The sequence below is a fragment of the Onychostruthus taczanowskii genome, unplaced genomic scaffold (assembly GCF_017590055.1).
Source record: "Onychostruthus taczanowskii isolate IOZ18803 unplaced genomic scaffold, ASM1759005v1 scaffold58, whole genome shotgun sequence".
Lineage (NCBI taxonomy): Eukaryota > Metazoa > Chordata > Aves > Passeriformes > Passeridae > Onychostruthus > Onychostruthus taczanowskii.
In genome coordinates this window covers 7,232,696-7,304,257 of record NW_024503457.1, presented here as the reverse complement: position 1 = coordinate 7,304,257, position 71,562 = coordinate 7,232,696, and the positions used below count along the sequence as shown (strand labels likewise).

The 71,562-nt window shown below is 38.7% G+C and overlaps 3 protein-coding genes across 4 annotated transcripts in view; all 3 read left to right on the top strand.

The window, feature by feature from the left end:
• The window catches only part of LOC121343179 (interleukin-1 receptor-like 2), a 25,689-nt gene extending 9,353 nt beyond the window's left edge, over positions 1-16,336 (top strand). Inside the window, exons 10-14 of the mRNA XM_041418131.1 lie at positions 1,106-1,254; positions 1,546-1,689; positions 3,056-3,217; positions 3,704-4,124; positions 16,266-16,336. Coding sequence (XP_041274065.1) covers positions 1,106-1,254; positions 1,546-1,689; positions 3,056-3,217; positions 3,704-4,095 — 847 coding nt within the window. The 3' untranslated portion in view covers positions 4,096-4,124; positions 16,266-16,336. The remainder of the gene's footprint in view (positions 1-1,105; positions 1,255-1,545; positions 1,690-3,055; positions 3,218-3,703; positions 4,125-16,265) is intronic.
• A 7,943-nt stretch (positions 16,337-24,279) lies between these two features.
• On the top strand, positions 24,280-45,293 carry IL1RL1 (interleukin 1 receptor like 1). Of its 2 annotated transcripts, XM_041418133.1 has the most exons (12): positions 24,280-24,344; positions 27,150-27,239; positions 28,247-28,322; positions 30,529-30,730; positions 30,995-31,163; positions 31,248-31,410; positions 33,573-33,641; positions 35,474-35,606; positions 35,693-35,850; positions 40,196-40,339; positions 42,350-42,508; positions 44,257-45,293. In XM_041418133.1, the coding sequence occupies exons 2-12, from the start codon at positions 27,237-27,239 to the stop codon at positions 44,601-44,603; spliced, it is 1,623 nt and encodes a 540-aa protein (XP_041274067.1). In that variant the 5' UTR covers positions 24,280-24,344; positions 27,150-27,236; the 3' UTR covers positions 44,604-45,293. The 2 variants fall into 2 exon arrangements, with proteins under 2 accessions (XP_041274067.1, XP_041274069.1); XM_041418135.1 differs by lacking the exon at positions 33,573-33,641.
• Positions 45,294-54,913: 9,620 nt separating this feature from the next.
• IL18R1 (interleukin 18 receptor 1) lies at positions 54,914-70,391 on the top strand. The gene is made up of 10 exons (XM_041418164.1): positions 54,914-54,992; positions 56,028-56,268; positions 61,383-61,560; positions 62,468-62,621; positions 63,078-63,140; positions 65,332-65,488; positions 65,669-65,802; positions 66,577-66,738; positions 68,360-68,518; positions 70,024-70,391. The coding sequence occupies exons 1-10, from the start codon at positions 54,944-54,946 to the stop codon at positions 70,389-70,391; spliced, it is 1,665 nt and encodes a 554-aa protein (XP_041274098.1). The 5' UTR covers positions 54,914-54,943.
• The last annotated feature ends 1,171 nt before the right edge of the window (positions 70,392-71,562 follow it).

Below are 71,562 nucleotides of genomic sequence, written 5' to 3'. Positions count from 1 at the left end.
AATCAATGTTTGTAGGTTTAAGGGCATTAAGTTAGAGAAATTTAACTGAGATAACTGAAGAGCTAATGGAAGCCTTTATTGAGGGCATTTGTACTGAAGCTTAGGGGTTAGAGGAGAAAAGGGAGACTGATTTCCAGTGATGAACTGGGTTTTGGCAGGACTTGGACTGAGTTATGCATGTGAAGGGCAAGTGGGAGATAAGGTGATGATAAAAAGCTGGTTAAATGGAATTAGAAGAAGAGAAATTATACCTGACTGGAAAGACCAACTCAAACTGGAGCAAGAGGCAGTCTGAAATGTTCTTAGACATTACAGGTTTTAACTAAAAATCTCAGGGTTTTTTTCAGCCCTTATGGTGCTGCTGTGAATAAAAAAAATGTGATAATTTTTGTAAATTCTGGAGCACTATCTAGGACCAAAAAACCAGTGAAGAAAAGAATGATGTCTGCAAAGTAAGAATATAGTTGCAAGAAATTAGTTTTCATAATAAAACAAAGGGAAAAACAAAATGCTGACTTATTTGGTTACTCACCAAGAGAAAACACTATGCAAAATTAATATATTATACTGTCATAAAGAATTACAGAGTCATAAACAATTGTGCCATAAAGCAGAGGCACATGGTCACTGAACTGATATTGCAAAAGCAATGTTATTTTTTGTACTTCCTAACACTTACATCTTTGGTCACTTGCATTAGTGATGTTGGTTCATTCATTCCCTGAATGTCATATCCTATTGTGAAATATCTATGTCCGTCTACTCTGACAGGGATTGGGAAGCCCATAACAAGAGTTTATTTAGGTTTGTAAGGCATATTTTTGAACTTCCAACTATAGAAACCATATGTTCCTTTGGGGAAACACAGCTGCAGATAAGATAACCTCTTGATGTCTTGATGCTTTCTGATGCATATGCTAAATGTCAGTACGAGGAGAGGTGTGACTGTTTGGGTTTTGTTCATATGAGGTAATTGTTCATCTGTTGGGAAGTGTGGTTGACTTTTGCAGAAGGAAATAACCACTGTAGTGCTGCAGATGTTAGAGATGAAGCCATTCCTGAATGGGCTGTGGTTTTATGGTTCTATTTGTCACTTTTTGGACAGGGGAGAAACTTCTTATGACGGGCGCCCTATGCATTCTGTGAAGCTAATAATTTCAGAAGTAAAGAGTGAAGACTATGAACAGCCTTTTGTCTGTCAAGCTTCAAATGCCTTTGGGCAAGTTGCATCCTATATTATATTAAAACACAGAGGTAAAAAATACTATTATTTTGAGGCCTGTGATTATCTATACTTCCCCAGAAGGTGTTTTGATACCAAATTCTCATGTATCATGTTGAGAGGAAACAGATGTATTACAGTTTGCAGTATGCATGTGCCTGTGCATAGGGAAGAAATCACAATAGTATTGTATTTATCATTATTTAAAAACCAAGGTAAATAGGAATGAAAAATGTAATATTCAAATTTGTACTGAATTTATGTGAAAGATCGGTTTTGGACAAATTCAACATTTAAAAGAAATTTCTTATATTTTTGTGCAGTTCCTGACATACGAAGGTGGCTCACTGGAGGGCTTGTCTCTTTGTTAATTTTAACATTTATTACTTTAATAATCTTCAAGATTTTCAAGATTGATTTGGTACTTTGGTACCGTAATTCTGTCTGTGCCCTTACAAGTAAGGAAGGTATGTGAGTGTCACCAGGTACGTAAGTGTAATTAACCTGTTGATTTTTCTCTCTTGCCTTTACTTCTGAGAAATAATAGGATTATTTAGTACAATGTACATAGAACTTCCATAAGGAATTTTTAGATGTGCACAAAGACATTTTGTGCAGGATTTTTTCAGTCATATGGATAAAATATATAATTATGCTTGAAGTAATAAAAACTGTGTAATATTGAAGGCAATCATAGTGAGATAGGTCAAAAGAAGAATGGCAGGCTATTCCAAAAGGAGCACATTGTTTACTGATTTTCTGTAGTTTCTTTACATGTAGATTTATGGTCACTCTGATGATGAACAATAGGTGTCAGCAGAGCTACATCCTGTAAACTGGATGTTTAAAGACGTGCCTTAAATATTTATTTTGAAAATCAGACTCATTTGTCAGAGATTAATGTTATTGTGTTTTTTTTTATTTTTGCAATTTCTTTCTATTACCCTCACTTTCCTTCTAAATCCTGTCAGTTATGGTGTTGACTTATCAAAGAGAAAATTTGCTGCTAGTTCTGTGTTCTGGGATTCTTCTAATGTGTTTTAGTTTAATGCACTGCAGGCAAATATATTGGACAGGTATGAAAAATTTGAAATAAGCACAACATCATAGATATATTTCATGTCAGTTCTCAGAATTAGACTGTCTGAAGTTCCCCATGGCTTGAAAGTGAATGGATTACACACATTAAGATAGTTAATGCTTACTCGTGGCTGTGCTAAATGTTTTAATGGAAAAGTAATTTCAACTCCAGGTCAAAAATTCAGTTTTACTATAACACTGTAATAGAGTTCTAATTAAAAGGGGAAAAAAAAAATCAAAGTTTTTAACTGTTTGAGTTAGATCTGATTTTGGCTTGGTTCTTTCAGTCCAGCTTGCTATTCAGCCTTAACTCTCAAAACCTCAGAAGCCCTCTCAGGATCATTACAAGAAAGAATTGCCATTTTTCCAACTTCTCTTGTGGTTAGTCAGAAGTGGAGATAACTGCTGTTGAGTTTCTTTCAGGAGAAGTGGTGAAGAAGGTCCTGTGAGAGGGTACTTCCTTAATGCCCTGGCACCTCTAGGATTGGGAGCTCCTTCCTGCAGGTCCCAGGTTCTGCACCCAGTCCATTTGGTGACTACTTCATCCCCAGATGGGAAAGGATGAAGTCAGATGCTCTGGCTGGTCATCTTTATTTTGATTCATAGATCACTTTACTTCTGTGAGGTGATTCTGTCAGATGGGTGAAATCAGCCCCACATTACTATTTCTAAGCAGTCCGAAAATGAAACTGTGCAATAAAGGCATTTTCCTGAGTTTTAGTTTTTTAATAGAAATGTTTGTGTTTGTTTTAGATGGGAAAATCTATGACGCATATGTCCTGTACACAAAAAGCAGTGAAGACATAAGGATATGTTGTCTGGAAACCTTTGTTCGTAGGATACTCCCAGATGTTTTAGAAAAACAATGTGGATATAACCTTTTCATATTAGGAAGGGATGATTTACCAGGAGAAGGTATGCTTTAATTAGCAAGTTAACAGGTTGCCTCTTGAAACATTGTTCTCAGGTTGTAAATTTATCTATGCAATTAAAACCCACATTTTTAGAAAAGAAAGCTGTATTTATTTAGTTTTATTGGATAATTTGCCCAATGAAATTTTTTTCCTTTTTCCTTTTTTTTCCCCTAACTGAAAATTCTGTTCTGATGTTGTGTGAGTCTGTGCTTTCTTAGTGATGAACAGATGAGGACTCAATAGCATTAATAATACTGTTGAGGTTTTTGAACAATAAATTCTCCTGAGGGCTGAAGAAAACAATTTTTTTAGAAGTTATGTTCATGCAATTGTTCATTAATCATGATTGGAAGTGTGAAGATCTTAAAGCAACCACTGCTCTGAGCTAGCCACAGCTTCAAATGTCTGCAATTGTAAAATAAAGAACTATTTTACACCAGTTGTAAAGTTTCTATTCAGACTTTGATTGTTCTTTGATCACTTACAGCTGTGGTCAGTGTTGCTGATGAAACCCTTAAGCAAAGCAGAAGACTGATGATTATTTTGGGATCAGAAACATCTAAGGGCTGCCTGTTGGAAGACACCTCTGAGCAACAGCTAGCTATGTATAATGCTCTCATCCGTGATGGGATTCAAGTGATTCTTATAGAAATGGGTGAAATACAGGACTACATGAGCATGCCAGAATCAATCAGATTCATTAAGCAAAAACATGGAGCTATTCAATGGAAAGGAGACTTCTCAGAGAAATCTTGTTCAGCAAACACAAGATTCTGGAAAAATGTGCGCTATCAAATGCCATCCAGGAAAAAGGCATCTTATTCTGAAGTGTATTCATTGCCCCTAATGTCAAACAGTTCTGCAGCAAAGGAAAGTTAAGAAGAAATCATTTAAATAATACTAAGAAGGTAATTCTGAATTGGGATGTTTCTTGCATATACTTTATACTACAAAGTAGATGTTTTCTTTGAAGAGTAGAAACTGCTCATCTTTTCCATGAATTACACCCTAAAACAAAAAACTCTGTGCAACTTTATTCTGTGACAGGTTTTGGATAGTGACAAAATTTGTTGTGTTAGTCTCCATCAAATATTGTAGGTAAACATGCTGATGATGATAGGCTATTAAGTAGTCGTGGTCCACATAAATGTTGTATGAAGAAACAGCTGTGAAGTCCATTTTTTAAAAATAAAAACTGCAGTTGATAAATTAAGTCTAGTTCTATCATCAGCATTTTCCTAGTCATTCTGTTCCAATTCTTGTTGCTTCTCAATGATTGTCTGTTTTCCTTATTGCTGCAAGAATCTGCTCTGTGCAAGCTTTGTCTCCTGAGCAACAGATGTTACCCTTGCTTCTTGAAAGGGTTGGGGAAATACATGACATAGCAGGTATACTTAAAACTCATCACAACACTGAATGTGTTTCTGCTGAACAGTTGGTATCAAATGTGTTCAGCAAATGGAAAGGATTGAAATCTGTGGATTTTTAGAGTGTTGAACAATTCTGTGATATCTGGTGTATGTTTACTTTTGAAACTCAATCACTTGTAGTGCTTGGGAAACTGAAAATAGTTCATACTTCTTGAGAAGGGGAGGCTTTCTAGACTGTGCTGCTGCTCTGGAAAGCAGATGTTCTCATGCTGTGTGTCAGCTGTGCTAACTGCATGCACAGAAATTCACTGAGAATCTATCAGAGCTGTGCTTGGGCTGGGTATCCTGGAGAGTGGAAAGTGGCCAGTTCTGAAACATTACCAAATTCTAATGGCAAGAAATGGTATCTCATCTACTTGTGAAAGAAATGGTATCTCATCTATTTGTGAAAGAAAATGCTTGAGACTAGCTTGGTATTTCTGGATCCCAATCCACTTTTGGTGTGCATCATTGTGAGAAAATGACATGCTGTTTCCTTTTCAAGGTGGTCTGAAGCAGCAGGAGTTTTCACGCTCCTGGCTTGAAGAACGTAATCTAAATCCAAATACGAATTTTGCTTGCTTTTAAAAAATAATTTTCTGTAGTTATGCAGGTTCTAACATCGCGTTTATTGCCAGGATAGCATCTGTCATGGAATTCCTTTCAGTTGGAATACCTTTCAGAGGTATGTGTATCTAGAATATATTGTCATTGGGCTGTATTGATGGGAGAGAAAGCAAAGTCTAGGGGTCGAAATATATAATCAAAGGGAAAGATTTCCAATAGCATTTCATGGTACTTTTTTTCTTTGTAAATGTGTAGTAAATACACGTTAGGAGCAGTGTCTCATTCTCCTGGCTGTGGGGTTCACAACTGTGTAATTTTCCACAGCCTTCACTGACCAGAGACTTGTTCTGAGGTGTCACCAGGAAAACTAGGAACAGGGTAGATCCATCAGATCCACTGTTGTCCTAGTCGATGTTGAATCCATGTTCTTTGGAAATGCATAATGTTTAGGCTGAAACCTTTAAAAAATAAATTTAGGGTCTTAGAGAATTCAGATAACCATAATTGTCAAATTTGTATATTGTGTTTAGACTTAGCTTGCTCAAAAAAAGTATTCAAAATTAGCTTCCTTCCTTCCTTCCTTCCTTCCTTCCTTTTTAAAATTTGTGTTTAAAAACCGAACCTTCTTATTATCCATATAGAGGAGAAAAATAATAAGGTAGAGGTGTTGAAACTGGTAGATTTTTTCAGCTTCCTTATTTAATTTGCTTTGAAATAAAAAAAAAAACAAAAAAAACCAAACAAACTAATGACTAGGACTTGCAGTACTACATAAAAGTAAATTGATTTGCAATTTGTGCTGATATTTTGGTTTTTTTCTGTGAATGTGGTATGAATTCAGGCTGCTTTTTTTCATAGTTCTTTTCAGAGGTTTGTCACATTATTCAAGATAGTAATTTTCTCATTTCTCACTAATTGAGACTCCTAATGACTCTTAAGTGAAGACAGATGATTGTGAGTCAGCATTGATTTACCTGATACTTTCATTCAAACAACCACATTTAGTATGATTATTTTGTGTCCTTGTACAAAAGTGACTGTGGGAGATAGGCTTTGGTTATCATTGTTGATTGTTAGCTAGCTACTTCAATGTAGCATGACATGAGATGGCTTCTGCTTTTATCAGAGGGCTTAATTTTGAAACTGAATTTTGTCTCTGTTTTCTCTCCTTGGAAACTGGTTTTTTTCAAGTCACATTGGAAAACACAATATATTTTTTTTTGTGGTACTGTAAAAGAAGTCCCATAGAGACAGATGTGCTGGTTGTTTTTTATTAAAAAAAAAATCAAATCCCAACAACTCCACAAATGATTAGCTGGCAAGAGGTTTACCCCTGAAAACTTGGCACATTCAGAAGTAAAAGGCAAATGCAGTGTAATCAATGGAAGAGTATTTGTTCATCACTTTATAGTAGATATAGTTATTGTTTATGCAGACAGAGAGCAAAATCTAAGTGGTATGTGGTGTAAGATACATTGAAAGCATTCTCTGCACCTTTTTTTGCTTTTCAACCAAAACGACATTCTCTTGGCTTGCTCCTGTCTAATTATTTGGTACTCCAGGTTGCACTGTCCTTTCCTTGCCTTGTGATTAACTTGTCTGAATTTGCTAATTCCATTACATCTTTCCATCCATACTGTGACACTGGTGCTTTCTGTGAGAATTCTTTCATGATTTTTTCATGATCATATCCTGCTTTCTTATATCTGTGGTAAATAGCACTGAGATGTGGCCTGATTCACGTTCTAATATACACATCCCAGCCAGCAGCCAAGCCCCACACGGCCACTCACTTCCCCACCAGTGGGATCAGGAAGAGACTCAGAAGGGTAAAAGCCAGAAAACTTGTGGGTTGAAATGAAGACAGTTTAATAGGGAAAGCAAAAGCCACACGCACAAGCAAAGAAAAACAAGGAATTAATTAATTGCTTCCCACGGGCAGGCAGGTGTTCAACCATTACCAGGACAGCAGGACCCCATCATGTGCAATGGTTACTTGGGAAGACAAACACCATCACTCCAAACGCCCCCTTATTCTTCCTTCTTCCTCCCACTTGATATACTGAACACGTCATCTGATCAGAATATCCTTTTGGTTGGTTTAGGTCACCTCTCCCAGCTGTGTCTCCTTCCAGCCTCCCACACAAAACCAGCACAGCATCTGTGACTGTATTAATTCATGGATAGAGGTTTATGTGACTGAGAGGAATGTGCTCTGAGCTCAGAATGAGTTTTTAGGACCTGGTAGATTTAATGTGGTAGCCCCAGACAGGACAGCCCTGACCAACTTTGGTTTTTTTTTTTCCCTTTTCCTTTAAATTTACCTCTGTATTGCATCCTAGAATGTGGAACAGTGCAAGAGCAATTTTACATTTTCCCTTTATCTTGGTGCCTTGACCTTCTGCTTGAGAGGTAAGCCCATCCTGCCTTTTGTTCAGGCACTATGGTAGCTCAGTGACTCTGCTTCCTTTCATAGCTGCAGTTAGCTTGACAATGAAGCAGGCAAGATGCAGTTAATATTTAGGACATCTGTGCTAAGGAGAGACCTTTTCCCTTGAAGTACCAAGGAAGTATTATGTTGTAGAGCTTCGGAATACACGTAAATAAATTTCCAGGTCTCAGGTTTAGTCAGAGATGCTACAACTCATGAACACAGGAGCAATAGCATTTCCTCCTCTCATCTTTACACTCATTATTCTCAAGAGTAAAGGCAAAGCACAACACTTGATGTGCATGTTTATTCTCTTTCAATTTAGGATAATATTAACCAGCACTCGATGCGTTTGTTGAGACAAACCAAACATTAGTCACTAAAAGGGAGCTAGAAAATAGTAGTAGTAGTAGAAACATTTGCTTCCTCAGCCCACTCCAAGATTGCCTCCCACGTTAAAACTGATTGAAAAAAAGGAGTCTGGTATCTGCTGGGCACCAGTTAAAATGTACAACTTGTGTGACTCCTCTGAGAGAGCACCTGGGACACTGTGGCATTGCAGCTGGAGTTAGAGCCCTGCTTGGCAGTGTTTATTAGGGGTTACTGTCTCATCCTGAAGAAAGGTAGAAGGGTCACCCAGACATTAGGGTAAATTTTTTGCTCCAAAACTTGATTTTGAATTGCTGCTCCAGATCAAGTGACTTAGATGTGTAAATATTTTTCTTTCATTTCTGCTGTCAGGCTCTCATTTGGTCTTTGCCCTAGTTTGATTTTTTTTTCTTGAGCATAGCAGTGGCTGTAGTCAGAGGGAAATTTTAAATGCTGTCTCATTGGTTTTTTTCTTTCTTTTTGATTAAATATTTTCCCTGATGGGCTTTATTTCTCTTGGTAATAATTAAAATCCATGTTCTCTCTTTCCCTTATCTCACTGGCTATAAGCATCAGTGGAGTTCTTAGTTTTCCTGCACTGTCTATGGTAACACACCCCGGTGCTGCTTCGTCTCTCCTCAAGAGGTGATCTTTTGCACTTTCTTTCTCTTTTTATCTAATGTTCCCTGAATATGTGAAGGGAACAAGTCCTTAAGAAGGCATTTTTTCCTCTGTTTGAACACATTGTTTCTAATATCCACACTGTTTGTTTATTGTTTTCTATTTTTTTTTCTTTCCAAATATGTATAGCATTACTATTTCTTCTGTTCCATGGAGCTGGGGAACTTGGACAAACATTGGATTTGGAAAGAAATTCAAGCTATCTACTCTTTTCTGACCTCTCACTCCTAGGGAAGCACACTCAGACTGTATCAAATAGATCTGTAGTTTTTAGGTAAGGTGTGAAACAACTACATAATTTCAAGTGGAACATAGCAGAAATGGCAGGACAAATGCATCTTTAGGACCCTGAGATCAGCTCAGCTGGTCAGAGCATGGTGCTAATAAAGCCAAGGTTGCATGTTTTATCCCCATGTGGGCCATTCACTTTAGAGTTGGACTTGATGATGCTTGTGGGTCTCTTCCAACTCAGAATACTCCATGATTCCAGTTTAAAGACCCTACTGCAAGGTAAAGTTTATAAATTCTGAAATGGTGAATAAGCAGAGTATTTGGGAGTTACAAAAAATAACATTCATCTGTCCCTTTAAAACAGAAAAAAACCTTGGCAGTTAACTCCCCTACATATTGCCTCCAGGAACAAACAGGGAAAAAGCTAAAGAGCTGTCTGGACAGGGACACTCACAGTGGGAAAAAACTTGTGTGCCATATGTCCCCCTTCCATCTGTGTATGCTCTCTTCTGGGTCGTGACATCTGGTTCTGCTTGATATCTGGCTCTGATTCCTGTGTTTTTAAAGTAAACGGGACTTAATTCTCCTCAGAGACTGAAGAGAATAGACCACATGCTGACTTTTAGAAGAAAAGCCAAGTTTTTCATAAAAATATGTTTCCTCATCCTGGATCTGAATGGCTTGATACACATATGCATTTAAATGAGCCAAAGATGTGCCAGCACCGTCTGCTGTCACTTTTAAAAAGCTGCTAACTTTGGCATGTTTGACATTTTTGGAGGGTTGGACCATAAAGTTTGTTGGGTACTGAAATTAGAAGATGAATTGGCTTATTATTAAGGAAAGGATCACGTCCAAGAGAGCAGGCAGCTGAGGATGGGAAAAGATTGTGTGGGTGTTTCAGGGTGGGGGTTAGCGAGCCATAGGGGCTGGCTGTAGGGATCCTGAAAGCCCTGGAGCCGTGAGCCACACCAGCCTTGTGCTGTGCAGTGCCTCCACCTAGTGATGCCTGAGACTGTTGCTCTCCCCTTCCAATAAAAGATACACTGTTTACATGAAATCATAATGAAGTTCTGCTAATAATGCCAAGCCACAGCATTAAAGAAAAAAAGCACACCCAGAGGGAGCAAAAAAAAGAAGATACTTTTGACAACTGCTATTCTGAATGATACTGTAATTATTATTTTTAGTGCTTTTTCTGTCGTTTGTAAGAACTAGCAGGGAATTTAGTAGAAAATGAGAGTTTTGGCCTGTGAGTCTGTGCAACTGTTAATCCAAAGCCTCAGAGCTGGTTGGGATATGGGGAGTAGTAGAGCTCTGCAGAGCTGAGTTTCTTAATTGGCCTCTAGCATATGTCAATTAGATCTAATTGAGCAACTCTTGCCTTGGTTATTCCAAGAAGAAGGCTATGATTGGAGACCACTTCATCTGGCATCAGCATTCAGCAGATCTGCTGTGCATAATGGCTGGAGGATCATTACTGGCCATGTGCTACCCAGGCAACGGAGAGTCCTAGTCCTATTTACTTGACATAGTGATAGATGAGGAATTTGTGCCTAATTTAATTATCTAGTCCCCTGAGCTGGGAATAAACTGATCCAGTAGTTACATGGTGAGAGAATCTTAGAGTCTTGGATGCTGAAATGTTTATAGAAAACCAGATAGCAAATGGACAGTAGGCCCCTGGAGTCCATGAAGAATTGCCTCAAGGCTGCCATCAGAGAGGAGCAGTCAGTGCATCATGAAGATCATCTGAAATGGAACATCACAGCATTCTCGGGAGCAGAAAGCACTGGCTGCCTGAAATGACCAATCCTCAGTTCCCAATCCTTATCTTGGATAGTGTGCTCAGATCCCAAGGGGCTTGCAAACTCTTTTTCCTAATGATATGTAGTGCTTTTTGTTTTTTACCCCCTAGTTAATAATCTATAGCCACAGGGTTTGTAAACTGAAGAGAATTTGCAAAACGAAAGTGGTCAGTAGGTTTCAAAGTCTATCTAGGACCTTTGTCCCTTAAAATATTATTATTTTGTTGTTAATATTGATATTAATATAAGTGCAGCCAAATCAAAAATTCTGCCATGGTTATGGCTCAGGGAAAATGATTCTGAGTTCCAGAACTAATGGTGAGGATGAGACTGCAGAAAGTGATATCTCAAAAATATGCCCATGCACCCTCAAAAATTCAGGGCTGCCATGACTGAATTTTTCTGTCCCAGCTGTGGGAGGCTGTGAGTAGTTGCTGGTATCTTTGGATAGGCTAAGAGTTATGGAAGAGAAGGGCTTAGTGGCTTTGGTGAGGTTTCAGAAGTCTGCGAGTCAGGCCATGCATTTTTTTCCATTCTGTATTTTATCTCTTTTCCTTGAAACCCACCAAAAAGATTGCCTCTAGCTGGCCTCATACTCAGCATCACACAGCTGTGTCTCTCAAAAAAACAACCACCTTACTCATATGTTTGCATTTGTAAATTACAACAGCTCCTAGCTGGGATTGGCCTAGAGCACTTGAGACATTTCTCTCAAGGATGTGAATAATACAGGATGGTGGCCATTTCCATTTCTAGAGTAGGTGGATAGTATGAGATGGTCATCCATAGGAAATGAAATGAGAATTCTTGGCCACATCATAATGGGAGTTAAGTACACATTTTGCAAAAGAAAACATGTCATTTTAAAAAATAGCCACATGACTACTTTGGTAGCTAAATACCATCTCAACTGAGTAAGATGCTAATTGGAAAAAAGCCAGAATTTTTGTACTGCTTTGCAAAAATTTGACCTGGACTTGGCAGCATTATGAATTCTTTGTGGCCTGGCCTGGTGAGGAAGGGAGGAGGTGAGGAAGAATCAAGACAGCAGCACTGTATATAATTACTGATTATGATCATATGTTGCAATTTGAGCTACTTGTGGGACACGTGAAGCAGGAAAGTGCCATTTTATCTTTGTACCTACCCCTCTCTAACCACAAATGTACTGAATATGGACATATTCATTGCTCTTGGCTTTTTTCTTTGAAGATAACGCAAATCAGCCTGATGATCTTTAGATTTCCTGAGTGGGGCCACCAACTGGATCACCATGTTCCTTTACAGGCCCCAGTGTAGCGGAAATTCTCTTGCCTTAGATGCGGAATGGATTTTTTTCTTCCACTAAAAGCTCCTGGTTTGGTGTCAGCAAAGTATTTTCCAGCTGTGAGTACAGAGGTGGGCCTTTTGAGGTGAGCTGTAGTAGGAGTGATTTTTGACCTACAGTGAAGAGATGCACCTGTATTTCATAAAGGAGTGGGGGATATACCCACCTGCAGGTGATCATAAAACCCTAAATGAGGAAACCAAGGCTTTTGTCACGTAATGAATTTAGTTACAGATGCTGTGAGTCCCCACATTCCTCCAGCTAGGGGTATGTAAGGGCTGGAGGGAGATGTGCCAGCTGCAATAGCTCCAGCTGACCTATTCCTCCAGCCAAGAGCTGTCTGTCAGCCAAAGGACACAGTTGACTTCCGAGGGCTGATGGGAAAAACAGGAACAACAAACACTGGAGGAAAGCATGAGAAATGCTGTGCAGAGTCAGGCCCAGCTAACCCAGCCAGGCATTCTGCCTCCAGCCATGGTGAAAGGAGTTCCTGAAAATCAGACTGGCATCTCAGCAGCTGCCCCAAGTTGCTGGGCTGGCTCTCACATTGGAAGCTCCACTGACAGAGGACACTGCACACATCGAAGTCCACACGGGTTCCTGCAGAGACCAGGTTTTGAATGGGAATAAATAGACAAAACATTAACAGGCTCAGGACATTGCTGGTGGTAAGAGCCTTTGAAGGCTAGGACAGTACTGAGGTAGGGTTACAGTGAGTGTTAGATTTTATTTTACTCTTTGTTTTTCTTAATAGTCCTTACCTCAGAAGAAGTACTGAGTTAGATGTTCTGAAGCAGCACAGCTGCTCTCATATTTCTATGACTTGAACTATGAAAGCAATACAAGGATGGAGCTATTCCATCAAAGTTTGCTGCCACTGTTGGCAAGTGTTCTTTTTTGTCTATTTTTTTTTGTGTGTTGTTTATTGATAGCTTAATTTATAAATGGCAAGTATTGGAAAGAATAATCTTGTCTGAATTTTAGACTCATCAAAATTCAGCATTGTCTACTTTTGTCTATCACTGCCTGTTTCTTTGTGTCAACAACATTTGTTGTCATTGTCCATTATGTTGCCAAAAGAAACTCCACAGATGCTTTTTATCCTTCCATAAATTTGACATTTTGCCATGATTTCAGTATTTCCAACTAGATGTTTGTTGTTTCAAGATCTGGTATTTCCGTTGTTTATTGCAGTAAATTTATTTGCCTTTTCAAGATTTAATGGACCATCTGAAGGGACTTAGTGAAAATCACCTTGAAATATTTTGCAAGCACAGGTTCTATTTTTGTCATCACTATCCTATTGTCTTGGTCTTTGGAACATAAATATTTATTTTGATGCAAAAAAAAAAAAAAAAAATTAGTCTTGATGCAAATGGTACTGCTTCCTGTTGGACTTTACATTTTGACCTAAACTTCTGGGTTCTTCATCCTTCTCATTAATTTACCCAGAATTTCAGTCACTAGAAGTTAACTCCTTCTTTCCAGACTTTGTTTGACTCAAATGATCCAACCAGAAGAAATCGGTAGAATATTTTTAATAATAAGACTAACTCAAAGACTTCAGTATCTCCCACCTATTTTTAAAGGTTCTATAATGTAGCAATTGCTTTACAGATATGCTTTCTTCATTGGTTTGTGAGTCAGGGGGTTGCTGTTCTCGTTATGACCACTTTTAAATTGTGTCTTTCCAGCCTTTAGCATATGAATTCATAGAAAAAGGGTGCTAGTGATATAGAGAGATAAAATCAATTTTCTGGTTATATTTTTATGAGAGACTGCCTTTTCTGCTGAGCTCTTAAAATTCAAACTGTGGCTATCCAAAGGTCAGATCTGACACCTGAGGTTTTTCTGGGGCAGAGAACCAGTTTGACAGAAACATTTTGCTGATTTGCCAGTATTGATAAGCTTTGTGATAACAGCAGGAGGAGGATCTGTGGAAAGATTCTCCACACAAGCACTCTCATTCAGAAAATTTCTGGTTGTCTGAAAAAACTAGTATAAATTAATTTGTATGAACACAGTATTGCTTCTGTGATATCCTGTGGAGGTAGAAATGTGCCTATGGACAATTTCTTTGCATGAATTTAGGTACACTCACAACTCTCAAAGGGAGAGGGTTGGTCCAGTCTGATTAGTGGCAGAAGTTTAGGGCCTCTAAGAAATTCAGAAAGAGTTCTATTTTCTTATTTGGCTACTCTTGATTAATCCTTACTGTTGAATCTAGAGGTAATTAATGGGAAATACTTACTTCCACCCCCAGTCATGATGTAAGCTGGCCATCTGTCTTCTGAGAATATATGTTAACAGAGCAGAAACAGCTCTGATGATGCAAAAAATCTGAATGCATGCTGCACCCCCGCTCAGTTCTTCATTTTCATACTGGCCTTGTGGTTAGAGCAGTCATTAGGAAACTGGTGACCTCCCTTGCTCTGAACAAGACTGTGCTCCCCCAGCTTCTCCTAGGACACTTTCTGCTTCTTCTGAGGTACCTGGCAGAACTTGTGCTTGGTAGTACAGATTTGCTTCTTGGAAGCAAACGTGTGAGAGCCCAACCCACTTAAAAGGAGTCAGAGCCTCAGAATATAAATTTCTTATTAATGTCCATCCCCTAAATGGCTGGAGCCAAATTCACTCTTGGCTGTTCTCTGTTTTCCTCATGAGTTATAAGTTCCAAACAAGTAGCATCCCAGTTTCAGGCTACAGGATGGAGTGTTCTTCCTCCGATGTAGAAGCCCTTACAGACCTTAGAAGTTGGGTATTCTGGTTTCTGGTTAATTTTCTGACTGAAAGCCTTGTCTGGGCATTGTGGATTGTTCTCAGTTTGAGTTGTAAATCACTTTTCTTTTATGAGTCTTGGTACTGTCTGGGAGTGCAGTGTCTGACCCAACTGGCTCCGTGTCACTCACCTGTCCTGTGACATCTGCAGCAGTGTGGGAATGTCTGCGCTGAGGCTGCTGAGGCAGTACAGAGCACCCTTGGCTTGGCCTAGCCCATAGTCCATGTGTTACCTAGTGTAAACTCTGTCACGTCCCCTGAGGATGTCAGGCAATTTTTTTAAGATACAAGAGCCTCAAGATCCTCACTGAGCTAATCAGTGCTCTGGACAGAGGGTGTGACCCTCATTAGTGCAGTTATCTGACCCAGCATTCAGGGTTGCCTGTGCTTGCTTGGGAGTCCAGTACACGGTGCACACTTACTCTGGAATCAAGAGTATGTGAGGGCTTACCTGCTGTGATTTGTCAGTCTTTCCAGGTTGAATATTCACTAAACTCATATGCATTTTTTCCATTTCCTTCATAGTTTCTATTACTTACTTCTGCTTCTACATTAGGGATGTTTATGTACCCTGAGAGATACCGACACGTCCACATTAGGTGATAAAACAAAGTGTACTTGAATTTTCCTTCTTTTACACTTACTTGCTTCAGCTACTCTTTTATAAATAGAAAGAAGGTGAAATATAGTTTCTCCTTCACACTGAGGTATAGTTTCCACAGCAGTGAAAGGACCTAGAAGTGCCCAAATCTGCTGCTTTTGCATGCACATTTTTCCCCCAAATCCTCTGCTTTAATGCAAACTGAGCCTGCAGTTGAGGCAGCGGCCCTGCCAAGCTGTGCAATGTCTGCAGTCTAGACTTTGCCTCTGAGGAACAGCAGTTCCTTCATATCTCACTGGCAATTTGAGCACAAGGCAGGTTTCATTTCCTTTTGCACTGGCAGGGTGCAGAGTGACCAGTTAGCAAAAGCCAGGAGGCGCAAGGATGAGCACTGACGTGACGCCTGTGACAGAAGAGCATGGATCCAGAGAAGTGCTGCTCGAGCAGCATGACCACGTGCCCTAACGCGCAGCGTAGTGAGTGAGCTGAGGTTTCAACAGAGCTGTGTGGTGCTGTGGGACTTAAATGGCTAGTAAGAAACACTGAGGAAAAGACTGCCAGAAATCCTGTTTCCCAAAAGGGCTTTGACACAGCAATTAAAGTGGGATTTGGAATGGGAAACTGTCTGTTGGTATAAAAGATTAAATTTCTTTCCTTAGAAATGCAAAATCTTGCTACTTTATATTTGTTCTCAGTGCTCAAAATTCATCTGTTTAATTGTCCCCTCTCTGGAGAAGCATTTTTTGCATATATCTGCATTACTCTCTATTTCTGTGCACACAGAATGCCACAAAGAATGGACATTTGTTATTGTGAGCCTTTTTTTTTTTTTTTCTTTCTTCCCTAGAAGATTTTCTGCTCCAAAGTGAGAACATAGGGGAGGAAATGAGCAAACCTTTCCCAAAATCACCACTTGAGACCTTACAGGAAGAAATCTCCAGACTGCAGGAATTCCAGGTTTCATGGGAAAAAATTGTCTCTTTTGGCTCTTAGCAGAATTATTAATCACCATTCTTGTGAAATGAAATTGAATAACTGTCAAAAACAAAAAAGGAATATAAATTCAAGTGACAGTTGCCTACACTTTTGCATTTCTTCTGTTTCCCTGTTTATGGAAGAAAATAAGAGCTGTCATACCAGCTTGCACAACTTCCCCCACCCACCACAACCAGGTCTTTATCCTATTGCTTACCAAGAGCACAAGCCATCAATAATGGGTGAAGAAGAGGATGACAAACCCTGCCAGTGTCAACCACAGGGGATGGACAGCCTCAGTTTAAAGCAGCTTTTCCAACAGCATCTTAAATGGTGATCAGTGTGCTTCTCCTTGAGTCACACCTCTTGAAACCAACTGTGCATTTACTTTACTAAAAACTTCACACAGCAATTAGTTTTGGGTTTTACTTAAGTGAAAGAGTAGTGTTTTCTGCTTTAACTGTATGTCAGATCATTTCCCTGTTTCCTTTCTCATGAGAGGTATTGAAAAACAGTTTCCAGTGTAATTTTGCCTGCTGCTGAGAGTCCTCTCCTTTCTCAGCCACAGAGTGACAGACAATTTGGTTTATTCTTGTAGCAAAAGCCCTCTTTGCCTCTGATATCCTTACTGCTCTTTTTAATAACTTATTTTCATGCTACAATATCTTTTTCGTCAGTGGAGACCAGAATCACACCCAGTGCTCAAGATAAGGATGTGTTGCATCAGTATAATAACATTTCCTGTTTTGTTCTCTGTTCTTTTGCTAGTAACTCTTCACAATCTCTTTGCCGTCTTGGTAGCTTCTGAACATCAGGCTTTTTTGCAGAGAAAATCCAAAATGACCTCAAGATGTCCTTTTCATGTCCTTTTCCAGTGAAAGATGATCACTTTGTATGTATTTGTAGGATTATTTCCCTGGGAATAGGGCTTTGTTTAGTTCAACAGCTGAAAGAAACCAAATAAAGCTGGAGGACACCTGATCTCATGGCATTTCCCATGAAAATTTATCTACTGTTCCAAAGCAATCATTCTGCTACAGAACTGACTGGCATTTCATTTATTTCACAGGATCTAGGAAAATTCCAGTGTTTGGGCCTCATCCTGGAGCCTCAGTCCTGGACTGGTGTGTTTGGAAGGGACAGGTAGAGAGTATGGCCATCGGGTTCTGGCATGTGAGGCTGAGATGTGGTGCAGGAGGACAGAGAGGTGCACCTGCTCATGTCACACAGTGCAGAACACATTCTTCACTGCTGATGTGGGAGGTCTCAGACAAGCTTGTTTCTGCAGGCTGTCAGCTGCAGAGGATAACTTCAGGAAGTTTGGCCTATGGTCATGGACCCTGAGAGCAGTTGGGAAGGAGTGCTCGCAACCTTCAGCTCTTTGAAAGCACCGCGGTCCTCAGAAGCTGCTAGAAGCCTGCAAGCTCTGCTGCTGGCTGTGGAGATGAGGTGGAACACAGAGGCTTACAACTGACATTTTTGGATATGAAACAGCCAAGGACTAATCTCCACATCTGGCTGAACACACACTGAGGACTCATATTTCTAGTGTAGGCATTGATCAGCTGTGGGTTAACCTCCTCAGGGAAGAGGCAGGAGCTTGGGATCCACTGCCTCAGAGAACTGCCTCACAGAAGTCATGAACCCAAAATCTGAAGAATAAATTACTTTAAACAATGTTTGTCTTGTGTTGACTCCATCATTCAGCATTGTTTTCTTGTAGAACTGTGGATTGCCTATATTATAATGCCTACATCCTATGGGGAAAGCACATGGGGTAGAGTTTCTACTGTCTTGCCTGAAATGTGTGTTTCTTACTGGCACCTTGCAGGAAAAATTTTTGAACAAAGACTCACAGATCTGTGAAGAAGTCCTGGTGAAGACCTGCCTGTGTTTGCAACAGGCCATAGTTACACATAAGTTCTTTTCCATGTAGAATCCTACAGAAATTAGGATTTTGGTGTGGTTGACAATGGGAAAGTGAGTAATTGATACACCAAGACCATGTTATGTGGTGGCAGTAAGCATGGTGACTATGGATAAGAATAAATAGCTCACTTTATATTGATGGGAAAAGAAGATTGGCTCCTGAAACAGCTCATCTGCCAGGAAGACTTGCAGGAAATCACGTGGAAAACTGTAAGAAGGTTTTTGATAAAGAAAGGATTCTTGGTTAGTGAGGGAAGGCAAAACAGATTATGTTGAATTTCTATTTTCATGGTAGAGAAACAAGCCTGAAATCTGGGGCAATAGGTGCTAAAAGGCTCTCTTTGGTATCTCTACAGTTTACAGAGGAGGCAACAGTCTATATTCTCCGAATTTCTTAAAGCTGGCCAAACTGGCAGCATAGAGTACAATTAACAGCCGATTTTCTGACATAGTCTATTCTAATTTCCATGTGAATAGCTGCCAAAAGCCAGACCCAGAGAAAGTTTTCAGGTTTGTAACCCTCCCTGTTTTGGCAGGTGCTCTAAGTTCTAAGAATTAAGTGCTCTAAGAATTTCTGAACTCTGGCAGAGGAGTTCTTGGTGTTTGGATGCCTGGCCCTTCAACTGTACAAAAACTAACAAACGTGTTGATTTTTTTATTATAGAAAAAAATTGCTTGGGTGATATTTCATTTTTATGAGAAGACTTGTTTTTCTTTCCAAAATACTTTAAACTTTCAGGGAATGCAAACTCTAGGTTGCAGCCAGATCTGATAAATGCAGTTAGATAATATTAAAGAGAAAAACAGTTCTTCCAAACACCCAGTCCATAACCTAGAGAAAAAAAAAAAAAAAGATGTTTTCCTAAGTAGTGGTATTGTAAAATTTTTTTTTTAATAACTGAAGCTCTGCTTTTGAATGCTGTCAGTACGTCATGACCCTCTTTTATCAGTAAGACATTAACTCCCAGTAATTCATATTCATTAAGGAACGAACAAGACTATTTAGTAAGATGTCTTTCTAAACAATATAATTTGTCAAGAAATTATCTTCAGTTACTTTCCAGAGAATTGAAATTCATTTTAGCTGTGTAAATCCATAACAATTGTGTCTTATGCATCCGAGTTATGATTTCCAGAATGTCACGTATTTGTATATATGTCTTCCTAAGAAATTGTGTAGAAAAATTCTTCTTTCTTCTCTTGGATGAGGTCAGATAAGAACAACAATGACGTGTTAAATAATTTCCTCAGCAAAGAAAAATGGAGTGGGTGCGGCATGGAAGGAAGTTAGCTTCCCATGCACTCTGAGGGGAGTGTTGGCTGTAAGGACCTGGGACGTCTGGAATGAGACTGTGATGCTGCACCAAGAACTGGCCTCTTTAACTTAAAATTTGGAAGATTTCACTTATGGACATCTTGTTTCTGCCCTGAAGTTATTTGGACACAAGAGTGATGGTTACTTCAGAGTTGTGTATAAACTTTGGATACGCTTTTGTGTACAAACTTAGGATAGGCTTTTTGCCCAAAGATAATTGCCTGTTCAGACTCATCATCACCTCTGTACTGTAAGGCATCCTGGCATCTGAGGACAGGACTACCTGTGGGAATGGAAGATTCTGGAGCCTCAGCAAAGTGTTTTAATTTCCGTAAGAGCAACAGATGTGCTGCACAGATCCTTTCTGTGGTAGGGTTTGTGGTCTTCCCATGGGGATCCTGCTGGTGGCCTGGTGACATTCAGACAATCAGAACAGCTGCTGTTATTTTCATTCTGGCTGGCTGTATCCAGACCCTGTGGGATGGCAGTGCAGCTGCTTTTGTTTTGGGCAAGGCATGAAGCAGAGAAATTTAGAATTTCTTTAGAAAAGGAAACTGGTTTTAAGATACAAAGGCTTTGTTAGTGATGTTATGATTTTTGTTTGAATATTGTCCTCAGCCTGACAAGCATAACTCTCATTGTTAGATCTTTTATAAACTGCTGGTGATCAAATAGAATACCAAGTAATGTATCAATGTGCAAGCAAAGGAAATACTTACTTGCCATCCACGTAAAAAAGCACAGATATGATTCTGGTTACTTTAGCCAATTACTTCCATCAAGATAGTCACCTTTATTTTACATCCTCTGAACTGCAATCCACTATCTGGCAACTACAGTGAATTTGAAAACCTTATAAGATGCTTAATATTTCTGGCTTGGTGGGATGAAGGAGCGAGATGAATAGGCTAAAAATACTGATGGCTTTTTAAAACTTAAATTCTTATTAATCCTTTGCTGTCTACATGCATGCCCTCACTTACTGCTGTGTGGGAGCCTGCAATGCCACTTGACCTTGCCTGGCCACCACGGCCCCACCAAGCTGCTCTATTACCCTCTCAATAGGACAGGGGAAGGAAATACTACAAAAATTCCATGGGTTGAGAAAAGGACAGGGGGATGCCCTTTTACCATCAAAGGTAAATCCTTTTTGTCCAATTACCATCAAAGTAAAATCAGACTCATCTTGGGGAAATTATTTAATATGCCAACTATTAACAGAGTAGGATAGTGAGAAAAACCCCAAACTAATCCCAACCTCTCCCAATCCCTCTCTTCTTCCCAGGCTCAATTTCACTCCCAAGTCTCTTAATGCCTCCTCCCAAGTGACACAGGGGAATGGAGAACAGGGGTTGTGATCAGTTTGTAATATTTTGTTTCTGTTGCCTCTTTCTTCTCACACTATTCCCCTGCTGCAAAGGGAGTGTCCCTCTCTTAGGAGACACTTGAAAAACTTCTCCAGTGTGGGGCTTCCCATGGGCTAGAGTTCTCCACAAACAGCTCTAGTGTGGGTCTTTACATGGGCTGCAGCCCTCAGGAGCAGACTGCTCCAGTGAACCAGAAAACCTGCTTTTACATGGGCTGCCCTGTGGCTTCAGTTCCTGCCAGGAACCTGCTCCAACATGGACTTTCCATGGACTACAGCTTCTTTCAGGTCAGATCCACCTGCTCCAGTGTGTCATCCTCCATGGGCTGCAGGAGAACAAACTGTGTCATCATGACTTTCCCCATGGTCTGAAAGGGAATCTTGGCTCCAGCACCTGGAGCCCCTCCTCTCCCTCCTTGATCACTGCAGGGCTGTCTCAGCCCTCGCTCACAGTTGCTGTGGAGCAGTTTTTACCTTTTCTTAAATATGTTCCCGCAGAATACTTACCAATGTCGCAGGTGGTCTTGGTTGTGGCCAGCATGGGTCTCTTTGGGAGCTGTCTGGAACTGGCTCTGGTCAACATGGGTACAGCTCTGGGTGTTTCTCACAGAAGTTGCCTCTGTACCCTCCCATGTTTTGCCAAACCCAATACACTCTGTTAGGAATGTATCCACCAACAGTGTCTTGGGGTAAATGCCTCAAACTTCTCAATGACAGGAGCCATCAGAGCTATTTGGGGACCAGTCCCTCCATCACCCACAATGTGGGTGGTGCTAGGGCTGCATGATAATGATAAAGGCTGGGGGAAACCTTTTCCTTGGAAACAGTCCATATCTATTAGAATACTATAAACCTTGAAAAATCTTTCTAATTTCTCTTTTATGCAAAGCATGAGATGCCTTTGCTACCCACAAGAAGGGCACCATGACCCAGATGAACAGGAAGAACCCTGAAACCTCAGCAGGGTGGATCCCCACCAGCCAAAAAACATTAGACCTGACACAGGTGTGGGCACAACCCAACACCCTGTCATCCCACCATTTGCCAATTCCATCAGAGTCCCCTGGGGTGGCCTCAATAAATGGAGATAGTGAAACCTTTCCTGCTAGGGTCACTTGTGTCTGAATGTTTCCATACTGTGTCCCCTGACAGACTGCAAGCAGGGTGCAAAAACTCTACCCAGCAAAAGTTTCCTGCCTAATAGAGTCAGGTATTAGGCTAGCAAGGCTAATGTGCTGCTAGGCTAAGCACTGCTACTCTGATGGTGCTGAATTTCTGTTTCCCTATCTCTGCTTTTTATCTCAGGACTTTATCTTTTTCAATCTCATTGTTTTTCCTCTTGCATGCTTGAACTCCTAACTCTTAAGATGTCAGTAACATCATTCAGTCTGGGTTTTCAGTTTTTTGTGTCTTGTGTGGCTTTAACTTGCATATTATTCACAGGAGTAATTTTGCCAACACATTTGAGTTAAGTTCATACATTCATGCTATGGCAAAACAGTCATTGAATCACTGATGCTTGCATCTCTGGATCATTGACTCCTAGTCCTGGTAAGGACCTGTGGGACCAGCTACATTCATCTTGATACCAGTACTAAATTGCTCTTTAACACTGAGTGGCAGCTCCACTAGGTTCCCAGCAAATTTCCAGTGCTTCACTATGTTATCTTTTAAAAGATTTTCCTGCAGTCATGCTTAACTATCGCCTGCTCCTGTTCAAAGCCATTAATTATTTCTTTGCTTTGAGAATGGATTATTTCCTTGCTTCCTGTAGTGCTATGCATACAGGCTGCCAAGACAGCAATTAACCCTTCAAAGAAATCTCAAGGTATTTCTGTAAGCTCTTTTTTCCCTAAACTTATCAGTAGGATTTTGTTTTAGAAGATGGGCCCTAAGTTACAAGACATTCAGCATTGATTTTAGTTTCTTATGAAAGATACAGAATGGCTTTTGCTCAGCTGGCAACCACAATCTTTAGCCAGGAGCTCAGTTTCCCAACTGCACCATGATCTGGGAACAACTGGGCATGGGGAACAGACTAGAGGATTAAGAGCTCTTCCGAGGTACAAGCAACACTATAAGCACCCCAGATCCAAGTTTCAGTGGACTTTGTGATGGAATAACCTTTTATGTGCCCAGAAAATTGAAGTTAGCTTTACCTGAATATATTTAACCTTTCCCTGGATGAAAATGACATGTTGTGGTTGGAGGATATGGAACCCATCACTGAATGCAGATGGTTACTCCAGAATTTTCACCAAAGTCTCTTACATCAGGAAATGAGAAAGACCTTGATTCTGATGAAACCTCACAAACTTGAGCAGGGAATAATTTTTGAGCTTTCAAAGGTGGGAGTCTGAACTGTTGGATGAAAACACTGGAGATTTCATTGTTGCAGGTTGGCTGGCTTCTTTTTTTAGCTCTTTTTTTTTTTTTTTTTTTTTTTTTTTTTTTTTTTTGTCATATAGGAAGTGCAACCCCCAGACTGCACTTGGTACAGCATTTCCACTTCAAAGGAAATGCTATACCAAGAACTGGGGAGACCATGGGTGTGGCACAGGTAAGGTTTTTGCATACTGGCACATAATTGCTCCATCTTTGTGTATTGATGTGGAGTTGTTGCATGCTGGCAGTAGAGTCCCAGGAACACTGAAAGGAACAAATGGAATTCACAACTCTGCCAGGGAAGGGAAACAAAAGATTGAATGACCATAGGATAAAATCTTCTTTCCCTCACAGACTTGATTTAGCTGCTGGTGCAGATAATTGGTTTTTCAGCACCTTCTTTGATCAGCTTAGCTTCAGTGAAGCAGTTTCCTTCACTTAGTTAAAAACTGTTCCTGATTCTCCAGAGACTTTTCAAGCTGTTTTCAGGGAGCTGCTGCTTGACTAGACCATGCAAAGCTGTTACTTGTTTTCAAGCAAAATCTGTTTCAAAGTGCCTCCTGCCATCTGAGTGTCCCCTCTCTGTGCTCCCCAGCCAGCAGATTTATTGCACTATAATTGTGCTAAAAAAGAAATAACTTGCAATAAAGAAAAACCTATGCTAGTGGTAAAACATATCTGATTAATTGGAACTATGAGATGCTGTCTCTTATAGGTACTTGAAGTAAATTGCTACATGTTCTTAAAGTTACTTAAAGTAAATTTACATGTTCTGCTCTATTGAGTGGGAGGTGTCTCAGAATGAAGACAGTATCTTGCTGCTACACATAGGAGTTGCACAAGCCAGATAAAAAGAGCTCACAGTAATATCTGGTACCAGATTAGCAGAGATATCTCTGCAAAAGACCCATCCACAGAGAACAAGGCACTTCTCTGCTTTCTGAATTTTCCAAATGGTAGGTCAAACTTTTATATTGTCATTTAACCAGAAATAATAAAAGTAATTGATAAGAAAGTTTATTTCAGTTCACTTATGTGCTTATTTATCTCGATAAATAAAATTTGATTAAAATAGTGGGTATACTTCCATGAAAGACAAATAGTGTTGGGACTAACAAAAATTTACCTTGTAGTGAAGTGTATTTAGAAATGGATTTTGCCATCAGTTTCCTGGCATATATTTTACTAATTAGTCAAAGACACAGAAAATCTTTACTCCCCAACTGATTTTTCAGAGTTTAACATATTTATGTATTTTGTGTTTAAAAATAATTTTTAAGAATAATGTATATATCAGTTCTAGAAATTCTATGCTTTAATACTGAAATTCCTAAATTTTACCTGTAACTAGTGTAATTGTCAACTCTTTTGAATGCTAGTTTTGGAATAAGTCCAGTTTTAACGTTGCAATTTTAATAGGATATTTTCAGTCAGAATGGATTTTCTGGTTTGATATAAGAATGAAAATCACTTCCAAAAGGTGTATGGATGTATATATCAGTAAAAAAATCCCACAAAAGTGCTCTTTCAAGGTATTTTTACTTTGTAAAGTTTGTTGAGTTGGGTAGAAATTGAGATACTATTTCCAGGTTTTGTTAGTATGCTAGTATGCTAATTTTGTCACTTATTTAAACAGTATTATAAACATTTTGTTTTTAAAATAGAATTTTGGAAAGAAAAGCAGAAATATGTTACTAACACAGTTGCCTTCAGAGAGGTAAAGAGTTAAGCCCCACAGACCACTGCTTCTGCAATATACACAGTGGGCTTCCCCTTGTCTCACCTTCTTTTGGTAGTGGATCATTAGGCTTTGCCCTACTAAGATAGTTGTCCCAAATTTTGGATCTGGTGCTTTTCCGGCACCACAGTGAAGTTTTTGTTTACAGAGGTTAGTCTTACATCCAACCACGCAGTCATTTGAAGCTGTAGGAAGAAGCTGTAAGGCACTGCAGAACCAGTTCTTCTCTTGATGTTTTCTATCCAGACCTGCAACCTCTGTTTCAGTTCACGTTGAGGTAATTTGGTGTTTACTGCTTACTTTGGAAAATTCAAACAGAATCATGTTGCTTTTTCAGTTGCATGAGCTCTTTGGATTTTCAGGAAACATTCCTCTTTTATTAGAGCACTCTATATTGTACATATTCACACACACAACCCCCATACCCTACTTGAACTCTGCTGGTACACAACAACTTAAAAATGAGGGAAATTCAATAAAGCAGTCATCAAATTTGGTGGGAGAATCTCAGCTCAAATAATTTGCATTCTTTTGGTGCAGGCTGGTAGCCCAGTATTTGTAAGGTCTCTCAAAGACACATTTTTTTCAGTAAACAGAAGGCTAACTGCAACAACTGGCAAGTATGGAGATAGGAAATTATGAATTTCTTACTTCTGAATCATTCTGGCACTTGTTAGAAAAGTTGGTGAGAGCAAGTAATTGTCTGTCTCCCTTCCTAGACAAAGCTGTATCTCAAAAATGGTGAAAGCACATCTCCTTGCAACTTTCTGGTAATCACCATTTCCATTTCTAGGGCTGCAATAACACTGGCAATAAGGGACTTGCCAGTGTCTCCAACAGTGGTATTACTTGTGGCTAAATTCCTAATAAACACTTACAAATAAAATATCAAATGAGACAAAACTCCTCATTTCAGAAAGACTCCAAACTTAGTCTATGAAATTATTTTTCTTTAAAAATCAACCAGTTTAGTTTTTGCCATCTTGCTGAGGTATCACTCACTTAAGATAGATCTAAAAAATAGAAGGGCAGTTAATATAACTCCTGGCAGACCTTGTTGGGGGCAAATAAGTTGCTGGAACAAAACCAAACACTTGGTGGGAAAAGGCTCCTAGTAGAGATGGAATATTCTGGATATTTTTGCTCCCTGCTAGTGTCAGAAATGACTTCTAGGAACAAGCCTCATGCTCTGAATGATGAACAAAGCTGAATGCTTTGCTGTGCTGATGCTGTGAACTTCATTGTGCCACTTTGTGATATATCTTTTCCTCCCAAGGGTCTGCCCAGTCCCAGGTCACTCACGAACCCTGTTCTGGGCTACCTTGTTCATTCCTTCCAGGGCAAAACTCTTGATGTTGGTGTTGAAAAGTACCCTCTAAATATCTGTTCACCTGGCCTAAAGTTTCCTTAAAAAGAAAGAAGTCAATAGATTTGCATTTGTATGTGATGCTTTTCTCCAGCAATAATGAAAGCAAGAAGATCCTCACACATACTGTTTCTCCTGACTGGTCACTCACTTCCTGTAAAAGGCATGGCATCAGCTTTGCTGTGGCATTAATGCTGAGATGCTGCATTTTTTGGTCTAAACCTCATCTTTCCTGTGATTTGTGAATATCCCTGCACAATACCTGCAATAAAATTCTCACACTTTTCTCTTCGAACACTAAGTTTTACTATTGTTTTTTCAAAGGTTAATAACAGCCCTCTGCATATTATTAAACCTTCTAAAAGAAGAAACTTTCCATCTCAATACAAAGTTGACGATAATTCTGAAAGCTCAAAAATGATTTTGCTCTGAATTTCAGACTTGGCAAAACAAAGGACTTGATAAGTCTTGTCAGTGTTTATTTAGTCTGGAAGTTTTTGGCACTGAAATAAAAATTCCTTGCAGTAAGTGTGACGACAGTACTTAATATTTCTTGCCTGTTTTTTACTACTCCCCTTATGATCACTATCTGCAAGATAAATTATATTTTCTTTCTGACTTGATTTCTCTTGAAAATAAGTTGTCTACTGTCTGTAGGAGCCAGTGGCTGCTGCTCACTCATACATGACAACAGAACCCACTGCTCTGTGATCTGAAGCAAAGAACTGCATTAAAGGCTTTTTCATGGTAAGTAGAATGCTTATAGCTAGCTAGTATGACTGGGTTGCATGCCTCCTGTCTCCTGAGATATTCCTGGATTAGGTCAAGAATTAGGATTGGTTTTATGCCCATGATCAAACAGTTAATTTTTTAAAATAAAGGGGGTTGCTGGAGAGTTCTTGAGCCACGCCAGGAATTACAGCTGGTGCGTATCAGTTAGACAAATGAGAACGTAAGTGAGATACAGGATCTGCCCTGCTGCTGTCTGCTAAGTACGATATTATGCTCCTTTACCTACCTTTCCAGACTATTTCTTCAGTTCCTCTTCAGCTTAATGTTGTTAACCAGGCACTCACCTGGTTTTGATCTTACTGCTCAACACTTACCTAGAGAAGCTGTCGCTGAAGATAGCTCCCCTTCCGTAAAAAGACAAAAAAGAATTTTGCACCTTAGCAATTGATTGGATATAACCTTAATTCAAAACCAGGGTATACATTTTCAAACCCAGAATCTGTCCTTTTCTAAGCTGGGGTATACTTTCTCTGTACTTGACTATGAAGAGAATGTCAATGTACATTTATCTTCATCTTAAAAAAAGCAAGCAAGTTAAAAGAAACTTCTGCCTGAGGAGCACCATGACAAAGTAATTCCCTGACTCCCACTAAACTAAGTCATAACTGTAGTTTCAATGAAATCTGTCCTTTTCTAAGCTGGGGTATACTTTCTCTGTACTTGACTATGAAGAGAATGTCAATGTACATTTATCTTCATCTTAAAAAAAGCAAGCAAGTTAAAAGAAACTTCTGCCTGAGGAGCACCATGACAAAGTAGTTTCAATGGTGATTGATAGAGCAAATAACATCACTTCAAAGCTGCAAAGCTGTTACTGTGTACACACACTGTACAGAGCAGCTCATATGATGCAGTTTATCACTGCACAATATCATTTCCTGTTCAATTTTCTGATGTACATGGATACAGCATTACTGATACGGTCAGAGTATATTCTAAGATATCAATGTTTTTCTTCTTAGTTTAGAAATATGATGGGGCTTATAGATTTGATCCTCCTATCTACCTTCCTCTCGGTTTCCATGACATCTGAAACATGTAAGTCACATTTTAAAAATACTTTCTTATAAGATTTGTTCTGTACAAATGTGTAGGCTGTTTCCAAATTGGTAGTTTTATTTTTAAGCCTAAAGTTAGTGAGTTCTGGCTCAAGCCAGAAACTCAAGCCAGAAATCACAACTTAAAATCTAGATTTTAATGTATATTAAAATGTACCAAACACTGTCCATTTCTATGACAGCAAGCCTGGGTTCAACTTCTGCCACTTGGCACCTCTGCAAGCAGAAAGGAAAGGGTCTTCTTCAAATTCTGAAAGAATTTGAGAGTATCTGGTACTCCAGGTCCCAGCTGGCCACAAACTCCAAAGAGTGCTTTAATTGCACTGAGCAGCACATATATGCATGTACACCCTGCTGAATCAGGGGTGTAAATGGGTGCTGTCCTCCACAGAAATGCTCTTTAATGTCCTGAATTTGGGGGTGTTAACTGAAAAATGCAGTGTAGCAATAAAGTTTCCCTGCACAGGTGGAATGTCCAGAGCAGTAAACTATTTCTGATGGGCCAGCTCTACTGACTCAGCTACATAATGCTGACCAGGGACACAGTGTTGCTCAGCACTCATTTTCTTCTATGCTCAAGCTAGATGCTAATTTGTCTGAAAAATTCTGTAAGATATGATCTATAAATATTTCTCCATATTGTCAATTTTACAATAGGAATGCTAAGATTCAAAAAATGAGATTTATTAAGATGCCAAGTTCTGCTGCAGAATTTGCCGAAATGATTTTCACGGATGTCACTGAGTTTAGATGAGGCCTTTCTTTTTCAATGTCTTCTCTCTCTACACTATTTTTCCTCAAAAAAATCTCTATTTCCAATATGTTCCACCTTTGGTGAGGCAATGTTACTTTTCTGACCCTGCTGATATGTCCCAGTGTCTTTGCAAGGCTTGTGGGTGGGAAAACTGTTAAAATTATGGGGTTGGGGTTATTCATGATCATTGCTGGCTAATTTAGGAGCCCCAAATTAGTAAGTGAGACAACAATATCAGTAGAGATGGGCCACTTCTTTAGAAAGAACCAGAGCAGAAATGTTCATCATATAGAGACTCTCACCTCCTGATTTGGGCATCTACATGTCTAAAGCCACCACTGCAGTGTCATTTTTGATAGACACTGTCTGCTTTGGTTAGCTGTTTGGTTATCTACTCTCATTTTCATGCTCCCTTATCTACTGCAGTTCCTCTGCCAATCTCAATCTTTGTTCTGTCACCATCCTTGTTCATACTCCCATTTTTGCTTCTTAGAATGCAATTTAACTTTCAGATTAATGTGGCCAGTACACTATTCAGGTACCTGAGCACTTAAGTATTTGCCAAAATTGCTTGATTCTAGTTTCTATGGGCCAATTTCAGTACTCAAAAGTAGAAGTATACCCAGCTTAAAAAAAAAAAATAAATTAGTGTCTTACTCCCAGATTTTCTTATGTGTGAGCACATGCGGTTTATTTTTCTAAGCTTCTTATTTCTCTCAGTTATTTCTGTATCTTTTCACCTTCCCACCTTCTCATCACATTCTTCCTTTCAGGCTATCATATTGCTTTCATTTTCTTCCCCACCCCATTTTCATGAACTTCAGAGAGAAGCTGTTTTTTTTGTGTTTTAATTTTATTTTATTTTATTTTTTCTAAGGATCTAATCTACAGGCTTCCTTCTATGATTTTTTCTTCCAGGAAAAAAAATCCACTTAATTTCTCTGTATTAAAAAGGCAGGAAAAAAGCACTCATCTATTGCACAAATAAATATTCATTATACAGAAGTAAGGAAAGATAACTACATTAAAGCCAGTATTTTTCTTTGTTTTAATTCATTTTTTGAATAAAAACATTATTTTAGGCAAAGATTTACATAATAAGCTCATTGTAAGAAATCACTATTTTTTCAATTAAGTACTCTTGTTTTTTTACTGAGTGTCCACTTAGAACCTAGAGATCTGTTTGTTTGTTTATCTGTTTGTGCCCCCCACATTAGTTACTGTTTTTGGAAACAAATGGCTGCATAATTTAAAGTAAAAAAAAAAATTATTGAAAAACATCTAGTGAAAATAAGCTTGCTGTGTATCATCTCCGAAAGCTCCAGCAGGGTAGAGGGACATGACTGGCCTACTGATCCAGGAATGCCAAGTTCTCTGTCTCAGTGGACAAAAGCTTAATTTATCTGAGATTTGATCTTTTGTTCATTTGCAGTTGATTCTATGGAAGGTGAGGCCTTAGTTATAAAATGTCCCAAGTCGAGTTCATCTGTGAAAATCACCTGGTACCGCACGGATACTCACAAAGTAATTCCTGCGGAAGAGGAGGGATCACGAGTATTTTCCATAGAACGATTTCTTTGGTTTCTGCCAACTTCTAGAGATGATTCTGGAAACTACACTTGTGTAACACATTTGTAAGTGCCACATGGAAAGTGGAAAGTGTAAGATTGGCAAGAATATATGTTTTGATAATATATTATAATGATAATTTGTGGAAATGATGACTTTTTTTCATAAGTTTTCACCCTGCAACTGCTATTTTTATGGCAGATCATTAAAACCAAGCTGTGACTGAAATAAAATAATCATCCATATGTTTATAGAATTTGTTATAAGCATTAATATATTCCATGTAAAAATGCAATCACTGACTGACATACCTTATTCCATTTTTAAAGTTCAAGTAATCGCACAAAGTCGTACAACGTGAGTGTGCAAGTGCATTCATACAAACAAGGAGAATGTTTCCCAAGTCAGATTCGTTACCCAAATGACACTGGAAAAGGAAAAGTTGTTTGTCCCACCATTGATAACTATAAGAATGCTACTATTGTCCAGTGGTATAAGGTAAATAAAACCCTGATAGTGCCAATGTAGGTCAGAATACTGAAAAGCTCTTTGCAACCAAACACTTTTTTTTTTTTTTTCCAGGACTGCAAACCTCTTCAGGGACAGAGATACTTCAAGGAAGAGAAATATATTTATATTGATAATCCAAGAAGGGAGGATGATGGTTATTATACTTGTCAATTTATTTACACCCACAAAGGAAATGTGTTTAACGTATCAGCAACAAGAATTTTCATAAGTGGGGGTAAGACAGTAATTCTGCTAAAATAAAAAGACTAACGCCAACTTAGAGCAAAGGAAATTCCTTTTGTACATTAAAAAGAGAAAGTGTTTTTGTTGGTTTGTTTTATCATCTTATTTAAGATTTTCACCAGCTTTATTAGATTAACTTTGTGGATGGTCATCCACATAGAGCTAGATGGGGTAAAGTCAGACCTGGTCTTATTCAGTTTTTTGTTTAAAAGATTCTGATGACTCTGGTTAGGTGCTGTGGTTGATAGAGTTCTCTGGTAGCACATTTCTGAAATTAAGGATCTCCTCAGTGGAATGCCACAATGCTCTGCTTTCTGTTTTTTGAGGGCAGCAGAATCTGTGGCTAGTGAGGATTGTCTGGTGGTCACTAGATCAGTCACGTGTTGATGGCCTACAACTTAATGCCTCTTGGTCCATCTCAGCCATCTAACATTTATTGGATAGTAAGACTGAAAAAAAAATTAGATTTGTCTTGATTGAGTCAAAATTAACCAGATATATATAAAAATGGAAAATGGATGGATTTCAGTGATTACTATGTCTCTGTGATTTTGAACATAGACAATGTAACTGAGATGTGTGGACCTTGGGTTTCCTTTAGGATGCTTTCTCCTCAGGGAGTCTTTGTATTTGGATGGTGTTGAGGAAATGGCACACAGAAATTTATAGTTTCAAACTTGCAAAACTTCTAAATGCATCTTCATTCTGCAGATCAGATCAGTAGAAATATAGTCAGAAAGACCTTTTCTTGGGGGGTGGTGGAAGGCTTGAGTTTGGCTCATGTGGTTGTTTTGTTGCTGTTTAGTTTGTTTTTAGAAGTAATGTCCATTTGCAGACTGAGCATCAGGCCTTTTTGCTCTGGGAAGGCACACAGCCTGTGGGCAGAATGCAGACTTGGAGCATGGGAGGGAGCCTTGGATGCAGCTTTTGCTGCTGTGCCCAGATCTCAGTAGCAGAGTTCGTTCTGATTATTCTGAGCTGGACAGAAGACAGATTGAGCAGAGACTTAGTTCAGTAGCTGGGAAATGTTGTGCTTTTCCTCCTTTTCTACCTGTTGCTCTACATGACCATGATCATGCTTTCCATGACACTTCTCTGCCTAACAATTTTTGTTTGAATGTACTTCCATCAAAACTTCTTTAACTGTTCTGGAATACTGTTCTTCCTGGGTTACAACAAAAATTTCTGGGTTTTATTTCACCCAAAGACATTCAAATTTACAAAAGCCTTTGTTACATCCAGACAGATCTTGAAGTTCATCTAACTTTCTTTTGAAATCATTGCAGAAAGAAGAGATCACAGATCTCTTCATAACATGTAAATCTGGGCTGGGTCTGGCATGTCTGCTCCAGGTTTTGCTAAATTCAAAGTACTTAATGATAACTTTGAGTTTTTGTTAGACCTTAAAATTAGTATGCTGATGAGTGGAGCTGTTCTCTTTTGTTAATATTAGAGAGCTGTGATATACATTTCTGTTGCCTTGCAGATCCATGCTGATCCAGAGGAGTTTCTGCCTCTGACTGCTGGCAGCTAAGAACTTAGCACAATCAGATAGCTGGGAAGTTACTGGCTTTCTCCTGACTTCTATTTTATCATATCCAGTCAGTCTGGGAAGCAGGGACCAAAGTATGTTCCCACAGAATTTTTTGGGAAATACGTGTTTCACAGAGGCGCCTTGAGATGGAAAAGCTTAACGAGGAAAGGGTTAGAAAGCAATATGTTGGAGTTCAGATACTGCATAAAAGTATGTATTACCTATTTAATATAATTGATGTGAGTAATTTCTCAAATGTCTCTTAATAAAACCCCAAAGCAGCTGAGAAAAAAACACAAGTCTGTAACAGCATTTGCTTTTTTCCCCCACTCAGCAGCTAAAACAGTACTTCAAAACCTAATTTTTTTCCTTACTTTTTATGTACAAAGGTAAATAAATAGATGGGGAGAAAATACTGAAAATAATAACATGTACATCTCCCCAGAGATATTTGGTTGTAGGAATAAAACCAGATGATCCCAATAGGTATGTGAAACACTGTTAGTTTGCAATTCTGTTTAGTGATCATAAAATAGTAATTGTACAGATTACAACCCTTATCTTACAAAATGCATTTTCACATCTTGCTAATTCATGCTTTTCCTCTTTAATTTCTAAAGTGAAATACTCACCTCTACCACCTCAAATCATATTTCCAAAGAATAATGATGTAGTAGAAGCAGAGCTTGGTGAGTACAAATTTTAATTTGTTTTTAAATTAATGTTTTGTAATCGTCCAGCAAACATGGGTATCTTTAAGATGATGTAATGATGGAAGATTTCATCACAGTTTTGCACCGTAATATTTACAATATTTAATTCCCTCCAGGTGCAGGGGTGTGAAGTTAGATATAACTGAGGTGTTATTTAGGCATTAAGTGAAGTTTAAGAAGATTTAAATAACTTTCTACTCTCACTGGGATAGACTAGGATTATTCACAGAGTGAATCATTACATCTCAGCTGAAAGGTGACAGCTTGCATCCACTTCAAAGAGGGCTGTGGCTAAATCCCTCAAAACTGCTTGATGGTACCCCTAAGAGGGGAGGGTGGACTATTCTTGTGGCTAGAGCTACTCCTTGCTACTTTCAGTCCCCGTGTGGAGATGGTGCCTGTGTCTCTGTTGAGGAATGAAGGAGAGCAAGGAACTGATTGCTGGCTCTGAGGCTGAGGAGCACTGCCTGTCTCACGTCCATGCTGGCTAGCAGAGATCAGAGCAGTCTGCTGGGAAGATACTGGGAGGGCTGGAGGACAAGACCCAGCAGTGGATTTAGACAGAGCAGTGGGACAGCCCATGACACAGATCTTGCTCCTGGCTGCCTGCTGTTCAGGGCTATTGATGTTCTCAGGGATTCACATTCATCCTGGCTAGCTTGCACCACCAGGACAAGGTGTTCCTGGTAGGAGTCAGAGTTGTCTGGGGTTTGTCTGCAGTCAGTGAGAAAGGTGGAGCTCTCCAGCAAGAGAGTAAACCCATCAGAAATCTCAATAGGTAGTCAGGAAGCCTGTCTGCCAGGGCAAGTGGAGAGAAGGGATTGTACCTACCACTCCTCTGCTTCTGTCCTACAGCGAGACTGCTCTGGCAGCAGGTACTGCAGGGGTGCACAGCCCTCTCCGTGCCATGTGCTGGGGCTCACAGGCTTGGCAGTTGACTCACATTCCCATTATTTTATTCCTCTTTCCCCCAGTTGTTTTGTTGGTCAGAAATTAGGTGCTCTCTGCTTGAGAACAGGCTTTCTCTAGTAAGAAGTGCACTGTGGGCTCCGCCTATCACTCTGATAGTGCTTACACAGAGAAAATCCACTTTGCATTTGAAACCCAATTGCTGTACTGGTTCTATTCTCTCCTGTTTGCAAAAATGAAGGGATTTCCCCGTGCTCTCTAGTACCAATTAATGATCTAACCATGAGATTTAATATTCTTATCTAAGACCTGCTTAGATGCAGACTTAAAAATGGAAACAATTTAACATGTTTAAATTATATTTTCTTTCGGTGCAATGGTGTCCCTTTCTTTGGAATAAATATTTCCTAATGGGAAATATTTAATAAGTAATTTCGTGTTTTAGTTTTGCTTGGACTGGCTTACTTTACTTTTGTCCAGCTTGAATGAAATCCAAGATAAGGCTGCAGACAAGTTTTATGCAAAATAATATATTCTGAAATTTAATTAGATTATTTCTGTCTACATTTGTGTGTCAAATGCCATATCCATTCTGTGTTCCTCACTAGCTGATTATATGTGTCAAGCATGATAAATAAAGGGCACATTGCCTTCATCATAATAAATATAAATAATTCCTTTTGTAATCCTTGGTGTGTTATTAGACAATTTGCTGAAAAATTCCTGTTATTTCTTTTTGTCTCTTCTATGTATCATTTTATCAGCAGTAGTTCAGAAAAATATGTCAAAATTACTATGACACAAGTTGTATGAAGATTTGTAGAAAAAGTTTTTATGAGGAAAACATAATTTTCCCTGTTTTTCATCAAGGAGTGTTTACATCTCTGTATCTTGCTTAGGTGCTGCTTTGTCTCTGAAATGTCAGGCCCGCCTGGGGATTAAGAAACAGCCACTGGCTGCTGTCAGATGGGATGTGGATAACACCCCAGTGAAAAACCTCGTTTTTTCAAGATTTCATGAAGAAACTCATTTGTAAGTGCACATAACACAGAATAATCTTTCTCCTACACAGACTGTGCCTAGCCATTGAAACCAATGCTACCATCTCTTTCTATTAGTTTTGATGGACATGAGCAAGTATATTATGAAGAGACCACTTTGAATATCACTGAAGTAAAAAAGGAGGATCTGCAGTCAAATTTCACATGTATAGCATTGAACATAATGTACAACACAGGAGTCACAGTGACATTACAACTCAAAGTGCAATCTAAGGGTAGGATTTTTTCATTTTGATTCTTTGCAATTTGCACTTAGTTTGAAATATGTTGGTGAGGTTATTTTATTATTTGTTTCAGATAGTAAAAAAGTTTCAGTTAATAAGAAGCAAAACCAGCCTGCCTCTTCGCTACTTGTTCCAGCCAGTTACAAAATTCTCGTGGCTGAGTCCTTGTCCTCGGACTGGGGAGAGAGTGGGACATTATTCAAACAGTGTCAGCAAGAGATGAAATACACAGAGAGTGACTGTATCAGCTCCGTGATAAGAATATCCTATTTCTAGGATATTTCTGTGCTGTGACAAATCAAACTATTGTCTCTAGTGTAAAAGTGTGGCAGAAAATAGGCAAACTTCAAATATGAGGGTTTCAGCTGCTGGTTTGCCAGATTGTTTGCTTTCCTTGCTTTACTGCATCCACTGTAGTTCCCTTTCGGACTGCATGTTGTGCAAATCACCTCTTCAAAATCACTCTTTATCTTCTCTGAGTGCCACTGTGTTCCCTCTGTGCCTCACAGAGGTGTGAGTAGCACTGCAAAGGCTATCCCTTGGTTTTGTTCTTAAATTCCTGGTTCTAGTAGTACCTGAAAGAGTACTACTAGGGGAAAATCCAGGGCAGTAAATTATGGGGACAGGGATGACCCTTAGCTCATATGGGAATTCTTTATTTTAATAGGGATGGCCAGATCCTTAAGCACTGTTGCCAACACCTCTGAATCAGATTCCTATGGCAGAAAATGCTATTTTGTCTGTGAAGGGTCAAGAAGTCTGTGATCAATTGTTTCCTCTTTCACCCCTTCAGATATGCTAAACCACCAAAAATCATGGAATCATAGAATGGTTTGGGTTGGAAGGAACCTTAAAGATCATTTAGTTCCAAACCTCCTGTCAAGGGCAGGGACACTTTTCACTAGACTAAATTGCTCAGAGCTCCATCCAGCCTGGCCTCGAACACTTCCAGGGATAGGGCACCCACAGCTTCTCTGGGCAACCTGTTCCAGTGCCTCTCCACCCTCACAGGAAAGAATTTCTTCCTAATATGCAATCTAAAACTACTCTCTTTTCCCGAGGACTTTGAAAGTAAGTGTCAAGACCTTTAACAGGAATTGGTTTTCTATAAGAGTGGTGGGAAGAGTAAAATCAAGCGTACTGTGATCACAGAGTGTGCACAGAACCATGTCCTGCTGTATTCTCCTGCTCATGAGTTTCTACAGTATCATGGCTTCAAAGCCTAGACAAATTTCCTTGCTGTAGCCTAGCCTACAGGGATGTAGGTGCATTGTAACAGCAGAATAGTGCCCAGCAGGAAGAAGGCAGGAGATGTTTTGGTTGGATAGGCGAGTTTGAGTGCAGCTTCACTCAGGAAGCTGGAAGTACACCAGCTCTGCACTGAAGTACCTGACAGTGGGAGTGTATTGCAGTGAGAGGGAAGGAAACTGAGTGACAGTATCTGCTCACCAGTTCATCAATACAAGTCCCTTGCTGGCCTCATATTACAGACTAGATGAAGGAGAGCATCTAGCATATCCTGTGTTCATCCCATGAACCACTGAACCTAATTTCTGTTATAGACAAATCTTATTTTGTTTTTTATTCATAGGTTTTCAGTAAATGTTCATGAAAGCTCTTGGCTGTGACCCTGCTTTCACTGCTACCTTCTTTATATGGATATCTGTTCCCTTGTCCTTGTTGCTGCTGTTGACAAGGTGTCTGCCTCTGCTCCTCAGCACTGCTGCTGTCAGCAATGCTATGTCCAGAAGTGGCTGTGCTCTGCTTTAGTTTTCTTCACTCAATCCTCACACAGCTCAGCAATATTCATGTTAAAACTATGCCTCTTGGTTTTCAGAATAATAATAGGATTTGCTTGTGCCTCTCATCTTGTAAATGTGTAATGAAGATGCGCACACTCCTTTTTTTTTTTTTGGTTTTTTTTTTTTTTTTTTTTTTTTTTTGTTTTTTTTTTTTGTTTTGTTTATATGTTTGTATTTAATAGGGAAAAAATTCCAAATTTTAAAAAAAAGTCCCCCCCCCCTTTTTTTTTTTTTTGTTTTTTTTTTTTTTTTTTTTTTTTTTTTTGTTTTTTTTTTTTGTTTTGTTTATATGTTTGTGTTTAATAGGGGAAAAATTCCAAATATATGATTGCTCCTCAGTGTTTCTCACAGCACAGCTTGTGTCTGCTAGCTACTATCCTGTTAATGTTTTTTTTTACACAGTCATTCAAAGCAGAGATAAAGTTCAGCCAAAGCATCATCTCTGTTCTTCCTCCAAGATGTTTAATGCTAAAGCTAACCTTTTGGTTCATATTTTGTAGACTGATGTGGACAGGAACTTTAGACCCAGATCTCTGCCTTCCCTGTTTGGAAGGCATCCACCTTAGATGCCAGAGAAAATAGAAAAAACTGCTGCTCTTCTGGAGTTTGTCTGGAACTCCTTCAAAAGTTGCTTTCTGACATGTTTTGTCTGGCCTTTCCAATGTTAGTCCTTGTGAGCTGATAGTTCTGTATTCCCATTGAATATAAACAGAAGATGGCTTACTCATGAACTCAGCTGCTAAATGATGCAGTAAAGTCAAATGGAACAGCAGGACCTACTCAGCCTTGTTCAGGGGCTTGTGGCACTTGGCCCCACTGTACTGAGTGTTCATTAGTGAATTAAATTAGTGAATGTTCATTAGTTAATTCCCGAGAAAGAAGAGGCTAAGCCAGCATTATTGGGAATTGAACCTGCTCTTCCAGGAAGGCACCTCTGTGGGATCATCTGACACATTACAAACTGCATGGGTACATCACTTCTTTTCCAGCCTTGGTCTCATCAATGCAAATATAAACAGCACTTTTTAGGTTCGTAATTGCAAAAGTTGATAGTGGAACCTGTTTCTTCTCTAGATGTTTATAGAGACTTAATGCAACACACCAGTAATTGTAATGTTATGATGAGCACGCTGTCAGCAAATGTATCAGTAAGAAACATCACACTGGTGCTTGGGTCAGCCCCTCTGGGTAGTGAAAGGGGTTTCCTTACTTTTTGTGTGTGTATTGACCAGGAAAGTGGATCAAATACTAAAATTTGATGGGGTCAATAAGGCTGAAGTTACTTCATAGGCATCACGTGACACAGTTAAAAATATGGTCAAACTTCACTTTAGAAAAGTGTTTAGAAAACAATCAGTTCTTTCACTTTAGAAAGAACTGGTTGTTTTCTTGCCCAATCTTATTGGAAGGTGTTTCCTCCTGATCTATTTCTGGTAAGGTAAGCTTCCTCACAAGCCTACCATTTCTTTTTCCCTTTAAATGCCAAAGAAGAAATGTAAAGACTGTGAAAATCTTGTTAAATTTTCTATGTCCTACCAGAGGAAAGGGAAAATATGTTTGTAAACTCTTCATTTATATACCTTTTCTGCAGAGTTTCTCAGGCACACCCTTCCCTAGACCAAATCTCTCAGTACCCTATCCAAATTATTCTGGACCACTTCCAGGGATAGGGCATCCACAGTTTTTCTGGGCAATCTGTTCCAGTGTTTTACCACCCTCAATGTAAAAAATGTTTTCCATATACCTAAACTTAATCTATCCTTGATAAGTCTTCATCTCTGAGGTAAAGATGGATGGATTCTAGAGCTCTTCCATAATGAAAATTGGAACTAAAGTGGGTGAATGTTTTCCATATACCTAAACTTAATCTATCCTTGATAAGTCTTCATCTCTGAGTAAAGATGGACGGATTCTAGAGCTCTTCCATAACGAAAATTGGAACTAAAGTGGGTGGCTCCTTTCTATACCAATTTCTCTTACTCATCACTGCTATTGCATGCTCCTTGACCCTCTTGAGAGGAAAAGGCAGGAGGGAGCACCATCTGACTTCAGCATTGTTTATTTTATTTTTGTGACCGGGACATGTTCAGTTTTCCTGCTTGTCTAGTGCTATCTCAGTTCTTATCTTGCAGATTTCATTACTTGCACATGGTCTTTGTATCTTATTTGTGCAATCAGGCCAGAAGCCTCCATTTGTCCTTTTGTGGATTTTCTTGCGTAGGCTTTGATGTCTCAAAAAATGGTTGTGTTATTACCAGTTTTTAAAAGTTACAAGGTACCTACATATCATTGTCAGCTGTGGTTTTTTAGCATAAGTAGGTCTGGATTCAACAAAGTGAATATTAATTACATACTGCATAATATGCTTCTAGTTCAGGGGTCTGTGTGTTGGGTATGCCAGCTGGGGAAGGAAAAAGCTTTTTCATCTCTGTTTTGAGCTCCTGAAAGCTGTAACAGGAGTAAGGATATGAAGCTAAAACTTCAATACACGGGCTAACTTCTCTGTGGCTAACAAATATTCCTCTACTTTGCAGACTTTCTTCCTAATGTCCTACTGATCACAGGATCTCTAGTTCTGCTAGGTGCAATAGCACTCTCAGTTATCCTTTACCAGTCCTTCCGAGCTGATATTGTTCTGTTGTATCGGGAGATATTCCAGCCCTACTCAGTCAAGGATGGTAAGTAAGATTTGAGAAAGAAAGTTTAAAAAAAGAAAAATGGCAAATCAAAGTAATTTATTTGATAGTTGCTAACCCATGACACCTGAGCCTGATTCTTCTCTTTCTTACACCTTTAGTAAAGGGAAGTCATACATAGCTCTGCAAGTGCTTTACATTCCCTTGTTTCCTGGGTTTTGTAGCACTGAATTACATAAAAGAGAGATTAAGTCCTGGTTTTGTAGGTTTTTAAATGAAAATATTTGCCATAAAATACTGAATAACGTGGAGAGTCTGATTTACAGTGCTATTAACTGTACTTGTTATGTGCTTTCTAATGCAAAGGAACAAACGTGATAACTAAAGAGCTAAAAGCATATGTTAGAGCAGCACAGTTTTTGTAGGCCAAAAAGAAAGATACCAACAGTGTGGAAGACATTTCTGGAGGAACATATCCCATCTAACTCTACTGGTTGCTTTCAGCTCAAGAGTCAGACATCTACATTTAGTTGTATGAAATGAAAGTGCTCACAGGCAAGTTTCCATCTTAGACATGAAACCTGGATATCTGTGGCTGGGACCAGCTGTCTGACTGTAAGCAATTGGTGCTGTGAGGGCTGCCTTAGGGCTTAAGTGAGACTGAACCCCTTTGCAGGGGCAGCTGAAGGGCAGGCAGTGCCTAATGACACGATGAAGTCATGAGACCAAATCCAGCTAAATTGAAAATTTTTAAATCTGAAGCTGACTCTTACCACAGATGTCTGCATGGTAGATACCTACAGCTGATCTGGTTACTTATCTTCTCATTAAGGAGGAAAGAAGTATGCTTTTTAGGACTGTTTCCATGTAAGTATATGTTGTGATGAAATGAATCAGACTCTGGAAATGGCCATTTCATTATTATTACAGAATCACAAAATCACAGATTCACAGAATCAGTGAGGACCTCTGTGATCATCGAGTCCAATCTATGACCGAACACCACCGTGTCAGCTAGACCATGGCATTCACTGCCATTTCCAGCCTTTCCTTAAACATCTCCAGGGATGGCGCCAGGGTGACTCCAACACCAGCCTGGACAGCCCATTGCAATGCCTAATCATCCTTTCTATGAAGAAATTCTTCCTAATGTCCAACATAATCCTCCCCTGCTCCAGTTTAGTACTGTGTCCTCTTGTCCTGTCGCTGCTTGCCTGAGAGAAGAGGCTGACCTCCACCTCCACCAGGCTATAATCTCCTTTTGGGTCATTATGGAGAAAATAGGCTCAAACCTGAGCCTTCTCTTCTCCAGACTAAATAACCCCAGCTCCCTCATCTGCTTCTCATAGGATTTATTGTTAGAATGGTTTGAGCAAGAACCTCAGCAACAAAAGAAAGAATATAACCATTTCCACTAGAAAGAAAGAAACAACTGGGATTAGAAGAAAAAATGCTGTAATGGAAAACTTAATTTAAAGAAATTAAGTAAGGAATGAAATAAATACTTGACTTTATATTTGGTTCTGATTGTAAGACTGTATCCTAAGAAATGTGATTTTCACTCAGGAGTATGATATGTTGTGGGAATGATGAATAAAGTTTTCAAGATGGAAGAATTTAAATGGAATGTCATGTGCTGAGAGAAAAAGCCTGTTAGTAGTGAATTGTATCACTGAAATAACAAATGGTGAGCTTCATGGCTACATCATGCTAATGGTGATCTTCATGGCTATATCATGCTAATATGCATTGATCAGCTGAAATCTTACTGCATTGTTGTTACCACAGCTGGAATGCAGTTTTCACAATACAAAGGCCAGGTTCTCCAAAGCTACAAACACACAGGACAAAACAATTGAGCATGGAAAACACCAAATATGCACAGTCTTTAGTTTCCAAACATGCACCAGATTATATACATTATTTCAATTGGCTGGAGCTGCTTCTTAGATCTATTTCAGTGACTGATATTTTTATTTCTCATCTACTTTTTGCAAGAGACATCTCTAATTAATTTTAACACAATACTCTTCCTCTTGTTTTGCCTTATAGATGGGAAGACATATGATGCATATGTTATCTACCCCAAAAACCACACCAGTGAAGCTAATTTTGTGGAATATTTTGTTTACCAAATCATGCCAGATATTCTGGAAAATAAATGTGGATATACATTGTGTATTTATGGGAGAGATATATATCCTGGAGAAGGTAAGTTTCAGATCTGGTAATGCACTGAATTACTTGTCAAGCTTGAACAAATTGCACTTCTAGTCCCTTTTAGGTGTATAGGAGGTCACTCTACATTCCAGACCTTGAAGCTCATCTCCCCAGCAGCCATCTCTGTTATTTCAGGCCAGGTGTCACAAGGACACTCTGTGCTTTCCAGTGTGCTGGGAAAAGCAAGCTGCAAGGAAGGGGCACAGACTTCTTAGCGTTTTGGAATGCACAGGAAACACAACCCTGAGTGTGACTTTTTTAAAAACACACTTGCTCTTTGGAAAGTCTAACTCTGTGCAGCCATTATCTGGGCAAAGCCACAACCAAACAGCATGATTTGGCTTGGCTGACTACAAGAAAAGGAAAAGGAGAAACCCATAAGCTCATCCAAACCCACAAAATCAGCTGAGGAAACATCTTTGCTGTTATCACTCAGGAGTTTTCAACCTTTTGTGAGGGGTTAGAATCACAAGAAGTTCAACTTCTTTTCACTGATGACACCCTCCACACTATTGTATATGATTGCTGCCACCTGGGTGCTATCTGCTCTCCTCCTGAGCTGACTTCTCTGTTGATCTTGTGCCCTGGTTCTTCTGTAGACTGGGTCTTCTCTCTCTGTCTGTGAGCAGGCATGAAGCCTAAGCTGGTGCATTTTCTGTTTCACATTTCTGAAATCGTCTGCATTGGGCCAGGTGTCATTCATCTACTCTGAGCTGAGGCTGAAATCTTTGACGTCCTTCTCTTCTGGAAAGTTGTGAAAAGGCAGCCTGGCCTTGGGAAAAATGAAGGTGAAGAAAAGCTGCAAAAGTTGAGCCAGACCATTCTCAGATCCAGCACAAGGAGCTACAGTAGCTCAGGAAACTGTCAATGGCAAAAACTTACACCACTTGCAGTGAGTGGTCTGGCAGCCCCTAGCAAAGGAAAAGAGGGTGCATTTGGAGCTGGCTGATGCATCTGCAAATCAGCTGGTTTGTTAAATAATTGGTGTGTTGAATTTCCTCAGCTGGTCTTCCACTTCCTCTCTTTTGGCTCAGCATCACAGTGAGAGTAGCACTGATCAGCTCTCCCTAACATGGCAGTGGGAAATTCAAACACCTTCAGTTGTGCTGGCACACAGATGCCCTGAAAGTCTGGATTTACTCCTGAAGGGTGAAGGCCAACACAATGCACAGATTAGTGTATAAATTAGCACACAATAACTCAGGATAATTCACTGTAATTAACTCTAACTTCACCTGGAAATAAGCTTCTTAGAGGCAAGTCACCCAAAAGCCTCCTAATGACTAGTTTTCAAGGGTAAGTATTGCAAGATCGTCTCTAAGGCATTAAACATGGTACAACACAATTCCTTACATGGAGACTGTTGATCAAACACAATTTTGTTACAGTCAGATCTATTCAACTTGACCCTAGGTCACTGGAGTAGAAATTCTTAACTATACTTAAAAGCAGTGAATATATTAATGTTTCAACCAAAAACCCATTTGAAATGAAAGCTTTTTGTTTTGGGCTTCTTGCTTTTCTCTCCACCTGCCCCGCTGCCTTTGCTTGGTTGTTGTTTTTAGTCTTTTTGAAGAGTTTAGGGAATAAAGTCTTTCTCTAATAAATAAACAAACTGTATCAGATTGAAGTGAGGTAGAAATTATTTCTGGTTACAAAGCAATGAAAATGGAGTTTCCAATCTCAACAGAATTTTAAAAGTAATATCAGGGTGTCATCATTTTTTTGTGCATTGCTAGATGCAGCCAGTGCAATTGAGAAGAGGATGCAGAAGAGCAGAAGGTTGATCATCCTGCTGACATACCAGCTGATTAATTCTAAAGAAGATGCTTATGATCAACACATTGCTTTATACAATGCCCTCATTCAAAATGACACAAAGGTGATCCTTCTGGAAATGGAGACAATTGGGAATTATGAGAAGCTTCAGGAGTCTCTCAGGTTTATTATTAAGCAGCAAGGCACCATCAAATGGAAAGAGGAGCACACGGTGCACCCACAGTCACCCAGTTCTAAGTTCTGGAAGCAGGTGAGGTACCGTATGCCACTGAGACACGGACCCTCACACCAGGCTGACACCAGGTGAGCAGCGCTGCTCTCTCAGGACGGACCACAAGCCCACAGCTGGTTTTCCTTTCAGAAGGTACACGACTGTGCAGTCTGCAAGTCTGGCTGAGTTTTTTGAACTTTTTTCAGTCCTTCAATTGAGTAACAATGGATAAATTGATGGAAGAGGTCTAGGAAACTGAGGGGACATTTTATAGGTATGAGAGTTCTGTAAAGAAATAATTCTTGATTGTGTAGAGAATTTTGCATGTCACAGAAAACCAAATGTGCCTATACTCTTTATATATATATATATGTATAAACATGTATATATAACAGAAAGTTATGATTGTGAATAACTGAATGCCCTGCAGGTTTACTTCATCTTTCTAATGCAGTTGATAAAATATAAATGCCTTCTGTATTATTTGACAAGAAAATATAATGTGTATTTTGCAACTAGAAAGTATAATGTTATGTTTTTGTTTACTTTTATTTTCTGACACTTATTCCTTTTTGATTCAATAGTGATACTCAAAAGATGAAATTTTATTTTTCCTTAGTATGGATGCCTTACTAAAGGATCTTTTGAGACTGATGTGAATACAGTGTTGAGGGAAATAAATGCACTGATATATCTATATATGTATATATCTATAAATATAATATGCATTGTTACAGGAAATAAATGCACTGATACATATAAAAGTACTTTATATACACTTATATACACTTTATATACACTATATTTTGTATATCTATTAAAATGAATCTCACACAAAGGAGAAATTTGAAGTATTTAAGGTACAATAATCATGCTGTTACTGTAATTATTTTCCTGAGATAGAAATAACATTAAAAATTAGGATGTTCTTTTGATACACTGGCAGCTTTCCTTTAAGCTGCTGAAAAAATAGACTGCTTTTTTATAGCAAGAATTATCCATCGTTTTCCCATGCTTTGGCCTCATGTGTAGTTGTACTTTCTGATAGGAAATAACCTTAAATGCAGAGGTAAGAGCCAAATCTCCTTCTATTTCAGGGGAACAGGAACAAGATGTATTCTAGTACAGGTATCCCTATTTTTAGATTTTCAAACCCAGGAAATTCTAACTGTCAGAGAAGGCTTAGTTTTCAACTTTAGACTTGCTACAGAATAGACTTAAAAAGTGAACACTCATTGTTACCAAGCCCAGGATTACAATCAGGCAAGTTCTTTCCTTTTACTGTAAGTTTTTATTGAATATGTATCTTCAGACTTATAGATACCTATTTGGAGCAGAAAAAATGTGCATAAACTATCTGTATAGATATTTTCAGCATTCAGTTAAAAGATCTATGGCAAACTAGACAGTTTTTCACTAATGAGTTGTATTTTCAAGCTTCATTCACTCATTGCTCACTTCACCACAACTATAAAGCATCAAATGTTGCATTTTGTAATTACTTCTTTAGATTGTGTACAGAGCTGGGTCCTGTTCCTAAAGATACCTCTGGATAAACCTTTCTGTCTCTGTGGAGGCCCCACAAGATGGATTCATGCCAGTGTGAGACTTGGTTTATTCCTACAGTACCATTTCTTCCCACAGAGAGCATACCAACACTAAGGTATATGTAAAAGCAGGAAAGCCTGTTGCTAAAAACTGTGAAGATTTTTACACATAAGCTACTGAGCAAGACAGAATATTCACTTCCAAGATTACCACAGGATAAGTTTCTAATACAGTTTGAGTCCTGAGCTTGTAATGAACAAGAAAGGATGATAAGCAGGTATCTTGGAAAGGAAAAGTCTAGGATGACTTTTGAAGCTGGAAAGAGATGAGGAGAAGGTACAATGAGGAAGTGCACAGGATCAGTAATGAATCAAATTACTCTGAAATATACTGATGTGTCATTGGCTTCTGTTAGCCAGGCATGGTGGTGAAAAACAAGCTCACTACATGGCTGTTGTGGTGATGCTACTTTTTTTCAAGTTTCATGGTCAGTCCAGGAAAAAAAAAAAACAAAAAAACAGGAAAAGAATTCTTATTGTAATTTTCCAGCAATGAACAAAATGGCCTTGACAGAAAGAAAAGGAGCAAATTCACAGAGTGGCAAAGAACATTTACAGTATAGGGGGTGAGTATGAGATCGTAATAGTGACTAAAAAATGCTGCAGTTTTCACAGGTTTTTTTTGTTATTCATTAGTGTTTAGTAAAGAAATTCCTTAGTGTTTAGTAAATAAATATGAGATATGCATTAAAATGGATATATTCTACAGATATTTATCATATTTGTAATGTTAGAGAGAAAGTACAAAAAGAACTGTGGAATAATTTTACAGCATCATTAAAATATCAGCACCACTGAGGGCACATCAGGAGTCCTGCGCTTTGTTCTGGGCTCTGGAGAGACAGGGACATTGTGGAGTGAGTACAGCAAAGGACCATGAGGTTGGTGAAAGGATTGGAGCATCTCTCCTATGAAGAGAAGCAAAGGGAGCTGGGGCTCTTTAGCCTGGTGAAGTCCCTGACCTGAAGGGAGGGTACAAAGAAGAGGAGGTCAGGCTCATCTCAGTGATGCCCAGTGACAGGACCACAGGCAGTGGGAGAAAACCCAAAAACAGGAGGTTCCCTCTGAACATCAGAAAGTTTGTTTTTTTATGGTGAGTGTGACCCAGCACTGGCATAGGCTGCCCAGGGAAGTTGTGAGTCTCCAGCCTTGGAGATACTAGAAAACCTCCAGGGCTTGATTCTGACCAGTCTTAAGCAGGGGGGTTGACCAGATAACTTCCAGAGGTGTTTTCCATTCTCAGTCATTCTATGATAAGCAACTTACAAACAACCTAGATTTTCAAAAACTTTTTTAAAAATTAAAATTGGCTTTTTGTACACTAAGAAGTCTGCCTTCATGGAATAACAGAATGACAGTCTGCCCTGTCCCTCCCCACCACCTCCCCCCCCCCACAAAAAAAAAAAAAAAAGTATTCTTTTACCACAGAAATAAATAAACATAGAAATAATAACATAGGAATAAACATAGAAAGATAGAAGATTCAGCTTGTATGCTTTAAACTTAAACTAAACAGCATCAAGGCAATTTCATTGCTGAATTATATTGCCCACAAAGAGTTTTAATGTTCTTCAGTTTCGACCCTGTGCTTCTTTGGTTTTGGCCCCTCAAGGGGCTCTGCAGAGCAGATTTACTTTCACTTCCTAATAGAGCAGAGTCATCCCGCCCTCTTGTGGGTGAACAGGCACTCAGAGATTCTGACTAGTTAGAAATCCTCTATGGTGAAGATTTGATGTTCCTACATCTCACATGGTTGTGAAGCATGAGACTTACCCCTTAAAAGAAGGTTTTAGGAGTTTTCTAGAGTTTTCGTAGGAAGCCATTATTTGTTATGCAACATTAATATATTAGAGCATTGGAAAAAGCCTGTTTGGAAGATGATGTGTAAAATTATATTAAATTGAATGTACAACTGTATGTTCCTTGCTCTTTACAGGGTTGAAAAACTACAGCTGTTGTTCTAGACACAAATCATGCATATCCAGCTTATTTTCAGACAGTGGGAAGACACTGGATACTGTACACCTTTTAGTGAGCAAGGTCCTTGACACTGTCTCTGCTAGACAGACAGATCCATAAAAGTGATCAGAAAAACAGTGGGACCTGAGGGACTAATAGGTTGTGACCAGCATACAAACCTCAGCTCAGAGCTAATCACTAGAGGCATCCCTCAGGGAGTGATATCAGCACTGGTTGTGACCAGCATACAAACCTCAGCTCAGAGCTAATCACTAGAGGCGAGTGATATATCACTTCAGGGAGTGATATCAGCACTGCGAATGTTTAGGATCCTTACTGATGGCCTTGACAATGGGACAGAATGCACAATCAATGAATTTTCAGACAGAAAATCAAACTGGGGAGGGATAGTTGACCCACTGGAGCACAGGGCTGCTGTTTTAGACAGCAACAGGCTGAGGAAACGGAAACCCACAAAGTTCAAAGTGCTGTATCTGAGATGGAACAAACCCATTCAGCAACTCAGCCTGGAGGTCAACCTAGTGCAAAACAGCTTTGCAGAAATAGGCTGGGTGTCCCGGTCGACACTAAAGCGAGCACAATTGAGCAGTGTGTCCTTGTGGCTAAGGTGACTAACAGCACTCTGCACCTTACTAATGAGAATGTAGTTGTGGAAAGTGGTTATTCCCCTAAATGCAGCTTTTGTGAAATCATCTCTGGGCAGTTTGTCAAGTTTTGGGCTCCTCAGCACAAGTGAGGTACTGACATATTGAAGCCCAGGGGAAGATCACCAAGAGCACAGATCATACAGGGAGATGACAAGAGACCCTGCTTCTACCTACAATAATCTAATGAAAAGACAGAGAGAATGGGTGGAACCAGACCCTTCTCAAATGAGCCCAGAGGTGGGACAAAAATGTAACTGAGACTAATTAGAACATAGGAAATTTATATTACATATTAGGAAAAAAAATTCACCATATGCATGTCCCAAAGCTGTGGAATCCCCATCCAGGTCTTGTTCACGTGCACCCTGAAGAGGGGCTGGACCTGAGGACTCCCAGAGGTCCCTTCAAAACCTGAATTATCCTGTGATGCTGTGATGTGGAGGAATGTTTGGAAGTGTCCAACTTCTGTATTTTAAAATTTCTGAGAAACATACGAGGCTCTAACAGACACATTATCAGTTCGTAACTTGCTTTTTTTGGCATCAGGGGAAGATAATGCTGAAAAACTATTGGACATAACTTATGCTAAGAATTAATATAGCTTGTATATAGAGATAATAGATGAAGTTTAAGAAGGACTATTGCCACCTAACAGCAAACTGGTTACAGGAGTTGGATGTGTTGCAATTTATGGTGGAAATAGTTTCAGTTTTTTCAGTTAGCACCTCTATATAATTTATGTTGGAAAGAAAGGAAGATGTGAAAAACTGTGTGAAATAACTGGTCTTCTCTAACTGATTCTCAACTGGTCAGGTCATCAGAGCTTCGTTCAAAAATCTGTTTTCCAATCTTAGTGCAAACTTTCATGTTCATTATGACATTTCAAAATTAAAATCTAAGAACTAGCTATTTTTAATCAAGTTACATATTTATTACCATACTATGACTTCTCCATTAAAATTGTATTAGTCAGAGAACTAAAAAGTGTAAAGTTTATTCTCCTTTCACATATCACAGAGCTAGCTATGACATTAGTTGAACAATGAACACAGCACTTTCTGCAATGCAGATTAAAGTTCGAAACTTGAGAGTTATTTCAAAAGAATATGAAAGCAAATAAATGTGAGAAAAGCTCATGGAAAATATTGCTGTAGAAGACTGAGTCAAAAAAAGACGTTTCCAAACAGTAACTATGAAGACAGTCTGTGAAAGCAAAAAGCTGATGACATTTTACTTTACTATTTTATTTGCTGGCTGCTAAATAGTTTCCAGACTGTCATATAAAATCATTATCATCTTTATGATATCTGCTTTCTTTTAGGTTTAAAAATCAGGTACTAAGTCATAAAACCAAAAGCACTGCAAAGGATCTACACATTTTAAAAGTAGTTATATTTTGTTAGATCCTTAGCTTACTTTCCTGGAATTGTGTTGATTTACATTATGAAAGGTCTAATTGTTATAAACATGTTACTTTATTCTGTGATGAGAAAAACAAATGAGGTGAGACAGCAAAACACTCTAGGGTTTCTTCACTTCACCTCTGCAATGAAAATATGCAAGAAAGCCAGCTCTGTGTAATACCTCCCTCCTTTTAAGTGTAACCTGCTTGTTTTACCTCCAAACTGTCCCCTCCTGTTGAATTGGGAACTTTTGCATTAGCAGTTGTCCTGGGTAAAAAACCCAAAATGTAGCTGTCACCCAGAAAATTTCTGAAGATGAAAAGGGTGATATGCAAATAAAAGAATTCCTGAGGGAATGATTTTTTTTTCCTGCTGTTATCAAAGTAACTTTATTTAGAAGTATAGTGAATCACTGCGCAGTACTTATCAGATAAAGCATTCATGGAATTAACAATGGCAAGCATTCATTTACTTGGGAACAGGACTCAAACAAGAAATATGCCTGTCAGAAACCCCTGATGGAACCACAGTTCCAATATACAACATTTGGCTAACCAGCAAACTGAACTAATGGCATGATGGCTTATTTAGAAGTGAATACATACACTCACTTTGCAGCAATGGAGGTACAAAATATTTCATGTCTTGAAAGTTTCCACTATTCTCCCCTTGAATGGGATGGTAGCACAGAAAAAATAGCACTGAAATGGGGTCATTTCTCATAAAAACTTACGAAGAAGAAGTACATAAGAACTTGTGTAGAATCTTATCTTTTTGCCCTATCTCTTTTCCTGCACACCATAGTTTGTCATTCTTTTTGGCGGGATTTAATTTTTTTTTTGTTTTGTTTTTTGTTTGTTTGTTTGTTTGGTTGGTTTTGGTGTGTGTGTCTTTTGAGGTCTTTGCAGAATACCAGCCTTTCAGTGTTAGCTCTTTGCACGTCCTCATTCCCAAACCAGGCAGCGAGGTGGGGAGGAAGCAGTAGCAGAGGTAAAACTTGCTATACTCAGCCCAATACACTCGTTCCTAGCACTCCGTCCTGCCTCCAGCACACTCCTTGGAAAGGACTCCTACAACGTGCGTTCAGCGGAAAAGCGGAGGAGGAGGCGTTTCGGCCCAAGACAACGGAAGGCATCACCTCCTTACGCCTTTTCTTCCCCTGAAAGGTTGTGAGGGGGGAGAGGCGCACACACCCCACCCCTCTCCGCCTCCTAAAATAGTCGAGCATCACTCGCTGCTCTGGCGGGGCGCGCCTCTGGTGTCCGGGGCAGCGCAGCCCCCTGGCCCAGCCGGGCATCCCGCGGCTGCTCCGGGCAGCGCCGCCGCCAGGTAGGGCAGGGACGGGGAGCCGGGGCTGGGCGCGGACACCTCCTTCCCCCTGGCTCGGAGGAGCCGAGCGCCTGCCCCGCTCACGGCATCCTGCGGTGTGCGCGGAGCCGCTCTCGCCGGCCGGAGACCTCTCCGGGCCACCCTGCCCGTCCCTTCCCTGCCCGTCCCTTCCCCGCCCGTCCCCATCCCTGCCCGGTCCCATCCCTGCCTGTCCTTTCCCTGCCCGTCCCCATCCCCGCCCATCTCCAAGCGCTCTCTCTCTCTCCCACCCAGCCGCGCTTCCCTATCCGTGGCACTGCCCGGCGCTCCCCAGAGTCACCAGTCTCGGACACCTCTGTCCAGGGCTCACGCTGTACTTTTTCCTTATTACCCAGCTGTCATAAGCAGTTTAGCCCTGAAAACGGCTTATTTCAACATACAGCCTCTGTCACCATCTCTGCGCTGTCCTCAGCCCTTTTCCTCATACCTGGGTGGATTTGGAAGAGGATGGGCTCCTTCAGTGCTGTTGTGAGTGGTAGGAGCAAAAGATTATGCCTAAAACATTGATGTATCAGCTCTCAAATGCCTCATTTAGAAAAAAAATTTATATTAAGGACTTGCTATTAACTTTCCATTAATGATAGCAGAAATGAATTTCTCACATCTCCTTTTTCCGTTTTCCTTCCTGCAATCAACAGTTCTCTTTTCCCTTCTCAGAAGGTTTTTCAAACTGAAATATCTATGTATTGACTCACTTGCTGAGAGAGACAACTCTCTGTTTCAATTATGAATGAGATTTAGAAGAGTTGTAAGTTCAAATTGAAACTCTCTGAGCTTTGGAAGACTCCATCCACTTTCCACCTGTCAGGACTTGCATAGTAAGTAAACAGCTTTGCTTATGTTCTTTGAAATTAAGACAGATTTTCATTTTTACCAAGAAACTGCAATCCTGGCAGAATGCTGCTTGGATCTAGTATGGTTAAGACAACTGTTTGTTAAACGTTTTTGTTTTCTTCACCAATGCTGCGCAAATTATGGCACTGTGTGGTAATACTTAAAAATACTTGAATTCCATAAGAAGCTGTTCTTAAAGAGATGAGTGCTTTCCTTCCTTGACCCCAAGATGATGTTTAGAACTGTCTCACGTTCAGAAGAATCTGTTGTGGTTTTTTTTTTTTTTAAAAAAGGAAGCCACAACCCTTCAGGACCAAATTGAGTTTTCCAAAACTGTTGATCAAAATTGGTTACTTGTCCAAAACTGAAGATCAATCACTTCTGTGTATCAGCCCAATTTCATTCAAAAATCTTCTGGTCATTCTTGAAAAGTGGGAAATAATTTTAATGGTTCATGTTTTTCTAATTCATGAGACATTGGTAATCCACTTTACAGAATTTAAACTTTTGATTTGTTTGAAGTATTTGTTGGTTTCACAGTGGCACAAGCATTTTTAAGAACCACATTTTATTATTAAAACTCCATCAATTAAACATGTATAAAACATCAAAAAATGCTTAAAGCTGTTGTCAGTTTAAGCTTTATAGACAACTTAAATTTTCATTGAAACTGTCATTTCCCTCTATTGCCTTAGAATTTTGCCCATTAATATTTCTATACTCCTTTGTTAGGTAGAGAATCTTTGCTTTTACTTTAAAATGTCTCATTTTTTTTCTGAAAATTAAAAATCTTATTATGTTTCTCAAAGATTCTCTCTGGATTAGCTGACTTTCACTAAAAGCACTTTTCTTTTTTTCACCTTTTTTCCCCCCTCCTAACTTTTCATTGAAGAGTACTCAAACTGTATGGCTCAAATTTTTTAGCCTAAAGTAGAACAATTTCAGTCAAATTGATCAGGTTCAGCAGCAATGAGAGAGTAACATTAAGGTCTTGTGTCTTGATTTTTAGAAGTCATGAATCTCAAACCTGGTCATTACTAAGTTGCTTCCATTATATTTTGTGCATTCAACCAACCTTCCACTGTGTGCTGATTTGATATACCAAAAAAGAAATGGATTTAGAATTTTAAATTTGGTGTTAAATGATTCTATCTTTATGTAGTGGGCCATAGTCTTGTAGTCTCTAACAGCTGTATTTCTTCTGAATGTGATAGGAAAGAAAAGGAAAGCAAAAATCAAGAAATTAAAAAGAGAGACCCTTCTTTCCTTATGAAGTGTAGGAGTTTGAGTCTCCATGTGTAATAAGGAACTGAAATTGTGTGTTGCAATATTCACCATCCAGATTCTTTAGATTTCTAAATCTGGATCTGCCTACAAGACCATCTTAAAAAGGGATGTGAAATACTTCCTTCATCTCCTTGCAGTGCTTTAAGGTATGATGGCACACTTGTAAAGAACAGAGGAGAAAGGTAAGAGAGGGAAGGCAGCTACCCAGTTTGGTGTCCTGCAATACTGCTGGAAATGCAGTAGCCTCCTGCCTCCAGACTCTTCAGATCACAGGAACTTTCTGACTGACTCTAAATCTTATGGCAGTCTCTTAAAGTTTGTGTTCTCTCAAATTGCATCAGGTTTACCCAATAAAAAATAAATGGATTGCTATTGAGACTTTTTCTGGCAGATCTCTCAGATCTCTGAAATACATCTTGTGTGTGTTTGTCTCATCTGTCCACCAGTGTCTGGGTCACACTAAGCAAGGATATCTGTTTTGGATTCAGGCGTTGAACTGAACTGACTGTATCTCACCTGTCTGTTTTGTAAGCAAAACAGAGGCTGAGTCTCAGGAGTAGCTCTGTCTTTGGTTGTCAGTTAACCTGTTGTTCTGAGGAACCTCAGAAGAGGTTCCAAGCCAGTCTTAGTGGTGTTTTCCACTTGCCTTTGAAATCAGTTGACTGCACATGAAGCAACTGAATATAGGCTGCTTCTTGTCCTCCCCCACAGTGGAAATGTTAGCACTCTCAGCTGGAGCTCATTGCCCCTAAAGAACAAATTGTGAAAGAAATTACGTGTCCCATTGCTTTCCAACAGATTCAAAGTTAGCCATCATCATATCCAATCTACAACATTGTTCTGCTCTCATTGAAGGTAGGGAAGTTTCCACTGGCTGTTTCTACAAGGTTCAGTCTTGCAAAGTTTATTCTCGTTGTGGAAAAAAAAAGCACTGTCCTGTCCTGTGGTAGGTATCTGCTGGCTCAGGATTTGAGGCTCTTGTAATACTGCAAAATACATTCATTAAATAAGAAAATAGAACAAGGAAATCCTGCAGTGTTTTCTGAATTTAAATGAAATTGCGAAGAAAAATCTAGATACACTACCTGATGTATGAAAATAGCTGTTATGATAAAAATATGTAGCTTCCCGTTTGGAAATCTTCCCATTTCAGCAGCAGGCAGTAGTTACTCTGCTCACATGCTCAAAGAAATCTGTTTCACCGGACTTGTGGTGAACTGTGAATTTTTTTTTTTTTGTAAGCTTTCAGAACAAGCAGGAGCAATTCAATTGCATTTTTTTGGAGAAGAAGAGAGAAGTAACTCAAGAAAATGACTCTGATGATTTTTTTTGTAATATTGATCATGGAATCTGCTACTGGTAAGTAAAAGTCTTCAATTCAATAATGGAACATTCAAAATATGTGCCGGCTTCTTGACAGTTGGACAAGTTTTGGAGTAGGACAAGTTTTGTTTTTTGCAGCCAAGAACAAAACCTTAAAGTTTTGGCAGTTACATCCCAGCTCCAGACTTGAGAAATTTGGTCCTAAACACCAAAATTATGAAATGAAAAAGCAAGGATGCTACCTGGAGAAACCTGATGATGTATATGGCCATGACTGTATGAAGAGATATGGCAAAAAAGAGAAAGAGTCTGCTTCTTTTTGTGCCATTCAGAAGTGTGGTCACAATAGTTGCTAAACAACAATAATCTCTGAGAACCTCAGGAGAAAGAGAGAATGAAGGCTGATTTTATTTTTGACTCTTAATCTCAATCATGGTTCCTTTTCCGTATACTAACTTCTCTATGCAAAAGTAAATTTGGGAAACTTTTTGGAAAGGCAGACTTGAAGACTAAATTTTGCACACATAATCCCATTGCAAGGCAGTTTTCCAAAGATATCTGAAGTTTTTCAGAAATATATCTACATAATGATTCAGTTTTAATTAAGAAGATAAGGAAATGCATATGTTAATTTATAGGATCTGTGCTTTTATCTCAAACATATTTGTTAAGTCAAACCATATGTGAAGAATTTCTCCTTTCCTATTCCATTTCTGACAGCTGCTTTACTGTAGAGGGAGGCCAGATTCTGCCCTTTGAGCCAATGAGATTCTGACACTGTGGAACTCGTGAAAGAATCACAGAGATAGGGAAATGTCCTTCTATTTTCAGTCCTCTTTTTCTTCTGGTGTTGCTTTGGTAAGATAGAATAAAGGCTTGGAAAAGGCTGATTTTTTTAGTAAATATTGCGGGAATAAATACACAAATGCTGCCAAACAATTTTGCTGAAAGAAATTTTTTTAATAACATGCCATCAGCATAGCAAATCACTTTAAAGTCAGGCTAATGCAATTTTCTGAAATAATAAAATAATGGCTTCTTAATATATCTTTTTTCCCCCATTCTCTGAAGGGAAGCTGTGTCCCATTCGTGCCTCCATTGATGTTTTAGAAGGGGAATATTTTTTCCTTTGTTACCTTGAGTCAAGGCAAGAACATTTTCAGGCAGAAGCATATACAATAAACTGGTACAAAGAAAGTGCTGGAAAGCAGCAAGTGATAAAGGAAACACGCAGAATTGTTTCACAAATGAATCTTCTAGAATTTTGGCCAGCTGAACTCAGTGACTCTGGGAATTACTCTGTCATTCACAGGTGGGTACACAACACAGTGGGTAAATGTCTTGCCTGCACATATGTCTATGATGAAGATAATTTCTTTGTTTTGTTTTCTATGGCTAGTGGCATCCACATAAAAGTGGCTTAGGGAACTGCATTAACTGCAGAGTTATTTCCCACTTCATTTCACAACTATCAAAGTAGACCTGTGATATTTACAAATATCTATAAGTAGTTTCAGCCTTTTAAATGTTCTGTAAACCTTTTGATAAGGCAGGTAGCATTTTTGCTGGCTTGTGATTAATTACCTAAGAAAAGTGAGTGTCAGGCAACCCTTCTGTCCACTGACAAGAAAAAGGAAGCATTTGCTTGTCTTCTTCCCCAGACTTGTTCTTGCTTGCTGTGTTGAGTGGATCTCATGCTATGAGGCTTGCCAAGTCACCTAAGTGTGTAGTAAAGATTAAACATAACATAGCTGAACTCTGCTTTCTGCGCAAACCTTTGCCTGCATGGAGCCATTCAAAGAACGAATGAAATAATTGGATTTGATTTTTTACTGCTGTAGAACACCATGGGTAAAAAGGAGAAATAAGGATGGCCCTCCATTATTTGGTGGCGTTCTTCATTGGAACACCTTGAAAGGGACTAAATCCAAGGTTTGGTGCACGGAGTTCTTATGACTAACTTGCACTAAAAACATAATTCAGCACTTACAGTTGAAGCAATGATTAATTTGAAGCAGATCACCTTGCATCTAATGATTTGTGCTGTTCTCCAAGTAGTATTTTTAAGGTTCTAGCCAGCTTTATAAAGGTATGGGTCTGTGGTACTGAAAAATGCTCTCCATGTTTTTCCAGAAATATTGCGGACTCAAGTTTGATATTTTACAGTTCTAAGGTAGAGTTCAATTGTTAACTTCCAAGTCAACTTGGAAGCTGAAAACATTTTTTTTTAATTCTTCCATGTATCATTACTGTTATCTCATTACTGATATTATTTTAAAAATACTGACTCATAGTATATGAAATGCAATGTATTTTTAATTGTGGGGTAAATATTGAGAAAAATTTTATTCATCTGTGTTAAATTCAAGAGGGTTTTCCTTGGGGAAGAAGAATGTGGTAGTTTGTCTAGTTTGTTGTGCCGATCCGTTTTCTGTATGGTCACTTCACAAAAAAGCTATTAAATGTAAAAACTCACTCCAATGCCACCTAATTAGTATCACAAAGTGCAGACTGACTAATTTTGGCACGGGGAAAGGTAGGTGGAGGTCATAGCTGAATTGCCAGGTTTCTGAAGGAGACTGCCATAATGAGCCCTAAATACTCATTAAAGGGCCAAAGAGAAGAAAAGAGAGCTGTGATAACCCCAGCCTCAATTCACGGTCATTGTGGTTCTCTGATCACTTTAAGGACTTGGGTAATGACAGTAAATCCACAGTAAATCACAAGAATTCTACAAAATTACTATGAAAAAGTGTAAACAGCAAAACTGAAGGAAACAGCCTTACGTACAGAAGACGAAGATGATAAGAAAAGAATTGAAGTAAAACTGTTAGAAAGAAGTTTGTTAAAATGAGTAATTGTTGGAAAACACAAAAGTGTCAGAATCCTTTATGAAATTTTTTGACTTTATCATTTGCTTGAGAGAGAAACTCAGAAAAAAAGTTGAAACAAACACCTTTTTTTTTTTTTTTTCCTTTTTTTTTTTTTTTTTTTTTAATTTTTAAATTTCTTTCTGTTAGGATGAGAATGATGACAGAATCTGGCAATCCTCCTGTGGGAGTTCTTCACAGGTCTCACTGCTGGAACAATTGGCATAAGGGGATTTTTTAATGGGATTTTGATGGGATCTTGGGCTTAGTTTATATGATGGTTCTCACTATTGGCAGGCATATTAAATGAGTTACATTTCAGTAAATACAGAAGATTATTGCAAAAACTGTTTTCTGCAGAAACAGAGGACTTTTAGTAGTTTCTGTAGCAAAAAATTGTGGGCTGTTGTGGGCTACTGAACTTATTTAAGATTTAATAAGAATGACTGAGTGGAATTACTTTAATTTCAGAGTATTTGCAGTATGTTAAAAGTTTTACTTGTGAAAGAAGAGATGCTAAGTATATTTTTATTTATATTTTCAATTTTCAACTATTTAATTTAGAGTTAGGTGTTTGTAAGGTACATGGGAAATAATTTTCAGAATACTTATAACTGTTTAGGCAGGTTCAGGAAACAATGTGACAATTACATATACTGCAGATTTTCAAGAAAAGCAGACAACACGTTGACAGATTTTGCAGACTAATTAAATGTAGGATTTTTTTTTTCTGATATGTTACAACTGACAATATGCAAGAATAAAGAGGCGAAAGTAATGTAACAATGTTTTTATGATGTTTTAACCACTTATTTTTGCTTAAAGAGGAATCAGAAGTTTTATGTGTCCTGCTGAGACATACATAGATAGCTGAAGTGTGCATATCTGTGTGTTGACATGCTTACGTGTCTTTGTTAGTACACTAGACTTAGGATACAAACTCAGGAATCAATGGACATCACCTATAGGCCTGAATGTGTCCATCTTCAGGATCATTCTTGAAAATAAAAATTGTACTTAGAGTAAGTGTGGTAAGCAGCAAAAACTGTGTCACAGGTCTTTGGGAAGATTTGTAATTTCTATGGGTTTTTTTTACAGCCTGTATCCTGTGGTTGTCAAAGAGAAAAACAGAATATAAAAAAGCAGGTCATCAGATTGCTCTATTTTGGTAACTTTGAAACTGAGAGAACTTAGAGGTTACTGAAAAAACCAAAAAGCTACAGAGAACGATGATAAACACATTATAAATTTTAAAATCCAAATATTGCTCAATTTTTCAATATGTTTAGAACAACTGAAAGCCGTGGGAACATACATGTAGAGCTAATACTGCAATTTGGAAAGCAGAGTGACAGTTTCTGCAGAAGATTGCAATATCAAAACAACACTGGCTTCTTGTAGTAAAATAGCTTAGAGATTACTTGGAATTGGCTATGTATCCAGTAAGTTTGGTTTATGTTCTCTAAGGGCTTTCACTTCCCTGTATCATCTGAGTCAAGCTAGATTTTGTTGTTCCGTCTTGGTGGGTTTGTTGGGGGGGAGATTGAAAAGCTGTTAAACCAGAAACAGTTTTGTTCCTGACAAAATAACACTGAGGACTCACAACAAGTGAAAACCAGGATAAAAATGTATAACAATTCCGACACTAGGAGTTTAAAAATGCAACTAAATGGTTTTGTGTGTGTGTTGAAAACCATGCTATATGGCAGAAAACTAGAAATTATGTATGAAAAAATTCATCTTTGTTTGCACTGGTATGGTTTTAATACCTTCCAGGGACATTCTCTTGCCAGATTTTGGCTCATCGGGTAGAATATCTTGATCCACTTTGGGTGGTTTCCCCAGATGATAGGATCACCAAAGAAAGCCTCTGTGGAGTAACAGTGCTCTGTGGAGTAACAGTAACGTGGCTTTATGGACCCTTTTCTTTCATCTGCCGAATCTAGAGAGTAAAATCATTTGCATTTCATGGCTAGATCTGTAATTAATTCTCTGACAGTATTCAGATTAGTAGAGTGGTGTCTAAAGAAATACATGGACTCAGTGGAATTAATTGGAATTAATGTTTATGGTTACACCTAGGTAGGTGTAGACATAAACATTATCTTGGGTACCTTTACTGTCAGGGAGGGAGAGGCCTTTCTGGGTCACAGGTGATCTTGTCCTAAACAAAAATATGTAAAATAAGTTGTATAAACTGCACTGTAACAGGGAGATTTCTGACTGTGGTGCCACTGCTGAGTGTGATTAGTAGCTCGGATTTAAATGTGTAAATAAGATGTTGAAGAATAGGTGAGAAGCACTGTGAATAGCCGTGTGAGCTTTTCTCTACTGGAAAAGTTTTGGCAAGGCTTTTCCTGTTTGTGACAGCATAGTTAGCTGATTTACCAAAACCACTATGTTTTGGTTTAAAAAGTCAATTACAATTAGGAGTAAAGAACATCTCAAGTGTGTAGAGAACCTGTGTAGCTTGAAAAAGGGCTGTGATGCAAAGAGGGTGAGGAGAATACATAAATATATTTGTTTGGGGAATTTAAAAAGCAGAAAAGAAACAACCCAATACTTGGTTAAATTCAATATAAAAATGATGTCCTAATAGCTCTTCTGAATCTTGTAAACTCAAAAGACATGTCAAGAATGGTGTTTAAGCTGATATACTCACCTGGGATGCTTCTGCATTCCAAGTCCTTTGTCCTCTTGGACTTTCTCATTGAAACAATTCTTGACTAGTTGCAGTTCTGGAAGAAATTTATTTTTCTTTTCTTGGAGGCAGAAAGATTCAAACATATTTATGAAGACATGACTGACATTGGAGGGAAGTTCTCTGTGATTGCTGCTTTTCCTTTGTCAGGCCCTGCTTGTTCAGAAAACAAATGAGAGCTCTATGCACTAATTGCAAAATCTCACCCATTAACTGACAGAATCTCACCCACTAACTGACAGTGGCATATGGCTTTCTCTTAAGCTCTAATTTTGCCAAATAAAAGCTTTTCAGGTTCCTTTCCCTTGGTAGTCATGTATTTGGATATATCAAACAGTGAAATTCCAGCTATGATCTGATTCTTTCAAGGAGTATATGGATAGAATCTAGTAGATATCTAAATAACAATGACCTATCTTATTTATAATTTTACAAATATATTTTTCTGTCATGGCTTTTAATCTTAGCAACACATAGGAAATTAAACCTGCAAAATCTTAGCTGATTCAAGGTCCAAAATTCTTTGATGCTCTCATGTAACTATGGATGGTGTCACTGATGGTTGCATCCTTGTTCAGGTAGATGTAGCATATATTGTCATGTTCCATAGACATAATTGTATTGTCAAATGTTTTGTGATAGTGCATCTAGTTTAGGTAACCTGTTTGGTTGAAGGAAATAACACTTACTTGGGAGAGGGAAAGTGATAAAGGGAAATAAAAGTAATTGGGTCACTGTAGATGTACTTTTTACCTAACAGATGTATGTGAGAATTTATTTTTGTTTTGTAACTCACCAAGCTGCATTATTTTAGAAAGCTCCTAAAACTGATTTTGTTATATTTTTTTTTCTTAGCAATGGGAAACAAAATGCCACAATTCAAAAGTGGACACTGAATGTACTTGAAAGAAATAAAAGCAGCTGTTTCAATGAAAATCATTTAACTACAGAAATTAAAAGTGCTGGAACTGGTCATTCACTGAAATGCAGCGATTTGTCTGTCTATGAAAATGACAGCATAACATGGTATAAGGTAATTACTGAAACAGTGTCCCTCAAATCATTGGCTGTAGAAACAAAACATCTAATTGCAGGAAATATTAATTGCAAACAAATTTTTAGAAGCATCTAGAAACATTGTAAAGCTTTAATTTTTCATGGGATTAGGGGGAAAATCTTTAGACAGATACACAAAACAAAGCTTTTGTCTGCTTTCCAAATTGTTAAAAAATACCTGTTTCAGAAGTCATTAAACTAGTAGTTTGGGAGGATAAAAGATCTGATGTGCATGTCTGTTTGCTGATTTTGGCAGCAGCTGGTTTAGCCAGCTGCTACTTTGCTGATACAGATATTGTACCGATGCTAAATGAGATGCCAAGATTTTTTATTTTACAGTTGGCATGTACTTGCAAAGTAATTGCAAACTTCTCAGTTTTGCTGTCTCTGAACAGTTTTTAAGTGTGTAACAGATCCAGTTCTGTTCATTTTTGGCAAATCATCTCTTTGGGGTGTGCTCCTTATTCCTCCCAGGTCTCCTGGTTGGAGCAACAGACCCTGATCATTCCAAGGTCAATCAGATTCAGGAAGGGATTTTGACTGACTTAGTACAGGCATCTGGAGTAGCCTGGAAAGAACGAGCTACAGCCCTGTCCTCTTGTCTTTCGGGGCCTGGGAGGATGGGACCATTGATGCATAGGGCCACAGTTTGTTATGTTTTCCTCAGTTGCAGTGTTCTCATCTTCTAATGGGTTAAATGTTCAAATGTTGCATTTAAGTGACCATGAATGAAAATTGGGCCTGCACCACTTTTGGTCAGACACATGTCATTGAGATAGTGAAAAGGTGATGGTGACACTGTTTTAAAAACAAAATCTTAATTTCTTTAATATTTTGAATGCATGTTTGCCACAGACTAGTATTTTCTGGTTTTATTGATGCAGGACTGTAAGAATTATGAACATGAAACAGAGAGGGAACTAAATTTTAGAGCCTTAACAGTACAGAACTCTGGGATATATACCTGTAAAATTTTAATCAGTCATGAAGGAACAATATACCACAGCACAAATACAATTAAACTTGTAGTAGAAGAAGGTAAGAAAGCTTTCTAAAATTTTGAAACATACTTTTTGGTTCACTTTACTAAGGAGATTTTAAATTGCAGTTCTCATTTAATAAATATATATCAGGGGAAAATTCTGGTAATCTGAACTACTTCAGAATAATTTGAGAAGTAAAAAAGTAAAAGTTAGGATGAAATATTACCAATTTTGGAAAATGTATTTAGTATGTTTTCCCTGCAGTTTTTTTTTTTTCCAACTAGCTGCTCTAAATAAGTCATACAAACTTACTAAGAATTTTGCACAAGAGCCTTTCCAACTACTGCAAATTGTACTCTGTATATATATGTATGTGAGCCAGAACCCAGATATTGCTCTGTGAATTAAATTGAATGTTTGTGATTAATTTTATATGTAGAGCAATTATGTAACTTTTTCTGTGGAAGAACATAAGTGAAGTATCACTTCAATAACAATTCTTCTGTTTTAGATGCACCGGAGGCTTTCACTTTGGAGATACTCGGAACTCATGAAAAATTTGAAACAGAAATAGGTATGAAATTAATAAAAAAATCTTTGATGTAGCTACTCTACCTACATACTTTTGTTCTGATTTCTTTGTGGTTGATGGTCTGGATAAGTGTAATCAAAATAATTGTCAGTGCATCATCCTGTATGTGATCTAACCTCACATCTGGTAATGTTCTGCCTGGTGTATTCCATGATTGATACACAAGTACACTAAATGTACCCTTTCACAGATGCAGATGCTGAGGTTGCTGCTACAGCTTGCAAGAGAAGGTGGTGGTGATAAAACATCTCTCCATGGCTTTCTTCTGTAGATAGCAAACCCCATGAAGCAATGTGCAAAAGACGTATGGTTTACTCAGTGCACAGCAGTAATGAGCAATCCCACTGATACCTGATGTGGCTGAGAATGTTATTCTTCAGGGGAATGAGGAGTGTGAGGTGTGGCAGTCCTGGCAATATGTGCATGTACATCTGAATTGTCAAGAAATCTTACCTGTGCCTCTAGCTAGAAGTACGTTAGATGAAATGATCTGCAGGCTTCACACAGTCTTGGACAGGATCCAGGATTTTGTGATTGAGGCTGTAATTAATTTTTGAGAACAGAAATTTACCAGTCTTTCTCCTCTCCTCTCCTCTCCTCTCCTCTCCTCTCCTCTCCTCTCCTCTCCTCATTACCTGATCCTTCCTTTCAAAGTCTTACTTCCTCTGTGGCCCATACCTGTATCTCATTTACTCATCTAGGACCTTAGATGCTAATTTTCCTTCCTTCCTACCAATACTGCTTGGTAAATCCTTTTCCCACTGGTAGTACCCCAGTGCTATGATGCCTCATGCCTTCCAGCCTCCCAAGAATGCCCTTCCTACACACTTCCTCCTCGTTGCTGTGCTTGTCCCAGCCCTTAGAAGTTAGCAGGGTTTGGCATCAAATGCTTATGATCTGTCTTCCACCCTTGATAAGGTCATTTGATAAGGTTATTGAACTACCTGCTGAGTGATGAGACAGATGGCATGGTGGAGAGTGAAGAGAATTTAGGATGAGCCAGGTCTATGATCTTTAAAACCTATCATTGTTTAGGATGGTGCACTATTATATTTGCCTCCAAATAGCTGTTGTGTGAGGTGGAAATGCTAGAGTTGCAAGCCAATGATACTAGGTTAGGTCTGTGCAACTGTAATTTGGATTTCTAAGGTCTGAATCTATGATGGCCAGTTTTTCAGCTGGCTCTTGCTTTGAAGGTTCTAGAAGTACCTGATAAGTCTTGAGAAGCTTTGTGTGCTCTTGGAGAATTGCTGGGTAGGCCTTGCTTACTGGAAAGTATTTGTGCATGATGGTCTGAAGAAGAAATAACATGCATTTTTCCTGACTTAATAAAGAGCATTCTGGATGTGTTCCCTAGAAATGATGTTGCAATGGCCTAGAAACTGTGGTTGCAGCTAGCTTCAGATCAAGCTTCCCTTGACAGTATTAAAAAATCTCACATTCCAGAGCTGCAGTCTTCTGCCCTTATTTTTTCCACTCAGTTTTGCAATTTCTTAAAACTGTTGAAACTTTATGAGGTGGTTCCTGTCAGTTACACTCAGTGCTTTGAAATGAGACAAGTAGCTGACTGAGTAAATGACTTGTTCATGTATTCAGGAATTTCCATTTGTGATACTGAGATAAGAATTGCTTCTGTGCAGGTTCAACAGGGGCTTTGGTTTTGTTGAGTAATCATATATAGTTTCCCTATTACAATTAGTTGGCTGTAATTCCCCTTACCAGTTACTTACTTTTACCTGGCCCTGAAGCACTGGTGATAGGTTTTCCTCTTCTCAGCCTGCAGCACACAGTCTGGTTTATGAAATCATGGAATATCTCAGGTAGAAGGGACTCACAAAGATCATCAAGTCCAATTCCCTTTAGGTCTCTAAAGAGTGAAATTCTCAGGTCTATTTAAACACACCTGGCTTTGATGATTTATCTCAAAGAAAGCAATGGATGACTGTCACTCTGCAGCAGTGCATGATTGCTGAGGCTACTACCAGTGCAGGTGTAACAACTATAAAACATTGAGCAGGGGCTACAAAATTTAGAAAGGAGCACAGCTTATAGGATATGTTTCCTGGAAAGCTGACACTTTACTGCACTGAAGTAAAGAAGTACATGAATACTACTCACTAAATCTTCCCATGTTATGTTTTTTTTTCTTTTTTCTTTTTTTTAATCTTTGCAGGTAAAGAAGAGATACTCAATTGCACAGGTTCCTTGGGTTATTATATGCGAGAAGATGCCAGCCTCTACTGGTTAATTAACCAAACCTTTCCAGAACAATGCACAGGTATCCCTGAGAATGAGCCTTCAATATGTGAAGAAGAACTCAAAACACTACAGTAGGTTTCCTGAAAATGTTGTATTTTATATGTGACAACGTCCTACACTTTGTGGGACTGCAAATTCAGTAAAAACCACAGTCTGAGGGTTTTCTCTAGAAACTTTTCCTCAAAATCTGCCTCTCAGGTGGTTGTAGGTTTCTGTACAGATAGTGTTGCTAACACCATTCCTTGTTGCAGGCTGGGAAACAAGTTCTATATCACAAGGCTACTACGGATTAAAAAAGTAAGAGATGAGGACATGCATCATAATTTCACCTGCATGTTGCAAGCTGATGAAAGCACACAGATAAAAATAGTAAAACTGAAGAAAGGTATGGCATAATCTAGAAATAATTTGTTAATCAGCCTTCTCAATCCTGAGGGCATTTTGAAACTCTGCTCCAAATACTGCCTGCTTGTGAAGGCCCTCACACACCTAGTGCTGGACCTAATAACCCTGGGTGATTCCTCCTGCTCTCAGACAGGGACAGGAGCAGTGCAAAGCAAAAGAAATACCTACTACAATGAGCATGTCTTGAGAATGCCTTCGCAAAAACTTCAGAAAGATTTAAGTGTTAAAAATTTGTATTTGGAACTAAAACTCTCAAATATTAATAATGATAATAATGATAATAATAGTAATGAAGAAAGGTCTGAAAGAGACTAGAGAAAAAAGCAAAAGTGTCTTGGCCAAAGATATTAAATAGGACATTAAGGACTTATGGATGGGACTGAGAGAGGAGTGAAAGGTAGATAATAGGAAATAACAAAAAACCTGAAGGAAACTTCACCAAAGTGAGTGACCATCATTTTGGGATGCTGTACATCTGTGAGGATCTGTAATGTCAGTCTTGATCTCACAGACCCTGCACACACACAAATGAACTGTATGTGATTGTGTCCAATATTGTTTCTCCTGTTTTTGCAGTAAAACATGTTTTCTAGTTTATCTTAGTGTGGCATGCATATGTGCTTGAAGAATTAGCAGGAAAGGATTCCCATCAACATTGTGATTTTTTTGAGGTGATTTTTAGGTGTCATCAGTATTTGATACAATAATCTTGTTATATAATTCTCTTTGTTAGTACTGTGTTTCTCTTTTACAGGGAAGATTCAAGACTTGCCAGTGCACATATTTACCACTGGAATGGTCCTTGCTCTGCTATTTCCATTTGTTGCTGTAGCTGTGGTATTTGTGTTTGTGATGTTTAGGGTGGACCTTGTTCTATTTTACAGAAATATTTGCAGGAGAGATGATACTGCTGGAGGTATGACTTTGCTAATGCTGACACTGAAATAAGCATATTGATGAAAAATATTTTCTGACAGGTTCTATGAAGAAATAAGCTTTGAGGAAGATAAAAAAAAAAAAAACCTTAAATCCAGGAGTAGTGTGAGAAGCAAGAAAGAATATATGAAAGAGAACTTGGTGGTCAGGTGCTAAAGTGTGTTTGTGGTACATGTGTGGCAATGAGAGCAGATAAACACAGTGAAGAAGCTGCCTCGGGAGCAGGCAGTGGAAGGGATGTGGTTGGATGCTGTTCAGATGAGCTCTGTTCTGCCATATTCTTCCTCACAAAAGCTGATAGGGGTGGAGAGGTTTTCATTTGTCTATCCATTAACAGGGTGAACACTCTGGAGTTTTCAGATGGGCAGACTGACACAAATTCATTTTCACCTCACTGATGCCCTTCAGTGAGGTGAAACTTAAAATATTTCTTTGACTTTAGAGGCCATTGCATGCTTATAGGTTTGTCACTACATGCACTTAAGGAGAGCAGCAGTGCACATTGCCAGTATCTTACCAGGCAGCAGCTCTCTGACCTTCACAGCAAGCAAACCTGACAATTACTCAATTTTAGGAAAAATTTTTCTGAAAATAGTGGTGACAAAACTTGCTGTATATACGGGTCTGATCTTCTTGACCTTTCTTGGCCTCTAAATCAGCTTGAATATAACTTGAATAAACTGCAATGGTTGGAGATTTTTGGATAATGGTTGGATGTCATTTATGCCAGCCAGTGTTATTATTTACTTGTTGATATTAGCTACCAGAGTGGCTTACACTCATTCAGGGATCTCTGAGAACCTGGACTATGCTGCCCTGAAGGAGCTGCCTGTTGGATACAAGGCAATGGATTTCCTATTCCTAGAGCTCTTGAAGGTGTGGGGTTTCACGGTGTTTACTTTGTGCTCTCCCTTATGAACTACATCCAGTAAAGCATTCAGAAAGGGAAGCAAAGAAGTGCAGTTTAAGAAGCAAAGCCACGCGTGCTGGTGTATCAGTCCTGATAGTTGCTCTGTGGCAGTGTGGTGGACCTGGCCTCTGGATTGGTCTTTGATTTTCTGTCTGTAAATTAGTGCCCCAACCAAGACCAGACATGGCATACGCTCATAACAAAAATAATTAACTGGTTTATTCTCTCTTTTGCCAGTTCCCATTCCACTTGATACTCTTCGACACAGTATACAATAAATGTTGAACATTTATTGTATGACTGCAACATCACTTAAATAGCAATTTTTTCAGTTTACAGACACTTTTATTGCTTCACTTCATATCTTGATTTTCACAGATGTGACATTAATTGGTTAAATTAATCTGATTTTATTTAAAAAGCACTTTAATGTAGAAAGGAAATATTTTCAAGTATTCTCCAAATGCAATCAGGATCTTTTGTATCAACCTTAATTTTCAATCCTTAAATTTCTTCAGGACATTTTTTCAATCTGATGAGGAGTGTTTGAAGACCCTTCAGAGCGTTCAGGAGAAAGATCAGGAGCTTCTAGATGTTGTACCATTGAGACACTAAGTTTGAAAACCAGAATGATGAATCAGATACTGGATTTCTAATGGTAGATAACAATAAATTGTTGATTTATTTTCAGATGAAAAAGAATATGATGCATTTGTGTCTTACCTGAAAGACTGTGTTTCTCCTACTGAAGAAGAGAGAGAATTTGCTTTGAAGGTATTGCCCATGATATTAGAAGAAAACTTTGGGTACAAGTTATGTATATTTGAAAGGGATGTATTCCCTGGAGGAGGTAAGTGTATTGAATATTCTTGTCATTACATAGGTTCATCATTTTCACACACAGGTAGAAGTCTCTAATTAGAAGGAATTCTGTCATGTGTTGTGCATTGAAAGGTTATATTTTTCATTTAATGTGGACTGTGTGCATGCAAAGTTTGGTTGCAAACATTCTACATGTTTTATAGTTATATTTATGAATTCATATACACTTACACATGCACACATAAATCACTAATTGCAAAGAATCAAGATGAAAAGATCAAAGAGCAAGCATCAAGAAGGTTAAGGTGAGGACACAGAAGATATCACATATTTCCCAGTAACAGTGCTTTTGCTCTGTTTTTGCTGAGGGCCAATGAATGAACTCACATTTATTGCACAGAGCAGCTGATGACTCTGGTACTAGTTATTCTTAGGTAATTGTATGTTGGCTGTATTTTCAGTGTGATGGTTGAAACTATTTTCTGAATGAAGCGAGTGTCATAACAAAACATTTTCTGAATGAAATGAGTGCTTGGATAAAAGGTACTATGAGTTTCCTTTTAGTCCAAAGATCCAGATGAGAAATAGAATTTCATTGTTCAAACCACAGAACAATAGGATCAGTTAGCCTGCTTCATTAAGCGGGATCTTGTCTCTTTATATCCATTCCTGACAAATTTTTCTATCCTGAGAGGAGCCACAGCTCTTCTAAGCCCTTTCTTCTTACCTATTCTCATTCTTTAAGTATTAAAAAATTGTTTACTGAAGTGTGCAGTCTGATTCTTTCAATAGTTTTAGCTTATTTCATTTTCTCTGGTCTGATCCATTGTGAACATGTAAAATAGAATATTTTCTTCTTTGTATGGGAGCCTTTGGTGTTGTAATACACTTGTCAGCCTCCTTTTACCTGCACTTTTCGTTAGGTTAGTTCTGCAGTTTGCTTTGCCTTTCTCTACAAGTCATGTTTTCTAGATCTCTTTTTATGTAGACTTTGTCCCATGGTGTTAAAACAAGCACTGGAAGCTGTTAATGAAAATTCAATTTGATATTTAAAAGGTATCATCATTCACTTTCATTCATCACTTTTCATACCAAAAGTCATCAATCTGAAACATAGTTGGAACTCCTTTTGTCATCACATGCTGGTCTTCTCAGCCTGGATTACTGGAAATAGATTTGGGTGTTTGGTGTCATAAAGGAAGGTGTAACCCCAGGGTTACAAAATACTTTGAGAGAAGTTGCTGTTTGTGCCTTTCTGTGGAATCACTCCAATGGTATCTATTAGGAAAGAGCAAAGAGATGTCTTGTTGGGGGAAAGTTAATTTTGCTGTTGCCTTCTGTCCATGTGACTACTGCCAGACAGCAGTCTAGGGTAGATGGAGATCTCTTCATAAGGACAGGATGCTTACACTCTGTCACTTTTTAACATAAAAATGTCCACATTTTTGGTACATATGTGAATTTAAAAGATAATTTGATTTGGTCCCTATCCTTTCAATTTAATATAACAATAAATTTATCTCTAATTTGCAGCACTTGTTGATGATATCCATTCATTCATTGATAAAAGCAGAAGATTAATCATTATACTGAGCCAGAACTATGTTTCTGACAGAGCCATATATGAACTTGAGAGTGGACTGCATAAAGCCCTAGTTGAAAGAAAAACTAAGATCATATTAATTGAATATATGCCTATAAGTGACTACAATTTTTTGCCAGAATCAGTGTCACTTTTACCATCAAAAAGGGTGGTGAAATGGAAAAAAGATAAATCTCTTCCCGTGAATTCCAGATTTTGGAAGAACCTTCGGTACCTGATGCCAGCAAAGCCTATCAAGACAAAGACCAAAGGGCGCTATAGTAACCTTGAATTAGGCTCAGAATCTGCTCAACCCTGAACTGAGGGCTATGACTTTAACGCAGTCGTATAACAAATCTGGAGACCGAAGATGCAGCAGAAATCTGTGTATTTTGCTAACTAATAGAACTAAATAAACTAATATTTTGGGAAATAGCTGATTAAGAGGCCAGCTCTGAGATCTGATAAGAATGCAGAAGTCACTGCAGTGGCCAGGATGATGTTAACCCCAACTGATAAATCCCATCCCAGAGAAAGTTTCCTCAGCAATCTGTACAAGAAGCAGAAGTTTCATTCTGTTTAGAACTTACCATATGGCATGAAGCACAATGAAAAACCTTTTTATTTCATGATTTTCAATGATGTAGAATGATACTACTTTTACTTGCATATACTTTTTAGGCCCTACAACAAATAAATCAGTACTTGCAATCTCTTATTATTAAGATGCCCTTTGTTTTGTATTTTGGTATTTTCTAAGGATTGTAAGTAGACCTAAATAGCTTCTGCCTTTAAGAACTTGGCATGCAGGCTTTGGGCAACATCAATCATAAAAAAACCCAAACCAATAGAGAAAAGGGAGGTTAGAAATAGGGCAGTTTCGGATAGTTTAACAGTATTTACTACTGAATTGCACATGGTCCAAAACTGGGAATTATTTGAAGGAATGGTAAAGACTGTTTACATCCTATTTCACTGAGAAGATTGCAAATGCTCATTTGGACAAGGAGAAGAGAGGGTTGGGATAGAAATAACAGTATTTTGCTAATGTATGCTGATGCCACACTGGAACCAATTGCCCAGAGAAGTTGTGGAGCCTCCCTCAATGGAGATATTCAAGAACTGACTGGACATAATTCTGTGCAATGTGCTCTGGGATGACCCTGCTTGAGCAGGAGGTCAGACCAGATGTCCCACTGTGGTCCCTTCCACACAGAGCCATTCCATGATTCTGTTATACCCTGAGCTGCCTTCAGCTGTTGCATGTAGGGAATTTAGGTGAAAATGAGGTCTTTGGTATGTATATACACTCCTAATCCTTTGGAACTCTTGTCTTAATAATATTTTTTAAAACAATGTTAGAAGAGCTATTCAAAACTATGCTAATCCTACCTTATTATTAGCTGCCTGACAGAAGACACCAATCTGACATAAAAATATCCTGGATAAAATGGAACCATATTTCCTCCAAGCATTAGTGGGGAGAAGTC

Excerpts from the sequence above, each read along its gene's own strand:
- IL18R1 (XM_041418164.1), top strand. The coding sequence starts at position 54,944 with ATGACTCTGATGATTTTTTTTGTAATATTGATCATGGAATCTGCTACT. Across the intron at positions 56,269-61,382 it reads AATTACTCTGTCATTCACAG|CAATGGGAAACAAAATGCCA; the intron begins GTGGGTACACAA and ends TTTTTTTCTTAG. Across the intron at positions 65,489-65,668 it reads GAAGAACTCAAAACACTACA|GCTGGGAAACAAGTTCTATA; the intron begins GTAGGTTTCCTG and ends TCCTTGTTGCAG.
- IL1RL1 (XM_041418133.1), top strand. Across the intron at positions 35,851-40,195 it reads ACTCAAAGTGCAATCTAAGG|ACTTTCTTCCTAATGTCCTA; the intron begins GTAGGATTTTTT and ends TCTACTTTGCAG. Across the intron at positions 40,340-42,349 it reads GCCCTACTCAGTCAAGGATG|ATGGGAAGACATATGATGCA; the intron begins GTAAGTAAGATT and ends TTTGCCTTATAG.